At 44.6% G+C, this 72,089-nt stretch overlaps 1 long non-coding RNA gene across 1 annotated transcript; it reads right to left on the minus strand.

The window, feature by feature from the left end:
• Positions 1-16,518: 16,518 nt before the first annotated feature.
• On the minus strand, positions 16,519-17,756 carry LOC143809601 (uncharacterized). Its single transcript, XR_013222352.1, has 3 exons — positions 17,405-17,756; positions 16,765-16,886; positions 16,519-16,669 (listed from the first exon to the last, which is right to left on the minus strand). It is a non-coding gene; the product is annotated as an uncharacterized LOC143809601 (long non-coding RNA).
• Positions 17,757-72,089: the final 54,333 nt, after the last annotated feature.

Consider the following 72,089-nt stretch of genomic DNA (forward strand, 5'->3'; position numbering starts at 1 on the left):
CCCGGTAACCAGGGTAAACATCGGGTAACTAAGCGCAGGGCCGCGCTTAGTAACCCGATGTTTACAGTGGTTACCAGCGTAAAAGTAATAAAAAAACAAACAGTACATACTTACATTCCGGTGTCTGTCCCCGGCGTTCTGCTTCTCTCCACTGTGTAAGCGCCATAGCCGGCAAGCACAGCGGTGACGTCAGACGTCACCGCTGTGCTCGCTTTCCGGCTGGCAGACGCTCACACAGTGGAGAGAAGCTGAGACGCTGGAGGACAGACACCGGAATGTAAGTATGTACTGTTTGTTTTTTTACGTTTACGCTGGTAACCACGGTAAACATCGGGTTACTAAGCGCGGCCCTGCGCTTAGTTACCCGATGTTTACCCTGGTTACAAGCGAACACATCGCTGGATCGCTGTCACACACAACGATCCAGCGATGTCAGCGGGTGATCAAGCGACGAAAGAAAGTTCCACACGATCTGCTACGACGTACGATTCTCAGCGTGGTGTCTGATCGCAGTAGCGTGTCAGACACAGCGATATCGTAACGATATCGCTAGAACGTCACGAATCGTACCGTCGTAGCGATCAAAATGGTACTGTGTGACAGTACCCTAAGTATAAGAAAGATCTTAATCTTGAGCCAGCGGTTCGATGTAACCGATTGGAAACATTTCAGGATTTCCGAATGTGCCGCTTCCACGTTTAAGTGTGTTTCTTCCACGTTTCCATCAATTCTGGGGACATAGGGAAAAATAAAACTACATACGGAATCAGGACGGCGTTACTGAGATCAAGATATAGTTATATATTGGGTTCTCATGAGGATTACCTTTGTATAGTTTCCTCCTGCTCCTTTACCATGTGAGCCAACTGTTGGAAGATGGAGCCCATTTCAACTATGGTGGATTCTATGTTCTGCATTGTGTCTGCTCGGCTCTGAATATATGAATCCTGAAAAAAAAAAAAAATTTGTTTGTTCTTAATTATTATTATTTTTTTAAGTTAACCCCTTTCATTCACTGCCATGCGCATATGTAATGAGTCGCAACTTTAAATTTAGAGTTTAATGAAACTCCATAGAAAAGCCCAGAATCTTTATAAATGATACCCGGATCAATGCTCTAGAGTGCAGAAGCTTTTATTGTCCACTCCTGTCTCTATACCGTAAGTTTGGGATGGAAGCAATAGCAGACAAAGTGAGGGATGGCTACTGCCATCCCTGCACACGTGCAAAGGGTGTACTACAAGAGCTTTTCTTTATGGTATCATCCTCTATGACTGGAGATGGGGACATGTGCTTTCTAAATGTCAAATTGACAGAAAGTGTTTTTAAGTTAAACACCTGCAGCATTTCTGAATCTGCACATCTGCAAATTTGTCCCCCTCTATATCAAATGGCTGAACTTGAAGGGTGTAGGTGTAAATGGACAAACTGGCTGTAATCTGCAGAGTCTGCTTCTCCTTACATTTGTAGGATTTGTGAGTTGTAGTCTTCAGGAAGGAGAATTTGCCGCTATCTATACTGAAGTTGGACTCTCTCGCATCCGCAACAGTTGTGTTTACATCGACATGGCCAAGGTAAAATTTGCCTTCTGTGGCGTTCACTACAAAGTTGAACAAGATGTTGGCTTGAACAGAGGAAAGAATCAGGGTTGCAAAATCATTAGAGCAGTTTCCACTAGGAATGACTTTCTTTGGATCAATTTTGAACTCATAAAAAGTAGTCTTGTTATCCTTTTTCATGTAGGTGATATTTAGGCGCAACTCTATCTTAGCCATCAAACAATACCCAGCCTTTCCAGTAATATTAATATTGTAACTCCCAATCTCCGGTTTTGTGTCAAACTGTCTCGTGGGAGGGAATAGTCTCGTGCCAAGAAAACAACAAAGATGATAAAGAAAACAATAAGTATAAGAAAGATCTTAACCCCTTTACCCCGAAGCCTGTTTTCACCTAAGTGACAGGGCCAATTTTTACAATTCTGACCACTGTCACTTTATGAGGTCATAACTCTGAAACGCTTCAACGGATCCTGGTGATTCTGACATTGTTTTCTCATGACATATTGTACTTCATGATAGTGTTAAAACTTCTTCGATATGACTTGCATTTATTTGTGAAAAAAAACAAAAATTTGTCAAACAAATTTTCAAACTTGTAGTTTTTATGCCCTTAAATTAGAGAGTTATATCACATAATATAGTTAATAAACAACATTTCTCACATGTCTGCTTTACATCAGCACAATTTTGGAAACATAATTTTTTTTTGTTAGGGAGTTATAAGGGTTAAAAGTTGACCAGCGATTTCTCATTTTTGCAACAAAATTTGCAAAACCATTTTTTTTACGGACCACCTCACACTTGAAGTGACTTTGAGGGGTCTATATGACAGAAAATGCCCAAAAGTGACACCATTCTAAAAACTGCACCCCTCCAGGTACTCAAAACCACATTCAAAAAGTTTATTAACCCCTCAGGTGCTTCACAGGAATTTTTGGAATGTTTAAAAAAAATTGAACATTTACTTCAGATCCAATTTGTTTTATTTTACCAAGGGTAACAGGAGAAATTGGACCACAAAAGTTGTTGTACAATTTGTCCTGAGTACGCTGATACCCCACATGTTGGGGTAAACCATTGATTGGGCACATGGCAGAGCTCGGAAGGGAAGGAGCGCCATTTGACTTTTCAATGCAAGATTTGCTGGAATTGAGATCGGAACCCATGGCTCGATTGGAGAGCCCCTGACGTGCCTAAACAGTGGAAACCCCCACAAGTGACACCATTTTGGAAAGTAGACCCTCTAAGGAACTAATCTAGATGTGTGTTGAGCACTTTGAACTTCCAAGTGCTTCACAGAAGTTTATAATGTAGAGCCGTAAAAAAAATGTCATATTAATTTTCACAAAAAATGATCTTTTTGCCCCAAATTTTTTATTTTCCCAAGGGTAACAGGATAAATTGGACCTCAAAAGTTGGTGTGCAATTTGTCCTGAGTACGCTGATACTTCATATATGGGGATAAACCACTGTTTGAGCACATGGCAGAGCTCAGAAGGAAAGGAGCGCCGTTTGACTTTTCAATGCAAAATTGGCTGGAATTGAGATTCGAACCCATGTCGCCTTTGGAGAGCCCCTGACATGCCTAAACAGTGGTAACCCCCCACAATGGACCCCATTTTGGAAAGAAGACCCCCTAAGGAACTTATCTAGATGTGTGGTGAGCACTTTTAACCCCCAATTGTTTCCCTAAAGCTTAGAATGTAGCGCTGTGAAAATTAAAAAAAACATTTTTTCTTTCCACAAAATGATGTTTCAGCCCGCAATTTTTTTTTTCCCAAGGGTAACAGGAGAAATCAGACCACAAAAGTTATTGTCCAATTTGTCCTGAGTACGCTGATACCCCATATATGGGGGGAACCACTGTTTGGGCGCATGGCAGAGCTCGGAAGGGAAAGAGCGCCGTTTGAAATGCAGACTTAGATGGATTGGTCTGCAGGCGTCATGTTGCATTTGCAGAGCCCCTGATGTACCTAAACAGTAGAAACCCCCCACAAGTGAACCCATATTGGAAACTAGACCCCCCAAGGAACTTATCTAGATGTGTTGTGAGAACTTTGAACCAACAAGTGTTTCACTACAGTTTATAACGCAGAGCCGTGAAAAAAAAAAATCTTTTTTTTCCATGAAAATATTTTAGCCCCCACGTTTTTATTTTCCCAAGGGTAACAGGACAAATTGGACCCCAAAAGTTGTTGTCCAACTTGTCCTGAGAAGGCTGATACCCGATATGTTGGGGGGGACCACTGTTTGGGCCCACAGGAGAACTCGGAAGGGAAGGAGCACTGTTTTAGTTTTTCGAAGTAGAATTGGCTGGAATTGAGATCGGACGCCATGTCGCGTTTGGAGAGCCCCTGATGTGCCTAAACAGTGGAAACCCCCAATTCTAACTGAAATCCTAACCCCAACCTTAACCCCAGCCCTAACCTTAGCCCTAACCCCAACCCTAACCCTAGCCTAACCCTAACCCTAATGGGAAAATGGAAATACATACATTTTTTAAAATTTTATTATTTTTCTCTAACTAAGGGGGTGATGAAGGGGGGTTTGATTTACTTTTATAGCGTTTTTTTGGCGGATTTTTATGGTTGGCAGCCATCACACACTAAAAGACGCTTTTTATTACAAAAAATAGTTTTTGCATCACCACATTTTGAGAGCTATAATTTATCCATATTTTGGCCCACAAAGTCATATGAGATCTTGTTTTTTGCGGGACGAGTTGACGTTTTTATTGGTACCATTTTCGGGCACATGACATTTTTTGATCGCTTTTTATTCTGATTTTGGAGAGTCGGAATGAACAAAAACCAGCAATTCCTGAAATTCTTTTAGGGGGGGGCGTTTATACCGTTCCACGTGTGGTAAAATTGATAAAGCAGCTTTATTCTTCATGTCAGTATGATTACAGCGATACCTCATTTATGTAATTTTTTTATGTTTTGGCGCTTTTACACAATAAAAACTATTATATAAAAAAAATAATTGTTTTTGCATCGCTTTATTCTGAGAGCTATAACTTTTTATTTTTCTGTTGATGATGCTGTATGGTGGCTTTTTTTTTGCGGGAAAAGATGATGATTTCAACGGTACCATGGTTATTTATATCCGTGTTTTTGATCGCGTGTTATTCCACTTTTTGTTCGCCTGTATGATAATAAAGTGTTGTTTTTTGCCTTGTTTTTTTTTTTTTTGCGGTGTTTACTGAAGGGGTTAACTAGTGGGATAGTTTTATAGAGCGGGTCGTTACGGACGCGGCGATACCAAATATGTGTACTTTTATTGTTTGTTTTTTTATTTACAAAAATAAATGGAATTACTGGGAAATGTTTTTTTTTTCTTTATTTGGGGATTTTTTTATTTTATTTTTATACATTGTATTTTTTTTTTTTTTACTTTTTACCATTGTCCCAGGGTGGGACATCACTGTTTTAGATCAGATTGTTGATCTGACAGTGTGCATAGCACTCTGTCAGATCAACGATGTGACAGGCACGTTCCAGAGGCTTGCCGGCGCCTGCTATTAGGAACTCTCAGCAGGCGCCGGCAAGCCAGGTCAGTAAATGACCCGGAAGGAGTCCCGCGGCCATCTTGGATCCGGGGACTCCTTCCAGGTCACCGGAGCAGCGCGATCTCATCGCGTTGTTCCGGTGGGAGAGCGCAGGGAGCCCCCGTCCCTGCGCGATCCACCTCTATGCCGCTGTCACTATTGACAGCGGCATCAGAGGGGTTAAATGCCCGCGATTGGCGATAGCGCCGATCGTGGGCATTGCTGCGGGGTGTCAGCTGTCATATACAGCTGACACCCGCACCCGATCACCGCGGCGCTCAGCGCGAGACCGCGGTGATCGGTCCGCCGTACTAGTACTGCGGCTGGCACAAATGCAGTGCCGGCAGCGCCGTACTAGTACGGCGGATGGCGCGAAGGGGTTAATCATGAGCCAGCGGTTCGATGTGACCGATTGGAAATATTTCAGGATTTCAGAATGTGCCGCTTCCACGTTTAAGTGTGTTTCTTCCACGTTTCCATCAATTCTGGGGACATAGGGAAAAATAAAAATACATACGGAATCAGGAGGTTACTGAGATCAACATATAGTTATATATTGGGTTCTCAGGAGGATTACCTTTGTATAGTTTCCTCCTGCTCCTTTACCATGTGAGCCAACTGTTGGAAGATGGAGCCCAGTTCAACTATAGTGGATTCTATGTTCTGCATCGTGTCTGCTCGGCTCTGAATATATGAATCCTGAAAAAAAAAAAAAAATTGTTTGTTCTTAATTATTATTATTATTTTTTTTAAGTTAACCCCTTTCACTCACTGCCATGCGCATATGTATTGAGTCGCAACTTTAAATTTAGAGTTTAATGAAACTCCATAGAAAAGCGCAGAATCTTTATAAATGATACCCGGATCAATGCTCTAGAGTGCAGAAGCTTTTATTGTCCACTCCTGTCTCTATACTGTAAGTTTGGGATGGAAGCAATAGCAGGAAAAGTGAGGGATGGCTACTGCCATCCCTGCACACATGCAAAGGGTGTACTACAAGAGCTTTTCTTTATGGTATCATCCTCTATGACTGGAGATGGGGACATGTGCTTTCTAAATGTCAAATTGACAGAAAGTGTTTTTAAGTGAAACACCTGCAGCATTTCTGAATCTGCACATCTGCAAATTTGTCCTCCTCTATATCAAATGGCTGAACTTGAAGGGTGTAGGTGTAAATGGACAAACTGGCTGTAATCTGCAGGGTCTGCTTCTCCTTACATTTGTAGGATTTGTGAGTTGTAGTCTTCAGGAAGGAGATGTTGCCGCTATCTATACTGAAGTTGAACTCTCTCGCATCCGCAACAGTTGTGTTTACATCGACATGGCCAAGGTAAAATTTGCCTTCTGTGGTGTTCAGTACAAAGTTGAACAAGATGTTGGCTTTAACAGAGGAAAGAATCAGGGTTGCAAAATCATTAGAGCAGTTTCCACTAGGAATGACTTTCTTTGGATCAATTTTGAACTCGTAAGAAGTAGTCTTGTTATCCTTTTTCATGTAGGTGATATTTAGGCGCAACTCTATCTTAGCCATCAAACAATACCCAGCCTTTCCAGTAATATTAATATTGTAACGCCCAATCTCCGGTTTTGTGTCAAACCTTCTCGGGGGAGGGAATAGTCTCGTGCCAAGAAAACAACAAAGATGATAAAGAAAACAATAAGTATCAGAAAGATCTTAACCCCTTTACCCCCAAGGGTGGTTTGCACGTTAATGACCGGGCCAATTTTTACAATTCTGACCACTGTCCCTTTATGAGGTTATAACTCTGGAATGCTTCAACGGATCTTGGCGATTCTGACATGGTTTTCTCATGACATATTGTACTTCATGATAGTGGTAAAATTTCTTCGATATAACTTGCGTTTATTTGTGAAAAAAACGAAAATTTGGCAAAAATTTAGAAAATTTCACAATTTTCCAACTTTGAATTTTTATGCCCTTAAATCACAGAGATATGTCACACAAAATACTTAATAGGTAACATTTCCCAGATGTCTACTTTACATCAGCACAATTTAGGAACCAAAATTTATTTTTGTTAGGGAGTTATAAGGGTTAAAATTTGACCAGCAATTTCTCATTTTTACAACACCATTTTTTTTTAGGGACCACATCTCATTTGAAGTCATTTTGAGGGGTCTATATGATAGAAAATACCCAAGTGTGACACCATTCTAAAAACTGCACCCCTTAAGGTGCTCAAAACCACATTCAGGAAGTTTATTAACCCTTCAGGTGTTTCACAGGAATTTTTGGAATGTTTAAATAAAAATTAACATTTAACTTTTTTTTTACACAAAATTTATTTCAGCTCCAATTTGTTTTATTTTACCAAGGGTAACAGGAGAAAATGGACCCCAAAAGTTGTTGTACAATTTCTGCTGAGTACGCTGATACCCCATATGTGGGGGTAAACCACTGTTTGGGCGCATGGCAGAGCTCAGAAGGGAAGGAGCGCCATTTGACTTTTCAATGCAAAATTGACTGGAATTGAGATGGGACGCCATGTTGCGTTTGGAGAGCCCCTGATGTGCCTAAACATTAAAACCCCCCCACAAGTGACACCATTTTGGAAAGCAGACCCCTTAAGGAACTTATCTATATGTGTGGTGAGCACTTTGACCCAACAAGTGCTTCACAGAAGTTTATAATGCAGAGCCGTAAAAATAAAAAATCATATTTTTTCACAAAAATGATCTTTTCGCCCCCAATTTTTTATTTTCCCAAGGGTAGGAGAAGAAATTGGACCCCAAAAGTTGTTGTGCAATTTGTCCTGAGTACGCTGATACCCCATATGTGGGGGTAAATGACTGTTTGGGCGCATGGCAGAGCTCAGAAGGGAAGGAGCGCTGTTGTGAATTTACCTTTTGGCTCCCTCTAGTGGCTACTAGTGATTTTACTCTGGGTATGTCTATCATCCCTTGTATGCTCACCTGGGTCGTTAGGTCAGGGGTGTTGCTATATAAGCTCCCTGGACCTTCAGTTCAATGCCTGGCAACGTTGATATCAGAGCTAATCTGTAGTGCTCTTGTCTACTGATCCTGGTTCCTGCGTGATTAAGCTTAGTCCGCTTTCTTGCTTTTTGCTATTTGTTTTTGTTTGCATTTTTGTCCAGCTTGTTCATTATCTGTATCCTTTCCTTGCTGGAAGCTCTAGGGAGGCTGGAGTTCTCCCCCCGGCCGTTAGACGGTTCGGGGGTTCTTGAATCTCCAGTGTGGAATTTTGTTAGGGTTTTTGTTGACCATATAAGTTATCTTACTACATTCTGCTATTAGTAAGCGGGCCTCTCTTTGCTAAACCTAGTTCATCTCTGTGTTTGTCATTTCCTCTTACCTCACCGTTATTATTTGTGGGGGGCTTGTATCCTACTTTTGGGGTCTATTCTCTGGAGGCAAGAGAGGTCTTTGTTTTCCTCTTCTAGGGGTAGTTAGTCCTCCGGCTGGCGCGAGACATCTAGCGACCAACGTAGGCATGTTCCCCGGCTACTTCTAGTGTTGGCGTTAGGAGTAGATATATGGTCAACCCAGTTACGACTGCCCTATGAGCTGGATTTTTGTACTTCGCAGACTTGCTGATATCTCTGAGACCCTCGCCATTGGGGTCATAACAGTTTGCCAGGCCCGTATTAAATGTTAAATGCATTGCAGAAGCGGGATTATAAGAAAGAAAGTTCTGAGTTTTTTTTTCTCTCTCTCATTTTTTTTTTCTTTTCCCCTTTAACTCTGAGTGGCTTGTGTTTGCTGCAGACATGAATGTCCAGACCTTGATTACAAGTGTGGACCAGCTTGCTGCTCGTGTGCAGGGCATACAAGATTATGTTATCAGAAATCCTATGTCAGAACCTAAGATACCGATTCCTGAACCATTTTCCGGAGACCGATTTAAATTTAGAAATTTCAGGAATAATTGTAAATTGTTTTTGTCCCTGAGACCCTGTTCATCTGGAGACTCCGCTCAGCAAGTAAAAATTGTTATTTCTTTTTTACGGGGCGACCCTCAGGATTGGGCCTTCTCGCTGGCGCCAGGAGATCCGGCATTGGCTGACATTGATGCGTTTTTTCTGGCGCTCGGTTTGCTTTATGAGGAACCCAATCTTGAGATTCAGGCAGAAAAAGCCTTGCTGGCGATGTCTCAGGGCCAGGACGAGGCCGAAGTGTATTGCCAAAAATTTCGGAAATGGTCCGTGCTGACCCAGTGGAACGAGTGTGCATTGGCTGCAAATTTTAGAAATGGCCTTTCTGAAGCCATTAAGAATGTGATGGTGGGTTTTCCCATTCCCACAGGTCTGAATGATTCTATGGCCCTGGCTATTCAAATCGACCGGCGGTTGCGGGAGCGCAAAACCGCAAATCCTCTCATGGTGTTGTCTGAACAGGCACCTGATTTAATGCAATGTGATAGAATCCTGACTAGAAATGAGCGGAAAATTCATAGACGCCAGAATGGCTTGTGTTACTACTGTGGTGATTCTACACATGTTATCTCAGCATGCTCTAAACGTCTTACTAAGGTTGTTAGTCCGGTCGCCATTGGTAATTTGCAACCTAAATTTATTCTATCTGTAACTTTGATTTGCTCACTGTCATCGTATCCTGTCATGGCGTTTGTGGACTCAGGTGCTGCCCTGAGCCTTATGGATCTGTCATTTGCCAAGCGCTGCGGATTTGTGCTTGAGCCATTGGAAAATCCTATCCCTCTTAGGGGTATTGACTCTACGCCATTGGCAAAAAATAAACCGCAGTTTTGGACACAGGTTACCATGTGCATGACTCCCGAACATCGGGAGGTAATACGTTTTCTTGTTCTACATAAAATGCATGATTTGGTTGTTTTGGGTTTGCCATGGTTACAGACCCATAATCCAGTCTTGGACTGGAAGGCTATGTCAGTGTCAAGCTGGGGCTGCCATGGAATTCACGGAGATTCCCTGCCCTTGTCTATTGCATCTTCTACGCCTTCGGAAGTTCCGGCGTATTTGTCTGATTATCAGGATGTCTTCAGCGAGTCTAAGTCCAGTGCACTGCCTCCTCATAGGGAATGTGACTGTGCAATAGATTTGATTCCTGGCAGTAAGTTTCCTAAGGGGAGACTGTTTAATCTGTCGGTACCTGAACATACCGCGATGCGTTCATATATCAAGGAGTCTCTTGAGAAGGGGCATATCCGTCCTTCTTCTTCCCCTCTTGGTGCGGGATTCTTTTTTGTGGCCAAAAAGGACGGATCTTTGAGGCCTTGTATTGACTATCGGCTTTTAAATAAGATCACTGTCAAATTTCAGTATCCTTTGCCGCTGTTGTCAGATTTGTTTGCCCGGATTAAAGGTGCCAAGTGGTTCACCAAGATAGACCTTCGTGGTGCGTACAACCTTGTGCGCATTAGGCAGGGCGATGAATGGAAAACCGCATTCAATACGCCCGAAGGTCATTTTGAGTATTTGGTGATGCCATTTGGGCTCTCTAATGCACCTTCAGTTTTTCAGTCCTTCATGCATGACATTTTCCGGAAGTATCTGGATAAATTTTTGATTGTTTATCTGGATGATATTCTGGTTTTTTCTGATGATTGGGACTCGCATGTGGAGCAGGTCAGGATGGTTTTTGAGATTCTGCGTGAAAATTCTTTGTTTGTAAAAGGCTCAAAGTGTCTCTTTGGTGTACAGAAGGTTCCCTTTTTGGGGTTCATTTTTTCCCCTTCTGCTGTGGAGATGGATCCAGTCAAGGTCCGAGCTATTCATGATTGGACTCAACCCTCGTCAGTTAAGAGTCTTCAGAAGTTCTTGGGTTTTGCTAACTTCTACCGTCGTTTTATCGCAAATTTCTCTAGCGTTGTTAAACCGCTGACGGATATGACCAAGAAAGGCTCTGATGTAGCTAACTGGGCTCCTGCTGCCGTGGAGGCTTTCCAGGAGTTGAAACGCCGGTTTACTTCGGCGCCTGTTTTGTGCCAGCCTGACGTCTCACTTCCCTTTCAGGTTGAGGTGGATGCTTCGGAGATTGGGGCAGGGGCCGTTTTGTCGCAGAGAGGCCCTGGTTGCTCTACTATGAGACCTTGTGCCTTTTTCTCTAGGAAGTTTTCGCCGGCAGAGCGAAATTATGATGTGGGCAATCGGGAGTTGTTGGCCATGAAGTGGGCATTTGAGGAGTGGCGTCATTGGCTCGAGGGTGCTAAGCATCGTGTGGTGGTCTTGACTGATCACAAAAATTTGATGTATCTCGAGTCTGCTAAACGCCTGAATCCTAGACAGGCCCGCTGGTCATTGTTTTTCTCCCGTTTTGACTTTGTGGTCTCGTATTTACCAGGTTCTAAGAATGTGAAGGCCGATGCTCTGTCTAGGAGCTTTGTGCCTGATGCTCCTGGAGTCGCTGAACCTGAGGGTATTCTTAAGGAAGGAGTTATCTTGTCAGCTATTTCTCCAGATCTGCGACGTGTGTTGCAGAGATTTCAGGCTGGTAGGCCTGACTCTTGTCCACCTGACAGATTGTTTGTGCCTGCTAAATGGACCAGCAGAGTCATTTCCGAGGTTCATTCCTCAGTGTTGGCAGGGCACCCGGGAATTTTTGGCACCAGAGATCTGGTGGCCAGGTCCTTTTGGTGGCCTTCCTTGTCAAGGGATGTGCGGTCATTTGTTCAGTCCTGTGGTACTTGTGCTCGAGCTAAGCCTTGCTGTTCTCGTGCCAGCGGGTTGCTCTTGCCCTTGCCTGTCCCGAAGAGACCTTGGACACACATCTCTATGGATTTCATTTCGGATCTTCCGGTGTCTAAGGGCATGTCTGTCATCTGGGTGATATGTGATCGTTTCTCCAAGATGGTCCATCTGGTTCCTTTGCCTAAGCTGCCTTCCTCTTCTGATCTGGTTCCTGTGTTCTTCCAGAACGTGGTTCGTTTGCACGGCATTCCTGAGAATATTGTGTCGGACAGAGGATCCCAGTTTGTTTCCAGGTTCTGGCGATCCTTTTGTGGTAGGATGGGCATTGATTTGTCGTTTTCCTCCGCTTTTCATCCACAGACTAACGGACAAACGGAACGAACTAATCAGACTCTGGAGGCGTATTTGAGGTGTTTTGTCTCTTCTGATCAGGATGATTGGGTGACCTTCTTGCCGTTGGCTGAATTTGCCCTTAATAATCGGGCTAGTTCTGCCACCTTGGTTTCGCCATTTTTCTGCAACTCCGGTTTCCATCCTCGTTTTTCCTCGGGACATGTGGAGCCTTCTGACTGTCCTGGAGTGGATTCTGTGGTGGATAGGTTGCAGCGGATCTGGAATCATGTGGTGGACAACTTGAAGTTGTCACAGGAGAAGGCTCAGCGTTTTGCCAACCGCCGCCGCGGTGTGGGTCCCCGACTTCGTGTTGGGGATTTGGTATGGCTGTCTTCTCGATTTGTTCCTATGAAGGTCTCCTCTCCCAAATTTAAGCCTCGATTCATTGGTCCTTACAGGATATTGGAGATCCTTAATCCTGTGTCCTTTCGCCTGGATCTTCCGGTGTCGTTTGCCATTCACAACGTATTTCATAGGTCCTTGTTGCGGCGGTACGTTGTGCCTGTGGTTCCTTCTGCTGAGCCTCCTGCTCCGGTGTTGGTTGAGGGCGAGTTGGAGTACGTGGTGGAGAAGATCTTAGATTCTCGTCTCTCCAGGCGGAGGCTTCAGTACCTGGTCAAGTGGAAGGGCTATGGTCAGGAGGATAATTCCTGGGTGGTCGCCTCTGATGTGCATGCGGCCGATTTAGTTCGTGCCTTTCACGCCGCTCACCCTGATCGCCCTGGTGGTCTTGGTGAGGGTTCGGTGACCCCTCAGTAAGGGGGGGGGGGTACTGTTGTGAATTTACCTTTTGGCTCCCTCTAGTGGCTACTAGTGATTTTACTCTGGGTATGTCTATCATCCCTTGTATGCTCACCTGGGTCGTTAGGTCAGGGGTGTTGCTATATAAGCTCCCTGGACCTTCAGTTCAATGCCTGGCAACGTTGATATCAGAGCTAATCTGTAGTGCTCTTGTCTACTGATCCTGGTTCCTGCGTGATTAAGCTTAGTCCGCTTTCTTGCTTTTTGCTATTTGTTTTTGTTTGCATTTTTGTCCAGCTTGTTCATTATCTGTATCCTTTCCTTGCTGGAAGCTCTAGGGAGGCTGGAGTTCTCCCCCCGGCCGTTAGACGGTTCGGGGGTTCTTGAATCTCCAGTGTGGAATTTTGTTAGGGTTTTTGTTGACCATATAAGTTATCTTACTACATTCTGCTATTAGTAAGCGGGCCTCTCTTTGCTAAACCTAGTTCATCTCTGTGTTTGTCATTTCCTCTTACCTCACCGTTATTATTTGTGGGGGGCTTGTATCCTACTTTTGGGGTCTATTCTCTGGAGGCAAGAGAGGTCTTTGTTTTCCTCTTCTAGGGGTAGTTAGTCCTCCGGCTGGCGCGAGACATCTAGCGACCAACGTAGGCATGTTCCCCGGCTACTTCTAGTGTTGGCGTTAGGAGTAGATATATGGTCAACCCAGTTACCACTGCCCTATGAGCTGGATTTTTGTACTTCGCAGACTTGCTGATATCTCTGAGACCCTCGCCATTGGGGTCATAACAGAGCGCCGTTTGACTTTTCAATGCAAAATTGACTGGAATTGAGATGGGACACCATGTCGCGTTTGGAGAGCCCCTGATGTGCCTAAACATTAAAAAGTGACACCATTTTGGAAAGTAGACCCCCTAAGGAACTTATCTAGATGTGTTTTGAGAGCTTTGATCCCCCAAGTGTTTCACTACAGTTTATAACGCAGAGCCGTGAAAATAAAAATTCTTTTTTTTCACAAATATGATTTTTTAGCCCCCCAGATTTGTATTTTCACAAGGGTAACAGGATAAATTGGACCCCAAAAGTTGTTGTCCAATTTGTCCTGAGTACGCTGATACCCCATATGTGGGGGGAACCACTGTTTGGGCACATGGCAGAGCTCGGGAGGGAAGGAGCGCCATTTGGAATGCAGACTTAGATGGATTGGTTTGCAGGCGTCACGTTGCATTTGCAGAGCCCCTGATGTACCCAAACAGTAGAAACCCCCAAAAGTGACCCCATATTGGAAACTAGACCTCCCAAGGAACTTATCTAGATGTGTTGTGAGAACTTTGAACCCCCAAGTGTTTCACTACAGTTTACAACGCAGAGCCGTGAAAATAAAAAATCTTTTTTTTCCCACAAAAATGATTTTTAGCCCCCCCAAATTTATATTTTCCCAAGGGTAACAAGAGAACTTCGACCCCAAAAGTTGTTGTCCAAATTGTCCCGAGTACGCTGATGCCCCATAAGTTGGGGTAAACCCCTCTTTGGGCGCACGGGAAAGCTCGGAAGGGAAGGTGCACTGTTTTACTTTTTCAATGCAGAATTGGCTGGAATTGAGATCGGACGCCATGTCGCGTTTGGAGAGCCCCTGATGTGCCTAAACAGTGGAAACCCCCCAATTCTAACTGAAACCCTAATCCAAACACACCCCTAACCCTAATCCCAACGGTAACCCTAACCACATCCCTAACCCTGACACACCCCTAACTCTAAATAAACAATGAAGGACAGCATCCAATCCAGGTGAAAGGTTAAAAAACGGATTTCTTTATTTGCCAAAGGTGCAACGTTTCAACCCACAAGGGTCTTTTTCAAGCATGCTTGAAAAAGACCCTTGTGGGTTGAAACGTTGCACCTTTGGCAAATAAAGAAATCAGTTTTTTAACCTTTCACCTGGATTGGATGCTGTCCTTCATTGTTTATTTGGTATGTACATTTTCCATGGGGGTCCAGTGGAACTAGGACGTGCATCCACATGTCTATTGTGCTGTCGGCCATTTGCTATTTTGTTACACCCCTAACTCTAATCCCAACCCTAATCCCAACCGTAAATGTAATCCAAACCCTAACTTTAGCCCCAACCCTAACCCTAACTTTAGCTCCAACCCTAGCCCCAACAATAACCCTAGCCCTAACCCTAGCCCTAACCCTAGCCCTAACCCTAACCCTAATGGGAAAATGGAAATAAATACATTTTTTTAATTTTATTATTTTTCCCTAACTAAGGGGGTGATGAAGGGGGGTTTGATTTACTTTTATAGCATTTTTTATAGCGTATTTTTATGATTGGCAGCTGTCACACACTAAAAGACGCTTTTTATAGAAAAAAAGTTTTTGCGTCTCCACATTTTGAGACCTATAATTTTTCCATATTTTGGTCCACAGAGTCATGTGAGGTCTTGTTTTTTGCGGGACGAGTTGACATTTTTATTGGTAACATTTTCGGACACGTGACCATTTTTGATCGCTTTTTAGTCCGATTTTTGTGATGCAGAATGACCAAAAACCAGCTATTCATGAATTTCTTTTGGGGGAGGCGTTTATACCGTTCCACGTTTGGTAAAATTGATAAAGCAGTTTTATTCTTCGGGTCAGTATGATTACAGTGATATCTCATTTATATCTTTTTTTATGGTTTGGCGCTTTTATACGATAAAAACTATTTTATAGAATAAATAATTATTTTGGCATAGCTTTATTCTGAGGACTATAACTTTTTTATTTTTTCTTTGATGACGCTGTATGGTGGATCGTGTTTTGCGGGACAAGATGACGTTTTCAACTGTACCATGGTTATTTATATCCGTCTTTTTGATCGCGTGTTATTCCACTTTATGTTCGGCGGTATGATAGTAAAGCGTTGTGTTTGGCCTCGTTTTTTGTTTTTTTTCCTACGGTGTTCACTGAAGGGGTTAACTAGTGGGACAGTTTTATAGGTTGGGTTGTTACAGACGCGGCGATACTAAATATGTGTACTTTTATTGTTTTTTTTTAATTAAGATAAAGAAATGTATTTATGGGAATAATATATTTATTTTTTTTCTTTATTTAGGAATTTTATTTTTTTTTGTTACACAAGTGGAAATTTTTTTTTTTTACATTTTTACTTTGTCCCAGGGGGGGACATCACAGATCGCCGATCTGACAGTTTGCACAGCACTCTGTCAGATCGACGATCTGACTTACTGCGCTGCAGGCTTACCAAGCGCTTGCTCTGACCAGGCACTCGGTAAGCCACCTCCCTCCCTGCAGGACCCGGATGCCGCGGCTATTTTGGATCCGGGGACTGCAGGAGAGGAGGTAAGAGACCCTCGGAGTGACGCGATCACATCGTGTTGCTCCGGGGGTCTCAGGGAAGCACGCAGGGAGCCCCCTCCCTGCGCGATGCTTCCCTGTACCGCCGGCACACTACGATCATGTTTGATCGCGGTGTGCCGGGGGTTAATGTGCCGGGGGCGGTCCGTGACCGCTCCTGGCACATAGTGCCGGATGTCAGCTGCGATAGGCAGCTGACAACCGGCCGCGCCTCCCCGTGAGCGCGGCCGATCGCGCTGGACGTACTATCCAGTCGGGGGTCATACGGGCCCACCCCACCTCGACGGGATAGTACGTCCAATGTCAGAAAGGGGTTAATCATGAGCCAGCGGTTCGATGTGACCGATTGGAAATATTTCAGGATTTCCGAATGTGCCGCTTCCACGTTTAAGTGTGTTTCTTCCACGTTTCCATCAATTCTGGGGACATAGGGAAAAATAAAAGTACATACGGAATCAGGACGGCGTTACTGAGATCAAGATATAGTTATATATTGGGTTCTCAGGAGGATTACCTTTGTATAGTTTCCTCCTGCTCCTTTACCATGTGAGCCAACTGTTGGAAGATGGAGCCCAGTTCAACTATGGTGGATTCTATGTTCTGCATTGTTTCTGTTCTGCTCTGAATATATGAGTTCTGAAAAAAAATAAAAAAAATTGTTTGTTCTTAATTATTGTTATTATTATTTTTGTAAAGTTAACCCCTTCACTCACTGCCATGCGCATATGTAATGAGTCACAACTTTAAATTTAGAGTTTAATGAAACTCTATAGAAAAGCGCAGAATCTTTATAAATGATACCCGGATCAATGCTCTAGAGTGCAGAAGCTTTTATTGTCCACTCCTGTCTCTATAAGTTTGGGATGGAAGCAACAGCAGGAAAAGTGAGGGATGGCTACTGCCATCCCTGAACATGTGCAAAGGGTGTACTACAAGAGCTTTTCTTCATGGTATCATCCTCTATGACTGGAGATGGGGACATGTGCTTTCTAAATGTCAAATTGACAGAAAGTGTTTTTAAGTGAAACACCTGCAGCATTTCTGAATCTGCACATCTGCAAATTTGTCCCCCTCTACATCAAATGGCTGAACTTGAAGGGTGTAGGTGTAAATGGACAAACTGGCTGTAATCTGCAGAGTCTGCTTCTCCTTACATTTGTAGGATTTGTGAGTTGTAGTCTTCAGGAAGGAGATGTTGCCGCTATCTATACTGAAGTTGAACTCTCTCGCATCCGCAACCGTTGTGTTTACATCGACATGGCCAAGGTAAAATTTGCCTTCTGTGGCGTTCAGTACAAAGTTGAACGAGATGTTGGCTTGAACAGAGGAACGAATCAGGGTTGCAAAATCATTACAGCAGTTTCCACTAGGAATGACTTTCTTGGGATCAATTTTGAACTCATAAAAAGTAGTCTTGTTATCCTTTTTCATGTAGGTGATATTTAGGCGCAACTCCATCTTAGCCATCAAACAATACCCAGCCTTTCCAGTAATATTAATATTGTAACTCCCAATCTCCGGTTTTAGTTTCAACAGGTTTTTATTTTTCCAAGAAAATTTAAGAAAGCTTCACAACAAAATCCCACGCAGGGGAATTTACATGAATATAATCAAATTCCGGATTAATTGTAACGGTTTTTAAACAATACAATTAAACACATAGACAAAGACAGGTAGTTGGAGAAGACAAGAGGGGAGGGGGGGGAGTAAGAGATCTATTGCTGCATCAGGGTATTACTAATCAGTCAATCAATGGTCAGGTACAGGGAGCGAGCCCGATAAAAACTATCGGATGTTAAATTGGTCTCATATAGATAGTGTTAAGACTTGGTCAAGATTACTGCTAGGGTTCCTCTCAATCCACGGTCTCCACAAATGAAAGTAAGGCTCCCAAGAGTCCTCTCTTGTTGCTTGTAATCGTTCACATAGCATGATAGTGTTCATCTTGTCAATTACTGAGGAAAGAGATAGGGTAGTTGTTTTCCATTTCGTTGCTATGTGTAACTTAGCGGCGAGGAACAGTTGATTGACTAAATTATGGAGCCTGCTGGAGAAGCCCGGGTGTCTGGCCCCCAGCAGGAATACCGTTGGATCTAACTGGATCGCCCCACCATATAACTCCTCTACAATAGATTTGATCTTAGACCAAAAGGTGGAAACCACCGGACAGTCCCACCACGTGTGCTTCAGATCGCCCAGGGCACCACACCCTCTGAAACACCGATCCGATAAGTTTGGGTAAATAACATGTAGCTTGCTCGGAACTAAATATGTTCTATGTAGGAGTTTGATGGATGTTTCTACTATAGAGGTTTGGAGACTGCCCTTAGTGAGAGAGCAACAACATTTTTGCCACTCCAATGGGGACATTGTCTTATTGAAGTCACTTTCCCATTGTATCATAAATTTCCAATCTCCGGTTTTGTGTCAAACTGTCTCAGTTGAGGGAATAGTCTCCTGCCAAGAAAACAACAAAGATGATAAAGAAAACAATAAGTATAAGAAAGATCTTAATCATGAGCCAGCGGTTCGATGTGACCAATTGGAAATATTTCAGGATTTCCAAATGTGCCGCTTCCACGTTTAAGTGTGTTTCTTCCACGTTTCCATCAATTCTGGGGACATAGGGAAAAATAAAACTACATACGGAATCAGGACGGCGTTACTGAGATCAAGATATAGTTATATATTGGGTTCTCAGGAGGATTACCTTTGTATAGTTTCCTCCTGCACCTTTACCATGTGAGCCAACTGTTGGAAGATGGAGCCCAGTTCAACTATGGTGGATTCTATGTTCTGCATTGTGTCTGCTCGGCTCTGAATATATGAATCCTGAAAAAATAAAATAAAATTGTTTGTTCTTAATTATTATTTTTTTTTAAGTTAACCCCTTTCATTCTTTGCCATGCGCATATGTAATAAGTCGCAACTTTAAATTTAGAGTTTAATGAAACTCCATAGAAAAGCCCAGAATCTTTATAAATGATACCCGGATCAATGCTCTAGAGTGCAGAAGCTTTTATTGTCCACTCCTGTCTCTATACCGTAAGTTTGGGATGGAAGCAATAGCAGACAAAGTGAGGGATGGCTACTGCCATCCCTGCACACGTGCAAAGGGTGTACTACAAGAGCTTTTCTTTATGGTATCATCCTCTATGACTGGAAATGGGGACATGTGCTTTCTAAATGTCAAATTGACAGAAAGTGTTTTTAAGTGAAACACCTGCAGCATTTCTGAATCTGCACATCTGCAAATTTGTCCCCCTCTATATCAAAAGGCTGAACTTGAAGGGTGTAGGTGTAAATGGACAAACTGGCTGTAATCTGCAGAGTCTGCTTCGCCTTACATTTGTAGGATTTGTGAGTTGTAGTCTTCAGGAAGGAGATGTTGCCGCTATCTGTACTGAAGTTTGGACTCTCTCGCATCCGCAACAGTTGTGTTTACATCGACATGGCCAAGGTAAAATGTGCCTTCTGTGGCGTTCAGTACAAAGTTGAACGAGATGTTGGCTTGAACAGAGGAAAGAATCAGGGTTGCAAAATCATTAGAGCAGTTTCCACTAGGAATGACTTTCTTTGGATCAATTTTGAACTCATAAAAAGTAGTCTTGTTATCCTTTTTCATGTAGGTGATATTTAGGCGCAACTCCATCTTAGCCATCAAACAATACTCAGTCTTTCCAGTAATATTAATATTGTAACTCCCAATCTCCGGTTTTGTGTCAAACTGTCTCGTGGGAGGGAATAGTCTCGTGCCAAGAAAACAACAAAGATGATAAAGAAAACAAAAAGTATAAGAAAGATCTTAATCTTGAGCCAGCGGTTCGATGTAACCGATTGGAAATATTTCAGGATTTCCGAATGTGCCACTTCCACGTTTAAGTGTGTTTCTTCCACGTTTCCATCAATTCTGGGGACATAAGGAAAAATAAAACTACATACGGAATCAGGACGGCGTTACTGAGATCAAGATATAGTTATATATTGGGTTCTCAAGAGCTTTACCTTTGTATAGTTTTTCTCCTGCACCTTTACCATGTGAGCCAACTGTTGGAAGATGGAGCCCAGTTCAATTATGGTGGATTCTATGTTCTGCATTGTGTCTGCTCGGCTCTGAATATATGAATCCTGAAAAAAAAATAAAAATTGTTTGTTCTTAATTATTATTATTATTATTATTTTTTTTTTTAAGTTAACCCCTTTCACTCACTGCCATGCGCATATGTAATGAGTCGCAACTTTAAATTTAGAGTTTAATGAAACTCCATAGAAAAGCGCAGAATCTTTATAAATGATACCCGGATCAATGCTCTAGCGTGCAGAAGCTTTTATTGTCCACTCCTGTCTCTATACCATAAGTTTGGGATGGAAGCAATAGCAGGAAAAGTGAGGGATGGCTACTGCCATCCCTGCACACGTGCAAAGGGTGTACTACAAGAGCTTTTCTTTATGGTATCATCCTCTATGACTGGAGATGGGGACATGTGCTTTCTAAATGTCAAATTGACAGAAAGTGTTTTTAAGTTAAACACCTGCAGCATTTCTGAATCTGCACATCTGCAAATTTGTCCCCCTCTATATCAAATGGCTGAACTTGAAGGGTGTAGGTGTAAATGGACAAACTGGCTGTAATCTGCAGAGTCTGCTTCTCGTTACATTTGTAGAATTTGTGAGTTGTAGTCTTCAGGAAGGAGATGTTGCCGCTATCTATACTGAAGTTGGACTCTCTCGCATCCGCAACCGTTGTGTTTACATGGACATGGCCAAGGTAAAATTTGCCTTCTGTGGCGTTCAGTACAAAGTTGAACGAGATGTTGGCTTGAACAGAGGAAAGAATCAGGGTTGCAAAATCATTAGAGCAGTTTCCACGAACTCACAAAAAGTAGTCTTGTTATCCTTTTTCATGTAGGTGATATTTAGGCGCAACTCCATCTTAGCCATCAAACAATACCCAGCCTTTCCAGTAATATTAATATTGTAACGCCCAATCTCCGGTTTTGTGTCAAACTGTCTCGTGGGAGGGAATAGTCTCGTGCCAAGAAAACAACAAAGATGATAAAGAAAACAATAAGTATAAGAAAGATCTTAATCATGAGCCAGCGGTTCGATGTGACCAATTGGAAATATTTCAGGATTTCCAAATGTGCCGCTTCCACGTTTAAGTGTGTTTCTTCCACGTTTCCATCAATTCTGGGGACATAGGGAAAAATAAAACTACATACGGAATCAGGACGGCGTTACTGAGATCAAGATATAGTTATATATTGGGTTCTCAGGAGGATTACCTTTGTATAGTTTCCTCCTGCACCTTTACCATGTGAGCCAACTGTTGGAAGATGGAGCCCAGTTCAACTATGGTGGATTCTATGTTCTGCATTGTGTCTGCTCGGCTCTGAATATATGAATCCTGAAAAAATAAAATAAAATTGTTTGTTCTTAATTATTATTTTTTTTTAAGTTAACCCCTTTCATTCTTTGCCATGCGCATATGTAATAAGTCGCAACTTTAAATTTAGAGTTTAATGAAACTCCATAGAAAAGCCCAGAATCTTTATAAATGATACCCGGATCAATGCTCTAGAGTGCAGAAGCTTTTATTGTCCACTCCTGTCTCTATACCGTAAGTTTGGGATGGAAGCAATAGCAGACAAAGTGAGGGATGGCTACTGCCATCCCTGCACACGTGCAAAGGGTGTACTACAAGAGCTTTTCTTTATGGTATCATCCTCTATGACTGGAAATGGGGACATGTGCTTTCTAAATGTCAAATTGACAGAAAGTGTTTTTAAGTGAAACACCTGCAGCATTTCTGAATCTGCACATCTGCAAATTTGTCCCCCTCTATATCAAAAGGCTGAACTTGAAGGGTGTAGGTGTAAATGGACAAACTGGCTGTAATCTGCAGAGTCTGCTTCGCCTTACATTTGTAGGATTTGTGAGTTGTAGTCTTCAGGAAGGAGATGTTGCCGCTATCTGTACTGAAGTTTGGACTCTCTCGCATCCGCAACAGTTGTGTTTACATCGACATGGCCAAGGTAAAATGTGCCTTCTGTGGCGTTCAGTACAAAGTTGAACGAGATGTTGGCTTGAACAGAGGAAAGAATCAGGGTTGCAAAATCATTAGAGCAGTTTCCACTAGGAATGACTTTCTTTGGATCAATTTTGAACTCATAAAAAGTAGTCTTGTTATCCTTTTTCATGTAGGTGATATTTAGGCGCAACTCCATCTTAGCCATCAAACAATACTCAGTCTTTCCAGTAATATTAATATTGTAACTCCCAATCTCCGGTTTTGTGTCAAACTGTCTCGTGGGAGGGAATAGTCTCGTGCCAAGAAAACAACAAAGATGATAAAGAAAACAAAAAGTATAAGAAAGATCTTAATCTTGAGCCAGCGGTTCGATGTAACCGATTGGAAATATTTCAGGATTTCCGAATGTGCCACTTCCACGTTTAAGTGTGTTTCTTCCACGTTTCCATCAATTCTGGGGACATAAGGAAAAATAAAACTACATACGGAATCAGGACGGCGTTACTGAGATCAAGATATAGTTATATATTGGGTTCTCAAGAGCTTTACCTTTGTATAGTTTTTCTCCTGCACCTTTACCATGTGAGCCAACTGTTGGAAGATGGAGCCCAGTTCAATTATGGTGGATTCTATGTTCTGCATTGTGTCTGCTCGGCTCTGAATATATGAATCCTGAAAAAAAAATAAAAATTGTTTGTTCTTAATTATTATTATTATTATTATTTTTTTTTTTAAGTTAACCCCTTTCACTCACTGCCATGCGCATATGTAATGAGTCGCAACTTTAAATTTAGAGTTTAATGAAACTCCATAGAAAAGCGCAGAATCTTTATAAATGATACCCGGATCAATGCTCTAGCGTGCAGAAGCTTTTATTGTCCACTCCTGTCTCTATACCATAAGTTTGGGATGGAAGCAATAGCAGGAAAAGTGAGGGATGGCTACTGCCATCCCTGCACACGTGCAAAGGGTGTACTACAAGAGCTTTTCTTTATGGTATCATCCTCTATGACTGGAGATGGGGACATGTGCTTTCTAAATGTCAAATTGACAGAAAGTGTTTTTAAGTTAAACACCTGCAGCATTTCTGAATCTGCACATCTGCAAATTTGTCCCCCTCTATATCAAATGGCTGAACTTGAAGGGTGTAGGTGTAAATGGACAAACTGGCTGTAATCTGCAGAGTCTGCTTCTCGTTACATTTGTAGAATTTGTGAGTTGTAGTCTTCAGGAAGGAGATGTTGCCGCTATCTATACTGAAGTTGGACTCTCTCGCATCCGCAACCGTTGTGTTTACATGGACATGGCCAAGGTAAAATTTGCCTTCTGTGGCGTTCAGTACAAAGTTGAACGAGATGTTGGCTTGAACAGAGGAAAGAATCAGGGTTGCAAAATCATTAGAGCAGTTTCCACGAACTCACAAAAAGTAGTCTTGTTATCCTTTTTCATGTAGGTGATATTTAGGCGCAACTCCATCTTAGCCATCAAACAATACCCAGCCTTTCCAGTAATATTAATATTGTAACGCCCAATCTCCGGTTTTGTGTCAAACTGTCTCGTGGGAGGGAATAGTCTCGTGCCAAGAAAACAACAAAGATGATAAAGAAAACAATAAGTATAAGAAAGATCTTAATCATGAGCCAGCGGTTCGATGTGACCAATTGGAAATATTTCAGGATTTCCAAATGTGCCGCTTCCACGTTTAAGTGTGTTTCTTCCACGTTTCCATCAATTCTGGGGACATAGGGAAAAATAAAACTACATACGGAATCAGGACGGCGTTACTGAGATCAAGATATAGTTATATATTGGGTTCTCAGGAGGATTACCTTTGTATAGTTTCCTCCTGCACCTTTACCATGTGAGCCAACTGTTGGAAGATGGAGCCCAGTTCAACTATGGTGGATTCTATGTTCTGCATTGTGTCTGCTCGGCTCTGAATATATGAATCCTGAAAAAATAAAATAAAATTGTTTGTTCTTAATTATTATTTTTTTTTAAGTTAACCCCTTTCATTCTTTGCCATGCGCATATGTAATAAGTCGCAACTTTAAATTTAGAGTTTAATGAAACTCCATAGAAAAGCCCAGAATCTTTATAAATGATACCCGGATCAATGCTCTAGAGTGCAGAAGCTTTTATTGTCCACTCCTGTCTCTATACCGTAAGTTTGGGATGGAAGCAATAGCAGACAAAGTGAGGGATGGCTACTGCCATCCCTGCACACGTGCAAAGGGTGTACTACAAGAGCTTTTCTTTATGGTATCATCCTCTATGACTGGAAATGGGGACATGTGCTTTCTAAATGTCAAATTGACAGAAAGTGTTTTTAAGTGAAACACCTGCAGCATTTCTGAATCTGCACATCTGCAAATTTGTCCCCCTCTATATCAAAAGGCTGAACTTGAAGGGTGTAGGTGTAAATGGACAAACTGGCTGTAATCTGCAGAGTCTGCTTCGCCTTACATTTGTAGGATTTGTGAGTTGTAGTCTTCAGGAAGGAGATGTTGCCGCTATCTGTACTGAAGTTTGGACTCTCTCGCATCCGCAACAGTTGTGTTTACATCGACATGGCCAAGGTAAAATGTGCCTTCTGTGGCGTTCAGTACAAAGTTGAACGAGATGTTGGCTTGAACAGAGGAAAGAATCAGGGTTGCAAAATCATTAGAGCAGTTTCCACTAGGAATGACTTTCTTTGGATCAATTTTGAACTCATAAAAAGTAGTCTTGTTATCCTTTTTCATGTAGGTGATATTTAGGCGCAACTCCATCTTAGCCATCAAACAATACTCAGTCTTTCCAGTAATATTAATATTGTAACTCCCAATCTCCGGTTTTGTGTCAAACTGTCTCGTGGGAGGGAATAGTCTCGTGCCAAGAAAACAACAAAGATGATAAAGAAAACAAAAAGTATAAGAAAGATCTTAATCTTGAGCCAGCGGTTCGATGTAACCGATTGGAAATATTTCAGGATTTCCGAATGTGCCACTTCCACGTTTAAGTGTGTTTCTTCCACGTTTCCATCAATTCTGGGGACATAAGGAAAAATAAAACTACATACGGAATCAGGACGGCGTTACTGAGATCAAGATATAGTTATATATTGGGTTCTCAAGAGCTTTACCTTTGTATAGTTTTTCTCCTGCACCTTTACCATGTGAGCCAACTGTTGGAAGATGGAGCCCAGTTCAATTATGGTGGATTCTATGTTCTGCATTGTGTCTGCTCGGCTCTGAATATATGAATCCTGAAAAAAAAAATAAAAATTGTTTGTTCTTAATTATTATTATTATTATTATTTTTTTTTTTAAGTTAACCCCTTTCACTCACTGCCATGCGCATATGTAATGAGTCGCAACTTTAAATTTAGAGTTTAATGAAACTCCATAGAAAAGCGCAGAATCTTTATAAATGATACCCGGATCAATGCTCTAGCGTGCAGAAGCTTTTATTGTCCACTCCTGTCTCTATACCATAAGTTTGGGATGGAAGCAATAGCAGGAAAAGTGAGGGATGGCTACTGCCATCCCTGCACACGTGCAAAGGGTGTACTACAAGAGCTTTTCTTTATGGTATCATCCTCTATGACTGGAGATGGGGACATGTGCTTTCTAAATGTCAAATTGACAGAAAGTGTTTTTAAGTTAAACACCTGCAGCATTTCTGAATCTGCACATCTGCAAATTTGTCCCCCTCTATATCAAATGGCTGAACTTGAAGGGTGTAGGTGTAAATGGACAAACTGGCTGTAATCTGCAGAGTCTGCTTCTCGTTACATTTGTAGAATTTGTGAGTTGTAGTCTTCAGGAAGGAGATGTTGCCGCTATCTATACTGAAGTTGGACTCTCTCGCATCCGCAACCGTTGTGTTTACATGGACATGGCCAAGGTAAAATTTGCCTTCTGTGGCGTTCAGTACAAAGTTGAACGAGATGTTGGCTTGAACAGAGGAAAGAATCAGGGTTGCAAAATCATTAGAGCAGTTTCCACGAACTCACAAAAAGTAGTCTTGTTATCCTTTTTCATGTAGGTGATATTTAGGCGCAACTCCATCTTAGCCATCAAACAATACCCAGCCTTTCCAGTAATATTAATATTGTAACGCCCAATCTCCGGTTTTGTGTCAAACTGTCTCGTGGGAGGGAATAGTCTCGTGCCAAGAAAACAACAAAGATGATAAAGAAAACAATAAGTATAAGAAAGATCTTAATCATGAGCCAGCGGTTCGATGTGACCAATTGGAAATATTTCAGGATTTCCAAATGTGCCGCTTCCACGTTTAAGTGTGTTTCTTCCACGTTTCCATCAATTCTGGGGACATAGGGAAAAATAAAACTACATACGGAATCAGGACGGCGTTACTGAGATCAAGATATAGTTATATATTGGGTTCTCAGGAGGATTACCTTTGTATAGTTTCCTCCTGCACCTTTACCATGTGAGCCAACTGTTGGAAGATGGAGCCCAGTTCAACTATGGTGGATTCTATGTTCTGCATTGTGTCTGCTCGGCTCTGAATATATGAATCCTGAAAAAATAAAATAAAATTGTTTGTTCTTAATTATTATTTTTTTTTAAGTTAACCCCTTTCATTCTTTGCCATGCGCATATGTAATAAGTCGCAACTTTAAATTTAGAGTTTAATGAAACTCCATAGAAAAGCCCAGAATCTTTATAAATGATACCCGGATCAATGCTCTAGAGTGCAGAAGCTTTTATTGTCCACTCCTGTCTCTATACCGTAAGTTTGGGATGGAAGCAATAGCAGACAAAGTGAGGGATGGCTACTGCCATCCCTGCACACGTGCAAAGGGTGTACTACAAGAGCTTTTCTTTATGGTATCATTCTCTATGACTGGAAATGGGGACATGTGCTTTCTAAATGTCAAATTGACAGAAAGTGTTTTTAAGTGAAACACCTGCAGCATTTCTGAATCTGCACATCTGCAAATTTGTCCCCCTCTATATCAAAAGGCTGAACTTGAAGGGTGTAGGTGTAAATGGACAAACTGGCTGTAATCTGCAGAGTCTGCTTCGCCTTACATTTGTAGGATTTGTGAGTTGTAGTCTTCAGGAAGGAGATGTTGCCGCTATCTGTACTGAAGTTTGGACTCTCTCGCATCCGCAACAGTTGTGTTTACATCGACATGGCCAAGGTAAAATTTGCCTTCTGTGGCGTTCAGTACAAAGTTGAACAAGATGTTGGCTTGAACAGAGGAAAGAATCAGGGTTGCAAAATCATTAGAGCAGTTTCCACTAGGAATGACTTTCTTTGGATCAATTTTGAACTCATAAAAAGTAGTCTTGTTATCCTTTTTCATGTAGGTGATATTTAGGCGCAACTCCATCTTAGCCATCAAACAATACTCAGTCTTTCCAGTAATATTAATATTGTAACTCCCAATCTCCGGTTTTGTGTCAAACTGTCTCGTGGGAGGGAATAGTCTCGTGCCAAGAAAACAACAAAGATGATAAAGAAAACAAAAAGTATAAGAAAGATCTTAATCTTGAGCCAGCGGTTCGATGTAACCGATTGGAAATATTTCAGGATTTCCGAATGTGCCACTTCCACGTTTAAGTGTGTTTCTTCCACGTTTCCATCAATTCTGGGGACATAAGGAAAAATAAAACTACATACGGAATCAGGACGGCGTTACTGAGATCAAGATATAGTTATATATTGGGTTCTCAAGAGCTTTACCTTTGTATAGTTTTTCTCCTGCACCTTTACCATGTGAGCCAACTGTTGGAAGATGGAGCCCAGTTCAATTATGGTGGATTCTATGTTCTGCATTGTGTCTGCTCGGCTCTGAATATATGAATCCTGAAAAAAAAAAAAAAATTGTTTGTTCTTAATTATTATTATTATTATTATTTTTTTTTTTTTTAAGTTAACCCCTTTCACTCACTGCCATGCGCATATGTAATGAGTCGCAACTTTAAATTTAGAGTTTAATGAAACTCCATAGAAAAGCGCAGAATCTTTATAAATGATACCCGGATCAATGCTCTAGCGTGCAGAAGCTTTTATTGTCCACTCCTGTCTCTATACCATAAGTTTGGGATGGAAGCAATAGCAGGAAAAGTGAGGGATGGCTACTGCCATCCCTGCACACGTGCAAAGGGTGTACTACAAGAGCTTTTCTTTATGGTATCATCCTCTATGACTGGAGATGGGGACATGTGCTTTCTAAATGTCAAATTGACAGAAAGTGTTTTTAAGTTAAACACCTGCAGCATTTCTGAATCTGCACATCTGCAAATTTGTCCCCCTCTATATCAAATGGCTGAACTTGAAGGGTGTAGGTGTAAATGGACAAACTGGCTGTAATCTGCAGAGTCTGCTTCTCGTTACATTTGTAGAATTTGTGAGTTGTAGTCTTCAGGAAGGAGATGTTGCCGCTATCTATACTGAAGTTGGACTCTCTCGCATCCGCAACCGTTGTGTTTACATGGACATGGCCAAGGTAAAATTTGCCTTCTGTGGCGTTCAGTACAAAGTTGAATGAGATGTTGGCTTGAACAGAGGAAAGAATCAGGGTTGCAAAATCATTAGAGCAGTTTCCACGAACTCACAAAAAGTAGTCTTGTTATCCTTTTTCATGTAGGTGATATTTAGGCGCAACTCCATCTTAGCCATCAAACAATACCCAGCCTTTCCAGTAATATTAATATTGTAACGCCCAATCTCCGGTTTTGTGTCAAACTGTCTCGCGGGAGGGAATAGTCTCGTGCCAAGAAAACAACAAAGATGATAAAGAAAACAATAAGTATAAGAAAGATCATGAGCCAGCGGTTGAATGTGACCGATTGGAAATATTTCAGGATTTCCGAATGTGCCGCTTCCACGTTTAAGTGTGTTTCTTCCACGTTTCCATCAATTCTGGGGACATAGGGAAAAATAAAAATAGATACGGAATCAGGACGGCGTTACTGAGATCAAGATATAGTTATATATTGGGTTCTCAGGAGGATTACCTTTGTATAGTTTCCTCCTGCTCCTTTACCATGTGAGCCAACTGTTGGAAGATGGAGCCCAGTTCAACTATGGTGGATTCTATGTTCTGCATCGTGTCTGCTCGGCTCTGAATATATGAATCCTGAAAAAAAATATATAAAAAATTGTTTGTTCTTAATTATTATTATTATTTTTTTTAAGTTAACCCCTTTCACTCACTGCCATGCACATATGTAATGAGTCGCAACTTTAAATTTAGAGTTTAATGAAACTCCATAGAAAAGCGCAGAATCTTTATAAATGATACCCGGATCAATGCTCTAGAGTGCAGAAGCTTTTATTGTCCACTCCTGTCTCTATACCGTAAGTTTGGGATGGAAGCAATAGCAGGAAAAGTGAGGGATGGCTACTGCCATCCCTGCACACGTGCAAAGGGTGTACTACAAGAGCATTTCTTCATGGTATCATCCTCTATGACTGGAGATGGGGACATGTGCTTTCTAAATGTCAAATTGACAGAAAGTGTTTTTAAGTGAAACACCTGCAGCATTTCTGAATCTGCACATCTGCAAATTTGTCCCCCTCTACATCAAATGGCTGAACTTGAAGGGTGTAGGTGTAAATGGACAAACTGGCTGTAATCTGCAGAGTCTGCTTCTCCTTACATTTGTAGGATTTGTGAGTTGTAGTCTTCAGGAAGGAGATGTTGCCGCTATCTATACTGAAGTTGGACTCTCTCGCATCCGCAACCGTTGTGTTTACATGGACATGGCCAAGGTAAACCACAAAAATAGACAGAGGCAGACAGCACTCACTTATCTGGGGAGCCCGTTCCACGTCCAGGGAACCCTCCTGGATATTCCAGAACCATCCAATGCAAAAATGAACAGCGCTCCAACCAGGTGTAGAAATCTCCAAAAAGTGCTTTATTTAAGCCATGGTATAGCAGCAACGTTTCGACCAACACTTGGTCTTTGTCAAGCATACACTACAGCATATAGGGCTGCCTTAAGTAGTGTGGATGCCAAACAGTGCACCAATCACCACCAAGTGCTGCCCACATAACACAATTAACAAATATTACATATAAAATAGACATCAGATATACACATACACATTTACAATTAATATCCACCCATATAAACATAACAACATCAAGTAATTCACTGTAAATCAAAAGATCTTCCGATGTTTACTCATGATCGGCAGTCACCACTTCCTGCATCTTCATTTCCATAGGAACGGTCAACCAATCGGCGATTCCGTAGTAACAACGTCATTGATACTGCAGTGTCCAATACCGGATCATGGCGCCAGAAGGAAAAACATCCTATCATCGCACCCAATGCATAATGCCCCATAGGTTTCACCCAATCTATAGGGTTCTTTAATAGGATTCCACTTACGTTGCCTCTGTATTGTTACTGGGTAATCAGCGTTTAGCCAGGGCACAACAGGGGAGCGCAGGCGCACGGAGCACAGGATAGGCCTCCACCCCCCGCCTGTAGCAGCGGTCCGCCTCCGACGCATCCCACGCAAGCGCCACCCCCCGGTCGCCTAGCAAAAGGACACCACAGGGGAGCGCAGGCGCACGGAGCACAGGACGAACCCCTGCCACATGACCGCAGAAGAGGTCCGCCTACACTGCGCAGTATGCACGCACCACCCCTCGGTTGCCTAGCACAGAGACGCCACAGGGGAGCGCAAGTGCACGATGCATGGAACGAGCCCCCACCACATAACCGTGGCAGCGGCGGCCCGCCCATAATGCACAGCGCGCACGCGCCACCACCAAAATGCTCCACACTATACTCAATAGCCCCTATCACAGGTCTAAAGGGAGCTACCACATAGAAGCGCAGGCACGCCTCATCCAGGACAAAAGCCGGCTAAGCCAGGATTCGCCATAGATGTAGATCGCGCGTGCGTAATCCACATGGGCTCAACTCACCTACGAATAAGGCACATATATTGCTAAAACATCCATTTCAGTAAATTATACCCAAATATTGGAATCCATAAACCATTTTTTAAAAAACCAAAACAATATCCCAAAATGACACATAAATCATAAAGAAAACCATAAATAAACACCTCAACACAAAAATACAAAAGGTGAAACTAACCATAATAACAGTACAATGAGACAGTCGGGAGGCAAAGGAGGAAAAAAGATAATGTATAAAAATCCATAATATATAAAAATCCATTTATTAATCAATATATAGACCATGCAATGTAAACCCATTACCAACTTAATCCATCCAGCCACCGACTGCCCCAGAGTATCCTGTAAAAATAAAAATAAAATCAAAATATTAACAAAAATATACTAAATCCAATGTCACATAAAAACAACAATATACTGACGACGCATTTAGTCTGAGGGGTGTGGAACCCATCACGTACAAAATTGTAGGTTAAAATCTAAATTTAAACCCTTGGGATGTAAAGACCCCAACGTGTAGATCCACCTCATCTCCTTTGTAACTGTACTCTATCACCCCCTCTCCTCAACACGGGAACACTATCAATTACCCTGAATCGTAGTTGATTTACTGAATGCCTTTGCTCCAAGAAATGTTTGGGAATTGGTAAATCCGTAAGGCCTGTCCTGATTGTACTTTTATGTTTGCTAATACGGTTTTTTACTTTCATAGTAGTCTCTCCCACATATGTCAAGCCACATGGGCATACGATCATATACACCACGTAGCTTGACAAGCAGGTACAGTTAGGTCCATATATATTTGGACAGAGACAACATTATTCTAATTTTGGTTCTAGACATTACCACAATAAATTTTAAACAAAACGATTCAGATGCAGTTGAAGTTCAGACTTTCAGCTTTCATTTGAGGGTATCCACATTAAAATTGGATGAAGGGTTTAGGAGTTTCAGCTCCTTAATATGTGCCACCCTGTTTTTAAAGGGACCAAAAGTAATTGGACAGATTAAATAATTGTAAATAAAATGTTCATTTCTAGTACTTGGTTGAAAATCCTTTGTTGGCAATGACTGCCTGAAGTCTTGAACTCATGGACACCACCAGACGCTGTGTTTCCTCCTTTTTGATGCTCTGCCAGGCCTTCACTGCGGTGGTTTTCAGTTGCTGTTTGTTTGTGGGCCTTTCTGTCTGAAGTTTAGTCTATAACAAGTGAAATGCTGCTCAATTGGGTTGAGATCAGGTGACTGATTTGGCCATTCAAGAATATTCCACTTCTTTGCTTTAATAGACTCCTGGGTTGCTTTGGCTTTATGTTTTGGGTCATTGTCCATCTGTAGGATGAAACGACAACCAACCAGTTTTGCTGCATTTGGCTGGATCTGAGCACGCAGTATGGCTCTGAATACCTCAGAATTCATTCGGCTGCTTCTGTCCTGTGTCACATCATCAATAAACACTAGTGACCCAGTGCCACTGGCAGCCATGCATGCCCAAGCCATCACACTGCCTCTGCCGTGTTTTACAGATGATGTGGTATGCTTTGGATCATGAGCTGTACCACGCCTTCACCATACTTTTCTCTTTCCATCATTCTGGTAGTCCCTTTTGTGTCAATTTATAACTCCTCCAGTAATCAGATTGGCAGGGTCCTGAAGAAACATTGGGCCTTTTTGCAACGGGGGCTTCCGTCTGTCTTGGGTTTCAGGTCCTATCCAATGATGTCGTTTAGGAGGGGACGGAATCTGAGAGATAAACTAGTGAAATCTGATAGTGGTACAGAAAAGACCTCAATTCAACAAGTTTTGAGCGCAACCAAGCATGGTAATTTTCCATGTTTGGGTTGTGCGTGTTGTAATAATTTATTGAAGGGGGAATTTTTTTATCACCCCCACACTGGCAAGAAAATGTTCTTGAAAGAAAGATATACCTGCTTGTCAAGCTACGTGGTGTATATGATCGTATGCCCATGTGGCTTGACATATGTGGGAGAGACTACTATGGAAGTAAAAAACCGTATTAGCAAACATAAAGGTACAATCAGGACAGGCCTTACGGATTTACAAATTCCCAAACATTTCTTGGAGCAAAGGCATTCAGTAAATCAACTACGATTCAGGGTAATTGATAGTGTTCCCGTGTTGAGGAGACGGGGTGACAGAGTACAGTTACTTAAAACAAAAGAGATGAGGTGGATCTACACGTTGGGGTCTTTACATCCCAAGGGTTTAAATTTAGATTTTAACCTACAATTTTGTACGTGATGGGTTCCACACCCCTCAGACTAAATGCGTCGTCAGTATATTGTTGTTTTTATGTGACATTGGATTTAGTATATTTTTGTTAATATTTTGATTTTATTTTTATTTTTACAGGATACTCTGGGGCAGTCGGTGGCTGGATGGATTAAGTTGGTAATGGGTTTACATTGCATGGTCTATATATTGATTAATAAATGGATTTTTATATATTATGGATTTTTATACATTATCTTTTTTCCTCCTTTGCCTCCCGACTGTCTCATTGTACTGTTATTATGGTTAGTTTCACCTTTTGTATTTTTGTTTTGAGGTGTTCATTTATGGTTTTCTTTATGATTTATGTGTCATTTTGGGATATTGTTTTGGTTTTTTAAAAAATGGTTTATGGATTCCAATATTTGGGTATAATTTACTGAAATGGATGTTTTAGCAATATATGTGCCTTATTCGTAGGTGAGTTGAGCCCATGTGGATTACGCACGCGCGATCTACATCTATGGCGAATACTGGCTTAGCTGGCTTTTGTCCTGGATGAGGCGTGCCTGCGCTTCTATGTGGTAGCTCCCTTTAGACCTGTGATAGGGGCTATTTAGTATAGTGTGGAGCATTTTGGTGGTGGCGCGTGCGCACTGTGCATTATGTTGGCTATGAAGTGGGCGTTCGAGGAGTGGCGACATTGGCTTGAGGGAGCCAAGCATCGCGTAGTGGTCTTAACGGATCACAAAAATCTGACTTATCTCGAGTCTGCTAAGCGGTTGAATCCTAGACAGGCTCGATGGTCGCTGTTTTTCTCCCGTTTCAATTTTGTGGTTTCATACCTTCCGGGTTCTAAGAATGTGAAGGCCGATGCCCTTTCAAGGAGTTTTGTGCCTGATTCCCCGGGAGTTCCTGAGCCGGCTGGTATTCTCCAAGAGGGGGTAATTCTGTCTGCCATCTCACCTGATTTGCGCCGGGCGCTGCAGGAGTTTCAGGCTGATAGACCTGACCGTTGTCCAGCAGAAAAACTGTTTGTCCCTGATAGATGGACTAGTAGAGTTATCTCTGAGGTTCATTGTTCGGTGTTGGCTGGTCATCCTGGGATTTTTGGTACCAGAGATTTGGTGGCTAGGTCCTTTTGGTGGCCTTCCTTGTCACGGGATGTGCGTTCTTTTGTGCAGTCTTGTGGGACTTGTGCTCGGGCCAAGCCCTGCTGTTCTTGTGCTAGTGGGTTACTTTTGCCCTTGCCAGTCCCGAAAAGGCCTTGAACGCATGTTTCCATGGATTTTATTTCAGATCTCCCTGTCTCTCAAAGGATGTCGGTCATCTGGGTGGTTTGTGATCGCTTCTCTAAGATGGTCCATTTGGTACCCTTGCCTAAATTACCTTCCTCCTCTGATTTGGTTCCACTATTTTTCCAGCATGTGGTTCGTTTGCATGGCATTCCGGAGAACATCGTGTCGGACAGAGGTTCCCAGTTTGTTTCAAGGTTTTGGCGGTCCTTTTGTGCTAAGATGGGCATTGATTTGTCTTTCTCTTCGGCTTTCCATCCTCAGACAAATGGCCAAACCGAACTAACTAATCAGACTTTGGAGACCTATCTGGGATGCTTTGTTTCTGCTGATCAGGATGATTGGGTGACCTTCTTGCCATTGGCTGAGTTCGCCCTTAATAATCGGGCCAGTTCGGCTACCTTGGTTTCGCCTTTTTTTTGTAATTCTGTTTTTTATCCTCGTTTTTCTTCAGGGCAGGTTGAGCCTTCGGACTGTCCTGGTGTGGATTCTGTGGTGGACAGGTTGCAGCAAATTTGGACTCAAAGTATCATACATGACCACAGGAGGGAGTTCAAGAACGGAATTCACAACAGTACCCCCCCCTTGAGGAGGGGTCACCGAACCCTCACCAGAGCCCCCAGGCCGATCAGGACGAGCCAAATGAAAGGCACGAACCAACTCGGCCGCATGGACATCGGAGGCAAAAACCCAGGAATTATCCTCCTGACCATAGCCCTTCCATTTGACCAGGTACTGAAGTTTCCGTCTCGAAATACGAGAATCAAAAATCTTCTCCACCACATACTCCAACTCCCCCTCGACCAACACCGGAGCAGGAGGGTCAACGGAGGGAACCATAGGCGCCACATATCTCCGCAACAATGACCTATGGAACAAATTAACAATGTCAAATTGTCCCAGGAGAAGGCTCAACGTTTCACCAACCGCCGTCGCTGTGTTGGTCCCCGACTTCGTGTTGGGGATTTGGTTTGGTTGTCGTCTCGTCATGTCCCTATGAAGGTTTTTTCTCCTAAGTTTAAGCCTCGTTTCATTGGTCCTTATAAGATTTCTGAAATTCTCAATCCTGTGTCGTTTCGTTTGGCCCTTCCAGCTTCTTTTGCCATCCATAATGTGTTCCATAGGTCGTTGTTGCGGAGATATGTGGCGCCTATGGTTCCCTCCGTTGACCCTCCTGCTCCGGTGTTGGTCGAGGGGGAGTTGGAGTATGTGGTGGAGAAGATTTTTGATTCTCGTATTTCGAGACGGAAACTTCAGTACCTGGTCAAATGGAAGGGCTATGGTCAGGAGGATAATTCCTGGGTTTTTGCCTCCGATGTCCATGCGGCCGAGTTGGTTCGTGCCTTTCATTTGGCTCGTCCTGATCGGCCTGGGGGCTCTGGTGAGGGTTCAGTGACCCCTCCTCAGGGGGGGGGGGGGTACTGTTGTGAATTCCGGTCTTGAACTCCCTCCTGTGGTCATGAATGATACTTCGGCGAGTTCTGTCCGTGGACTCCCTCTGGTGGCTGTGAGTGGAACTGCTGGTTCTGAGGTTGCTTCCTCAGCTGCCCTCGTTTGCGGCTGGGTTGGCTTCTCTATTTAACTCCACTCAGATCGTTACTCCATGCCAGCTGTCAATGTATTAGCACTGGTTCAGATCTCTCTCGGATCTTTCTGATGACCTATCTACTCCAGCATAAGCTAAGTCCCTGCTAGTTCATTTGTTGTTCATTGTGTACTGAATATATTTCTTAGTACTTGCTAAGTTCTAGTCCAGCTTGCTAACATGATATTGCCTTGCTAGCTGGAAGCTCTGGGTTGCAGAGTGGCACCTCCGCACCGTGAGTCGGTGTGGGGGTCTTTTTGCACACTCTGCGTGGCTTTTTGTAGTTTTTTGTGCTGACCGCATAGATCCCTTTCCTATCCTCAGTCTATCTAGTAAGTCTGGCCTCCTTTGCTGAAACCTGTTTCATCCCTGTGTTTGTGACTTTCCTCTTAACTCACAGTTAATATATGTGGGGGGCTGCCTTTACCTTTGGGGAATTTTCTCTGAGGCAAGGTAAGGCTTATTTTCCTGTTGTGAATCTGCTTTTGGGCTCCTTCTGGTGGTGGCTAGTGGTACTGGTGACTCGGGTGTGTTTTCGTTCTCAGTTCACCTGTTTTCATCAGTAGTGGGGAGTTCCTATTTATTCCTGCTCTTCAGTCATTGCCTTGCCGGCCATCAATGTAACCAGAGCCTTTCTGTTGCATGTTCCTGCTCCTAGACTACTGATCAGCTAAGTTGGACTCTTAGTCCTAAGTTTGTTTGCATTTTTTGTTCCAGTTTACAGTTATATCATTCTCTGTAGCTGGAAGCTCTTGTGGGCTGAAATTACCACTCCGGTGTCATGAGTTGACACATGAGTCTTAAAGTAATTTCAGGATGGTATTTTAAAAGGGTTTTCAGCTGACCGTGCAGTTCCCTTTTGTATCTTTCTACTATCTAGTAAGCGGACCTCGCTTTGCTGAACCTACCTTCATACTGCGTATGTCTTTTCCTCTGAACTCACCGTCAATATATGTGGGGGGCTTCTGTCTCCTTTTTGGGGGAATTTCCCTAGAGGTAAGCCAGGTCTGTTTTTTCCTCTACTAGGGTAAGTTAGTTCTCCGGCTGGCGAGAGACGTCTAGGGATAAAACGTAGGCACGCCCCCCAGCCACTATTAGTTGTGTGGTAGGTTTAGCTCACGGTCAGCTCGAGATTCCATCACCCAAGAGCTCGTTCGTTATTTATGTGTCCTGACGTTCCCCTGCCATTGGGAACCATGACAGTATGGCCGGCCAAGTGTTAAAACTGTTGGCAGAAGAAAGGAGAGAAAAAGAAGTCTGCAAATTTTTTTTTTTTTTTTTTCCCCCTTGGTGCTTGCTCTATAGTTGAATCAGTTGCATTTCAGCTCTAATTGCAGTCTTTGTCTCCCTCTCCTTCTAACCCTTGAATGGCTCTGATCTCACCTGCTTAAAATGGATCCTCAGAGTTTGGCTACAGGTTTGAATAATCTTGCCACAAAAGTTCAAGATTTACAGGATTTTGTTGTACATGCTCCTATATCTGAACCTAGAATTCCTATACCAGAATTTTTCTCCAGAGATAGATCTCGTTTTTTGAATTTCAAATATAATTGTAAATTATTTCTTTCTCTGAGACCTCGCTCCGCTGGAGATCCCGCACAGCAGGTTAAGATTGTAATTTCCTTGCTGCGAGGTGACCCTCAAGATTGGGCATTTGCATTGGCACCAGGGGATCCTGCGTTGCTCAATGTGGATGCATTTTTTCTGGCTTTGGGGTTGCTTTATGAGGAACCTAATTTAGAGATTCAGGCTGAAAAAGCCTTGATGGCCCTGTCTCAAGGGCAAGATGAAGCTGAGATATACTGCCAAGAATTTCGTAAATGGTCTGTGCTTACTCAGTGGAATGAGTGCGCTTTGGCGGCGAATTTCAGAGATGGTCTCTCTGATGCCATTAAGGATGTTATGGTGGGGTTCCCTGCGCCTACAGGTCTGAATGAGTCCATGACAATGGCTATTCAGATTGATCGGCGTTTGCGGGAGCGTAAACCTGTGCACCATTTGGCGGTGTCTTCTGAGAAGGCGCCAGAGAATATGCAATGTGATAGAATTCTGTCCAGAAGCGAACGGCAGAATTTTAGGCGAAAAAATGGGTTGTGCTTCTATTGTGGTGATTTAACTCATGTTATATCAGCATGCTCTAGACGCACAAAGAAGGTTGATAAGTCTGTTTCAATTGGCACTTTACAGTCTAAGTTTATTCTATCTGTGACCTTGATTTGTTCATTATCATCAATTACCGCGGACGCCTATGTCGACTCTGGCGCCGCTTTGAGTATTATGGATTGGTCCTTTGCCAGGCGCTGTGGGTTTAATCTAGAGCCTCTGGAAGTCCCTATACCTCTGAAGGGTATTGATTCTACGCCATTGGCTAGTAATAAACCACAATACTGGACACAAGTGACTATGCGTATGACTCCAGACCATCAGGAGGTGATTCGCTTCCTTGTGTTGTACAATCTACATGATGTTTTGGTGCTCGGATTGCCATGGTTACAATCTCATAATCCAGTCCTTGACTGGAAAGCAATGTCTGTGTTAAGCTGGGGATGTCAGGGGGCTCATGGGGACGTACCTTTGGTTTCCATTTCATCATCTATTCCCTCTGAGATTCCGGCATTTTTGTCTGATTATCGTGATGTTTTTGAGGAGCCTAAGCTTGGTTCACTCCCTCCTCACAGAGATTGCGATTGTACCATAGATCTGATTCCAGGCAGTAAATTTCCAAAGGGTCGTTTGTTTAATTTATCCGTACCTGAACATGTTGCTATGCGAGAGTATATTAAGGAGTCCCTGGAAAAGGGACATATTCGTCCTTCTTCATCTCCCTTAGGAGCCGGTTTTTTCTTTGTGTCTAAAAAAGATGGCTCTTTGAGGCCGTGTATTGATTATCGACAATTGAATAAAATTACAGTCAAATATCAGTATCCTTTGCCACTGCTGACTGATTTGTTTGCTCGAATAAAGGGGGCTAAGTGGTTCTCTAAGATTGATCTTCGTGGGGCGTATAATTTGGTGCGAATTAAGCAGGGGGATGAGTGGAAAACCGCATTTAATACGCCCGAGGGCCATTTTGAGTATTTAGTAATGCCTTTTGGTCTTTCAAATGCCCCTTCAGTCTTTCAGTCCTTTATGCATAACATTTTCCGTGAATATTTGGATAAATTTATGATTGTGTATCTGGATGATATTTTGATTTTTTCGGATGACTGGGACTCTCATGTCCAACAAGTCAGGAGGGTTTTTCAGGTTTTGCGGGCTAATTCCTTGTGTGTGAAGGGTTCTAAGTGTATTTTTGGGGTTCAAAAGATTTCTTTTTTGGGGTACATTTTTTCCCCTTCTTCCATTGAGATGGATCCTGTCAAGGTTCGAGCTATTTGTGATTGGACGCAACCTGCTTCTCTTAGGAGCCTTCAGAAATTCTTGGGCCTTGCTAATTTTTATCGTCGATTTATAACTGGTTTTTCGGATGTTGCTAAACCTTTGACTGATTTGACTAAAAAGGGTGCTGATGTTGCTGATTGGTCCCCTGCTGCTGTGGAGGCCTTTCGGGAGCTTAAGCGCCGCTTTTCTTCTGCCCCTGTGTTGCGTCAGCCTGATGTTGCTCTTCCTTTTCAGGTTGAGGTCGACGCTTCCGAGATCGGAGCTGGGGCGGTTTTGTCGCAGAAAAGTTCCGACTGCTCCGTGATGAGACCTTGTGCGTTCTTTTCTCGAAAATTTTCGCCCGCCGAGCGAAACTATGATATTGGTAATCGGGAGCTTTTGGCTATGAAGTGGGCTTTTGAGGAGTGGCGTCATTGGCTTGAGGGGGCTAGACATCAGGTGGTGGTATTGACCGATCACAAGAATCTGATTTATCTTGAGTCTGCCAAGTGCCTGAATCCTAGACAGGCGCGCTGGTCGTTGTTTTTCTCTCAGTTTAATTTTGTGGTCTCATACCTACCGGGTTCTAAAAATGTGAAGGCAGATGCCCTTTCTAGGAGTTTTGAGCCTGATTCCCCTGGTGATTCTGAACCTACAGGTATCCTTAAGGATGGGGTGATATTATCTGCTGTTTCCCCAGACCTGCGACGGGCTTTGCAGGAGTTTCAGGCGGATAGACCTGATCGTTGCCCGCCTGGTAGACTGTTTGTTCCTGATGATTGGACCAGTAGAGTCATCTCGGAGGTTCATTCTTCTGCGTTGGCAGGTCATCCTGGAATCTTTGGTACTAGGGATTTGGTGGCTAGGTCCTTCTGGTGGCCTTCCCTGTCTCGAGACGTACGAGTTTTTGTGCAGTCTTGTGATGTTTGTGCTCGGGCCAAGCCTTGTTGTTCTCGGGCTAGCGGATTGTTGTTATCTTTGCCTATTCCGAAGAGGCCTTGGACTCACATCTCTATGGATTTTATTTCTGATCTCCCTGCTTCTCAGAAAATGTCTGTCATCTGGGTGGTGTGTGACCGTTTTTCAAAGATGGTTCATTTGGTACCTTTGCCTAAGTTGCCTTCCTCATCCGAATTGGTTCCTCTGTTTTTTCAAAATGTGGTTCGCTTGCATGGTATTCCGGAAAATATCGTTTCTGACAGGGGGACCCAGTTCGTGTCTAGATTTTGGCGGGCATTCTGTACTAGGATGGGCATTGATTTGTCTTTTTCGTCTGCGTTCCATCCTCAGACTAATGGCCAGACGGAGCGAACTAATCAGACCTTGGAGACTTATTTGAGGTGTTTTGTGTCTGCGGATCAGGATGACTGGGTTGCCTTTTTGCCGTTGGCAGAGTTTGCCCTCAATAATCGGGCTAGTTCTGCCACTTTGGTTTCTCCTTTCTTTTGCAATTCGGGGTTTCACCCTCGTTTTTCTTCCGGTCAGGTGGAGTCTTCGGATTGTCCTGGAGTGGATACTATGGTGGATAGGTTGCATCGGATTTGGGGACAGGTGGTGGACAATTTGAAGTTGTCCCAGGAGAAGACTCAGCATTTTGCCAACCGCCGTCGTCGTGTTGGTCCTCGTCTTCGTGTTGGGGACTTGGTGTGGTTGTCTTCCCGTTTTGTCCCTATGAGGGTTTCTTCTCCTAAGTTTAAGCCTCGGTTCATCGGTCCTTATAGGATTTTGGAGATTCTTAACCCTGTATCCTTTCGTTTAGACCTTCCGGCATCTTTCGCTATCCATAATGTCTTCCATCGGTCGTTGTTGCGGAGGTATGAGGTGCCGGTTGTTCCTTCTACCGAGCCTCTTGCTCCTGTGCTGGTTGAGGGTGAATTGGAGTATGTTGTGGAGAAAATCTTGGACTCCCGTATTTCCAGACGGAGACTACAATATCTGGTTAAGTGGAAGGGTTATGGTCAAGAAGATAATTCTTGGGTAACTGCTTCTGATGTTCACGCCTCTGATTTGGTTCGTGCCTTTCATAGGGCTCATCCGGATCGCCCTGGTGGTTCTTGTGAGGGTTCGGTGCCCCCTCCTTGAGGGGGGGGTACTGTTGTGAATCTGCTTTTGGGCTCCTTCTGGTGGTGGCTAGTGGTACTGGTGACTCGGGTGTGTTTTCTTTCTCAGTTCACCTGTTTTCATCAGTAGTGGGGAGTTCCTATTTGTTCCTGCTCTTCAGTCATTGCCTTGCCGGCCATCAATGTAACCAGAGCCTTTCTGTTGCATGTTCCTGCTCCTAGACTACTGATCAGCTAAGTTGGACTCTTAGTCCTAAGTTTGTTTGCATTTTTTGTTCCAGTTTACAGTTATATCATTCTCTGTAGCTGGAAGCTCTTGTGGGCTGAAATTACCACTCCGGTGTCATGAGTTGACACATGAGTCTTAAAGTAATTTCAGGATGGTATTTTAAAAGGGTTTTCAGCTGACCGTGCAGTTCCCTTTTGTATCTTTCTACTATCTAGTAAGCAGACCTCGCTTTGCTGAACCTACCTTCATACTGCGTATGTCTTTTCCTCTGAACTCACCGTCAATATATGTGGGGGGCTTCTGTCTCCTTTTTGGGGGAATTTCCCTAGAGGTAAGCCAGGTCTGTTTTTTCCTCTACTAGGGTAAGTTAGTTCTCCGGCTGGCGAGAGACGTCTAGGGATAAAACGTAGGCACGCCCCCCGGCCACTATTAGTTGTGTGGTAGGTTTAGCTCACGGTCAGCTCGAGATTCCATCACCCAAGAGCTCGTTCGTTATTTATGTGTCCTGACGTTCCCCTGCCATTGGGAACCATGACATTTTCCTATCTTTAGGGGTAGTTAGCTCTTAGGCTGTGAAGAGGCGTCTAGGGAGAGTTAGGTACGCTCCACAGCTATTTCTAGTGTGTGTGTTGTAGGATTAGGATTTGCGGTCAGCAGAGTTCCCACTTCCCAGAACTCGTCCTGTCTTCTAGTTTAACCATCAGGTCATTCCAGGTGCACCTAACCACCAGGTCCATAACAGGGCGGGCCGCCGCTGCCACGGTTATGTGGTGGGGGCTCGTTCCATGCATTGTGCACTTGCGCTCCCCTGTGGCGTCTCTGTGCTAGGCGACCGAGGGGTGGCGCGTGCGTACTGTGCAGTGTAGGCGGACCTCTTCTGCGGTCATGTGGCAGGGGTTCGTCCTGTGCTCTGTGCGCCTGCGCTCCCCTGTGGCGTCATTTTGCTAGGCGACCGGGGGGTGGCGCTTGTGTGGGATGCGTCGGAGGCGGACCGCTGCTACAGGCGGGGGGTGGAGGCCCGTCCTGTGCTCCGTGCGCCTGCGCTCCCCTGTTGTGCCCTGGCTAAACACTGATGACCCGGTAACAATACAGAGGCAACGTAAGTGGAATCCTATTAAAGAACCCTTTAGATTGGGTGAAACCTATGGGGCGTTATGCATTGGGTGCGATGATAGAATGTTTTTCCTTCTGGCGCCATGATCCGGTATTGGACACTGCAGTATCAATGACGTTGTTACTACGGAATCGCCGATTGGTTGACCGTTCCTATGGAAATGAAGATGCAGGAAGTGGTGACTGCCGATCATAGAGTAAATATCGGAAGATCTTTTGATTTACAGTGAATTACTTGATGTTGTTATGTTTATATGGGTGGATATTAATTGTAAATGTGTATGTGTATATCTGATGTCTATTTTATATGTAATATTTGTTAATTGTGTTATGTGGGCAGCACTTGGTGGTGATTGGTGCACTGTTTGGCATCCACACTACTTAAGGCAGCCCTATATGCTGTAGTGTATGCTTGACAAAGACCAAGTGTTGGTCGAAACGTTGCTGCTATACCATGGCTTAAATAAAGCACTTTTTGGAGATTTCTACACCTTCGTTGGAGCGCTGTTCATTTTTGCATTGGATGGCCAAGGTAAAATCTGCCTTCAGGGTTGCAAAATCATTAGAGCAGTTTCCACTAGGAATGACTTTCTTTGGATTAATTTTGAAGTCATAAAAAGTAGTCTTGTTATCCTTTTTCATGTAGGTGATATTTAGGCGCAACTCCATCTTAGCCATCAAACAATACCCAGTCTTTCCAGTAATATTAATATTGTAATGCCCAATCTCTGGTTTTGTGTCAAACTGGAAAATGCAAAGCATGAGCGCCATCCTCATCATGGCGTCTGCACACAGCTCCTCCACAGCTTCGGGCCTCACGGGATCAGCGAGCGCCGCACAATCCGGTACGAGGAACCGCTCATATGAAGTGACGTCACTCGTATTGGATTGTGCAGCGCTCGCTGATCCCGTGAGGCCGGGAGCAAATGCCGAATCCACGATAAGCTGTGTGCAGACGCCATGACGAGCAGCAGGATGAGGAGGCTCAGTGAGGTCGCGCTGGGGATGGCGCTCATGTTCGGCATTTTCCAGTTTAGCAGCTGTGTACACTTTGACGTGAAGGATGGGGGAGGTGTGATCGTCCCTCTCTGATCACCAGGTCAGAGCTGCAGGTACACTCGGGCTCTGCGCTGTCAGTGTGCAGTATATACATGTGCTGCTGGCCGGGGATGGACCCTCCTCATCCCCTATATAGTGAGCAGCACGCTCCTCTCTGTTGGTGCCGGCTGCCATGTGCTCGGCCATCTTCTAACAGGTGTTTGGCTCAGTTCTCCATGATGTCAGGAGATCTCTAGCTGCAGAGATAATGGAAATATATTTATCTCCTGCTCCATTCTTCCCAATAAAAAGAACGGACCCCTGCCTGATCCCCCCCCTGCCTGATTCCCCTCATAAGTCATTGGGACCTGTCGCTGAGAAGAACCCATGATATCAGTGTGTTGTAATCCACAGCACATGTCTATGACGGGTGATCACAGGTGGTGCGTCCAGTGATGGCTGTATGCCTCTTCTACACTGCGGGGTGATGCAGGTGATTGTGGCCGCCTCTGCGATGTGACCCCATGTATTGGGCATTATTCTGAACTGTAGCACTGACGTACTGCCATCTTTGCTTCTGCGCGGTGGTTGAAGTCGCCGTGCGGCTCCAGCTGATGACATTACGTTGGCACATAGTTGCCCGGATACGTGTGTGATTGGCAGGTGTTGTGCACCCATCCTACCCTAATACTGCCTGATGGTGCACGCCTCGCGGCAGCCATGTGCCGATGCAAGGGGAATAGCGGCGCATCATGCCCTGCTTCCTCCAACAGACCCACAGATTCCAAAAATCTGCAGCCTCCACGAAATTGCAGATAAAAGGACACCGTGATGCAGATCTTGCACCACACTCCTGTCCTCTAACTTCCGCCGTACTCGAGTGCTGGCATCTCTGACTTCTCTCCTTCTTTCCCTGCGCAGAAGAGATCGCCACCAGAGTCTTCCGGGCATGCACAGAGCTGGGCATCAGGACCGTGGCGGTGTATTCGGAGCAGGACACCGGGCAGATGCACAGACAGAAGGCTGATGAGGACTACATCATAGGGAAGGGATTGCCCCCGGTCCAGGCTTACCTCCACATTCCTGACATAATAAAGGTGGCCAAGGTAAGTGCCGCATTCCGTGTAGGTGGGGACATGCTCTACAGAAATAATGAGATGTCATAATTCATATTTTATTTTTTTTTACACTTTTCTATTTTGAGCGCCAAGGAGTTCAGAAGGTTCTGTGGCACTTACCAATAATCTATTGTCTGACTTCATGTGATCCTGGCACTTATCCGTGTCTGTAGTCTCCTACGTGGACAGCTGGTGATGGTTTTAATAGTGCAGGCTGGTAGTATATGCTAGAGCTGGACACTGGCATGTGCTTAAAGGGTGTCAGGACTCTGAACATTTTTTATAACCTTTTTTGCATTACTGCCCTTTTCCAAGATGGCGTCTTTGGTCTCATGTGCACTGTGTCTTCCTGCTATAAAACTCCACCCCAGCCTTCAGTCTGTGCTAAAGTATTCCTTGCATCCAGCTCCTGACCCTGGTGACTCCCTGGCTATATACCTGCTCCTGTGAACCTGTGTGGTGATCCTGCTACTCTGTTCTGAGTTCCTGCTGCATACACCAGTTTCCAGTAATCCTCCTTCATCTGCTGCTTGTGTTTACTTCCATCTGCATTTGCTGGACATGTAAGCTGTTGCTGCTCTGCCAGAACCTGAGACTATTACCCAGGCCTCCCTGGTTGTGCTAAGATATTATTTGAACTGCCTTATATGCATAGCTATCTGTGTTTGGACTAAAACAAGGACTTATTCGTGTCAAGAATCCTCAAGAATAATTGTGCTTCATAGATTTTCTGCGTGATTGCATTTTCCTCTGAAGTTTCCTATAGACTGTTAAGCTGCGTTTAATATTTACACCAACTGTTGTGGACGAGTTTCTCTCTGCACCTGTTTGAATCACCGTGTCATAATATAGACTTTATCACTTATAAAACTGTGTCCTGTAGTTGTCTTGTTCCATGCAAAGAGTCTCCTGAGTTATCCCCTATAATTATTACAAAGGGGTTATTCCCGTCCTCCTAAATGGGTACGGTTGGTTAAAGCTTGAGAATCCAAGCAATTTTGCAATTTACTGCTTTTTAAAATTTTCAGCCGTTCTTGAGATCAAGACTTTTATTTTGTTTGCAGCTCGTTGCCTTGGACACCGACCACTACTGCTTAGACAGCAGAACATGCTCAGAGCTTACAAGCTATTTTCTGATGAGCTTGTAAGCACTGTTTTTGAAGCTAGAGGGCGGAGTTTGCATTACCTCACATAATTGGACTTTTGCTATCTGAGATTAAATCGATGAGCACACTTACAGCACGCTGACCAATGTTGGTAAATAGGGCTGTTCAGATTTCATTTTTTTCACATGAACTGATTGTCAGTGGTCTCAGTAAAACTCATTTTCACTAAAAGCCACATCCACATTGTGGTTGCCTTCAAAGAGTAGCTTTCAATTGTAAGGGCTCATTCAGAAGTCAGTGCAACACAGTGTCAGGATTTGAACCTATCAGCTCCTGTGCCCCAGTCGGCAGCTCTTCCTTCTGAGCTATTCAGCTGGCTGGACAGTCCTGTGCTTATCCAAATACTTGAACCTATGTTGTTGCTGATGTCTCCTCCCTGAGTTTCCTGCTGGTTACTACCCTGAGTTCTGGATTGGTTCATTCTGATTGCACATCCTATGTAAAGCTGGCCTTACTCTTGGTTCCTTGCGTGATTATTAAGCTACCTGCCTTTAGTCAAGCTTCCTTCCACCTGGTATTCCTTAAAACGACACTGTTGCTCCTGGTAAACGACCTCTGGCTTCCTTGACTACGATTCTTGCTTATTCCTTCAAACTACATTGCTGTTCCTGTGTGTCGACTCCTTAGCTGTTCTAGACTATGCTACCTGCCCGGTGCTGCCCCTAGTGGTTGCAACATCACTACTCTAACCAGGTCAGTCCGTAACACACATTATGAGCGTGGATTGCAATGCATGGACTGACCATGAGCTATAAGAGAGCTGTCCCTGGGTAGTAGAGCTAAGAGAGCTGTAACTGGGTAGTAGGGCTAAGAAAGCTGTAACTGGGTAGTAGGGCTAAGAGCACTGTTCCTCGGTAGTAGTACTGAAAGAGCTGTCCATGAATAGTAGGGCTAACAGAGCAGTCCCTGAGTAGTAGGGCTAAGAGAGCTGTAACTAGATATTAGGGCTATGAGAGCTGTCCCTGGGAAGTATGGTTAAGAACTTTGTTTCTAGGTAGTAGGACCAAGAGAGCTGTTCCTAGGTAGTAGGGCTAAGTGCTGTCCCTAGGTAGTAGGACTGAAAGAGATGTCTCTGAGTAGTAGGGCTAAGAGCACTGTAACTGCGTAGTAGGGCTAAGAGAGCTGCCCCTGGGAAATAGGGCTAAGAACTTGGTTTCTAAATAGTAGGACTAAGAAAGCTGTCCGTGGGTAGTAGAGATAAGAGCACTCTTCATAAGAAATAGGTCTAAGAGAGCTGTCCTCGGGAAGTAAGGGTAAGAATGTTGTTCCTAGGTAGTAGAACTAAGAGCTGTCCCTGGGTAGTAGAGCAAAGAGCATTGTACCTGGGCAGTAGGCCTAAGAGAGCTGTCCCTGGGGAGTAGGGCTAAGAGAGCTGTGCCAGACTTCAGAGTCCATGATGGACTGCTCCCTATGCTAAGCACTGGCTGCTTCTGTTCTGATTCAAAGATGGAACCACACAAAAGTGCAGGCTGACTGCATTCACTGCATTCACATTTTGTGCTGCCTGACTGTGTTCACTTTCTTTTTGTGCTGAAGGATTGCATTCACTGTGTTCACCGTTTGTGCTGGCTGACTTCATTTACTTTTTTGTACTGGCTTATTGCATTCATTGCATTCACTTTTTGTGCTGGTGCGTTGACAATCGGTAATCGGCTCAAGCTGCGCTCAGCGTTACTGCTATTTAGTCACCAGGCTGGGATTGGTGAACATTGTGGGAAACGCTAGAGTACCTCAGACTTTCGTAGGATTTTTTTTTCTAATAAATTTGTGAATGAGGGACAGTGTTTTCATTTCTCTGTCTTTATGTTTTTCAGGTTTCCATTTGTGGATTACTTCAAATTCCCTGGACTACGTTGGATCTGCATGGTTTTAAAAAAAAAAAAAAATTGATGAGCTAGGGAAAGTGTCGGGGTGTATTTATTCAAATAAAGTATTTTTTTGTGTGGTTTTTTTTTGGATTACCTGGTTAGTAATGGGGGTGTTTGATAGACAGCTATCCATTACTTACACTATGGCTTAATGCCAGCTGTGGTTTTTGACAAATGACAACTGACATCAACTTCCATCTACATTACCTCGATTGCCAACAAACCAGGACAATCAGGAACAGGTGGGCAAAACTCCAGAATTGGAGCATGTAACGTGATGCACCACTTCTGGGGCAGATGCAGGCTAGTATTTTTAGATTGGAAAGGGCCCAATAACCATGGACCTACCCAGGCTGATAATATCAGCTCACAACTGTCTGCTTTACCTTTGCTGGATATCAAAAATGGGAGGGACCCCACTTCGTTTTTTTTAAATTAATTTATTAGCTTATAAATTTACAGTAAGAAACACACAAGGCACAAATTATATATCTATCTGTAATTTTTATTCCGCATTCTATTCTGGTACATCTCACACGGATGTCACACTTTATGTCATCATGGACAAACAGTTTGTGTGAAAACAAGGACATGTGCCCAACCCCATAGATTATAATAGGTACGTGTGAAAACGAATACCACATGTGCCATAAACACGGACATGTGAAGGGAACCTAAAAGGATGTATCCTGTGAGGAACCTATGAGTCACGCTTTGGCTAAAAAGTGTCCTTTCACAACGAGAGTCAATGGCAGATATTTGTATCTGCATTGGCTCATAATTTGAATATGTTTTTGAAATTTTGGGTCAAGAGAAAGTCAGATGGATACAGAAGTATTTCTAGAAATAAAGTTAAAAAACTTTCCTAACAAAAAAAACAACTTCGCTCCATAGGGATTCTTTCTATCTCCTAGTAATCTTTACACAGCTCTGCTTATAAATCCGCAGCTTTTCTTATGAAAATGATAGTATGGCTTTATTTACTGGAGGGATAAACCACTCGAGAATTTGACAGGACAGGACTACAAATGAACCGCAGTGGAAACTACTTACAGCTCCGTCAGTAATCAGATCTTTATTGCAGGCTCGTGATATCATCATAACCATGCCACGGCTGATAGAAAAACAGTAGTTTCTCAGAGATATTTCTATATTTTTTTCTATGGATGTCTGTCATTTTATATTACACAAGCATGTGCTTACCTCCTGGGCCAGCAGAGCTTGAGGACTTTAATTGCGAATACATCTTTTCTTAGTATGTGCATCGGTAGCATCAACACGTTCCAGAGCGGTGCCAGACACACTGAAAATAGATGCCAGTCTCAAATAAACTGGATTGTAAATTGAAACAACCTTTAATGGCAAACCATAAAAAGTGCAAATAGAGTAGAGGGCAAAAATTGGGAGGCACACAGGGTCAGTCCAGGGCTGGCTAGTGAGAGGGCTAGCTGTGGACTGCCCTTGTAAGGGCAGGAGTCTTTTGGGGTATCAGGGTCAGCCAAAAACAGGGCTAACAGGGACTATGACTGCGACCCAGACTCCATATGCTGTGGTGAAAGGAGGAAAAAGAAAGGAGACAACAAATGGTGAGATTGTTCCAAATGTATTTTCTATATGGCACATGAGATGATATGTGACAGATAAATCCTAATAATAGAAAGGTATATGTGAATAATAGGTTTAAACTCAAACTGACTGCCTCAAGTGGAAACATTTTTTTTTGTATCTCTGAGTGAGATGGGTTTTGAATTACGGTATATTCCCCAAACAGGGGTTTGAGATATGGTGTGTGATGGTTCAATATTCACATTGATTTTATGGAGGCTATGGACCTCCTTTTAACAACCTAACTAGTAAAAGTTATGTTTTAAAACCACTTTTTTTTTTTTGCTAATATTTCAAATAGGGTAGAGGGCAAAAATTGCAATTGTGACCCATTGTGGCAAAATTAGACTGCATGTGCACTGTTGGGCATATCAATGCACTTGTAGTCAATGGTTCCTCTTTACTTCTTGATTGGCAATGGAAACAGAGTCTCTGCTGCGCTATGTCACCTCTTTACCGGTTGAAAGCTCTTGGACGCACCACTACTTTTTTGGTCAGTGCATGTGCAGTGCACTGTTATGAGTTGATTAAATCCTTAGTCTCGTACTGCACATGCGCCAGTTGAAAAAGGATTGAAGAGATGTAGATGTGAGGAATAGAGCTCACTATAGGGGGATACCCTATGAAGTTAGTGTGGGAAGATGTTTGGTTAACGCTCAACTGGTGGCGTTGTGACAGGCACAACGGCTATGTAGGCATGAATAAAAACAGTTGCTGGTCCTTGGCTGGTGGATAACTCCTCCAGAAGATATTGAATCCTGTTGGATAAAACAAGTTAGGTGGGCTTTTGTCCTGGAGAAATCGATTCTTCACAAGTGATGATAATAAGGCTTTTTTATTCACAACCTGTTTCAACGCCATAGTGGCGTCTTTATCAAGTGAGGAAACCAAATGTGAGTCGAAAGTGGAGTGGCGCATGTGCAAGATTTTGGCCAAGAGCAGAGGAGAGGAAATACAGAAAAAACTGTCTTTGCTGTCAATCAATAAACAGACAAACAAATTTACCATAAGTGCATCGATGTGTCAACCAGGGTACGTTCTAACTTGGAAATGGAAAAAAGGAAGAATTTCACTGCACCCGATTGTCCTGTAATAGATATTGTAGCACACGGTCCTACCTCGCATTACCTCTGTTTGCCTAGAGAAACATTTTGCTGAAAAGTTGCAATTAAATAATGACTTATCAAAAGGGAGTATTCAAACATGGGCAGTCAAATTACAGTACAATGTCGACCTGCATAAAGAGAGTGTCACTTGCACAAAAATATTAAGTAAACACCTTGTAAAAATCCCTGTGCTCCCCTTCTCTGTTTTGCTCTGTCATTTCATTGTAGAGATATTCATATTGGTTTCTTCTTGTTGCCACTAAGTTAAATCTCCTCTTTGTAGTCCAAATGGACGTTTCTTCACAGTCTTCTTTGGGGGGACGTGCCCTTTCACCTCCCTCTCCCTCCAGGTAGCTGCCTCTAGGAGGGAGGGGTGAAAGAACACACCGCCAAAGACAACTGTGAAGAAACGTTCAGTTGGACTACAAAGCACAGATTTCACAAGCTGCGCTCTTGAAGCATCAAATATTACTATCTCTGCAATAGTACAACGCAGCACAAAATGGAAAAAAGCGGTAGAATCAGAAGAACTCAGGGAATTTTATGTGGCATTTCATTCAATTTTTACAGTATGAGCAAGTGACAGGTTGTCTTTAAGAAAATGGCACTCAGGATTACTGTTTGCAGATTTTATCCACCATAATCCTTGTTTTATTAGTGACACCTGCTTTTCTCCAACCTTGGGAGTAGTAGAAAAGTTGTCTTAAGTAGAACTGGTAGAATTATGGGATTCCAAACGTTTTGTGAAAGGATAAGTCTGTTGCCGTCGCTTTCTTTAGATTGGTTGCGGGTAATGGTTACCTTCTGTATGTTGTCTTATCCTAACATATTACATCTTCTGTGGTTAGAAGACCTCTTCTGGTCCTACTTCTTCATGGTATTAGATCTATGGGATTTTCCCTCAAAGTTTACTCTTCTTTAGGTAGAGTAATTACAACTTTTACCGGTTCCCACAATCGACAAAGACTGGTGCGCGCCCCCAGTCGGACTTGACAAGCACTCAGAACCGTCGTGACTCTGTACCGTTACCGCAGCAGCCTAGCCGGGGTGGCACACTACCAGTCTCTCTCACCTTCTCTTTCATATGACGGAAACTTTCACAGGAGTGGAGCAGATATGTAACTTCAGATCATCAGGAGACCAAACAAGTAGGGAAGCTGTTACAGAACCCCCCAGCACCCAGAATATGTTGTGCAGTCATATGTATGTATAATAGGTTCCATGTAAGATTCATGTCCCTAATGCATCAGCCCACAGGCTGCGCCCCTGGGCAGAGGGGACAAGATATCCCCCTTCTGAACTCCCCCACCTTTGCAATTCCCACAGTAAATATCGGCAGGCTCCGGCCACCTGCGGCTATTGTAATGTATGTCTGGCCTGCCACTTTTGAATTGGCCTGTCCTCTGTATCTGTTGTGATATATATTCTGTGTCCTGTGAGTAAAGAGTTGTCACACTGGAAATATGTGGAGAAGCAGTGATATTTTATATGTGCCCATGTAATGAAGCCATTCCAGTCAGCGTCCTTCAGTCAGAATCCAGCCAAAGCAGAGTGGACCTCCTAAAACAAGGGGTGGTACTAAAGAGGTACTCCAGCATGGTAGACCCCGTTACACTGGTGGCAGACAGCGGGATGTGATACCCCATCTACAGGAGGAAAGGAATGAATGGAAAACAACTACCAGAAGTTAAAGAGGACTACATTAAAAGACCTGGTGGAAGCTCGAGGGTTAATCGCCAGCAACAAAACAAAAGCGGATTTGATAGCAGCCATCATGGAACACGACAGTGCAGCGCCCCCCAATGTGAATGTGGAGGAGACTGAATTCCAGAGGGAGGTAAAGAACAGACTGGCGCTCTATGGCCCAAACCCTGCAGTAGAGCTCATACGAGAGGTGATGGCTGATGTGCGTACGGATCTGAAGGAAAAGATGGCAGAGCAGACCAAGATAGAGCTAGCCAAGATGGAGATGGCAGAGCGGACCAAAATAGAGCTGGCCAAGGTGGAGATGGCAGAGCGGAGAGAGGAGAGTCAGCGAGCAGGGGGAGCTCTGGCCTCCTCCCAGGTACCTTCAACAGTAAGCCACAAAAAGATCCAGTATAATGCCTTCCGACAGTTGGGGGAGGCAGAGGAAGACATTGATGGCTTTCTGCAGGACTTTGAGCGGCAGTGTGCCCTGCATCAAGTGAAGCCGGATGAACAGGTTCAGATTCTGGCCAGCAAGCTGACCGGCCGGGCAGCGGACGCCTATCGCACGGTACCTGATGAGGACTGTATGGACTATGAGCGGATAAAAGAAGTGATCTTGGCCCGGTATGCACTGACACCAGAGGCATACCGCCAAAAGTTCTGCGGACTTATAAAATGGGTAACCGATACCCACGCTGAATGGGCCTGTAAATTACGGCGGTCACTGCTACAGTGGGTACAAGGGAGCCAAGCAACCACTAAGGAGGACGTCCTCCAGCTCTTCTTGTTAGAGCAATTCCTTAATGGACTAACCCCCGTGACACAGGAATGGCTTCGGGACAGACGACCAACGACTCTTGAGGAGGCCGCTCGTCTGGCCGACGAACACCATGATGCCAGGAGGTCTCAGTCAGCCAGATCAAAGATGGTCACTAGGGGTCCTCCCATGGGTCTGGAAGCCCCCAAACCACAGAAGATTGTTGGGGGACCAGCTCGAAACCCGACCTACCACAGTCCCCCTGGGGTGTGATGCCACACCTGCCATCAGCTGGGCCACCTGCAAAGACAATGTCCCAACCGGACTCAGCGTACCCAGTGGTCAAAGGTGGGAACAGCTACCTTCAGCCGGGCCGCTGTACACTGCTACCAAGGCGAAGCTGATCCGGCATTGGGGGCTACGACTAACCAGGGGGTGGAAGAGATGGAGGAAGTGCTGCATGAAGTAGACCCCGTGCAGGCGGCCCGGGCAGATAATCGACAACAGCATCGACAGGTCGTGTGGGTTAATGGGAAACGTATGCAGGGACTAAGAGATTCCGGAGCAACTGTGACCCTTGTGAAGCCTCATCCATCCGGGACCAAGAGAAGACTGACCGGACAGTGGCAGTCCGTGCAGCAGGGGGAGCCATACATCGACTGCCCACTGCCAGGATTCACCTGAACTGGGGAGTCGGGGATGGCCTGTTGAGGTCAGCTTGATGGAGGAATTGCCTGCAGATGTCTTGCTGGGAAATGACTTGGGGCCTATGTTGTCTGCCTTCTCGGTTAGCCCTCTGGCTGAGACATATCCTGTGACCACCCGGAGACAAGCTCGAGCTGCAGAGGCGGAATCACACTCAGAGGAGGCCCAGGTAAGACACCCCAGCCCTACACGTATTCCCATAGCCAGACACATTTCTTGGGCCACCCCAGCTGAATTTAAGAGGGAGTTACTTAAGGATCCTTCATTAGAGGGATATCGTGGGAAGGCACAGGAGGGGAGAGGAGTACTGGAAGGGGAGCAGTTTGTATGGCAGCAGGGACTCCTCTACCGGGTTACCGAGCAGCACCACACAGGGATGAGCCACACTATAAAACGACAGCTGGTAGTTCCCAAGAAGTACAGGCAGGAGTTACTGCGAATCTCTCATGACATACCCTTGGCCGGGCACTTCGGCGTCAGTCGCACCAGGCATCGTCTGACACAAAACTTCTTTTGGCCAGGGGTAACCTATGATGTTCGTCAGTACTGCCAGACCTGTGACAGTTGCCATCGCATTGGCAAGAGAGGAGATCGCTGCCAGGCCAAATTACGCCCCCTCCCCATTGTGGAGGAGCCATTTAGCCGAGTAGCGGTCGATCTGAGAGGGCCGTTAGCCAAACCCAGTCCGTCAGGGAAAAGGTATACATTGACAGTGGTAGATTATGCCACATGGTATCCAGAGGCGGTTGCATTACCTAACATATTGGTAGAGACGGTGGTGGCTGCCCTGCTCCAGGATTTCTCACGGGTTGGATTTCCCCGGGAGATTATCTCGGACCAGGGTACCCAGCTTACAGCTGAAGTGACCAACCAACTGTGGAAGCTGTGCGGCGTAAAGTCCATTAGGAGCACCCCGTACCACCCGCAAACCAATGGGTTGTGTGAACTCTTTAACGGAAAGTTGAAACAACTCATTGGGACTTTTACCAGGACCTATAGGGACTGGGAGAAATTCTTGCCACACCTCCTGTTTGCCTATCGGGAGGTACCCCAAGAATCCATGGGGTTCTCCCCGTTTGAACTGGTATACAGGAGGCGGGTAAGGGGACCCCTAGACTTAGTGCTAGAACACTGGGAAGGGGAGGGCACTATAGAAGGGGTACCTATTGTACCCTATGTGCTGGAATTCTGGGACCGCCTACAGGAGCTGACCCAGGCTGTACGTGGGAACCTGCAGGTGGCCCAACGGCGCCAGCGTGTATGGTACGATCGGAGGGCCAGAGAACGCACCTTTGAGATAGGACAGAAGGTCCTGGTGTTAGAACCCACTAGGCAGAACAAGTTCCAAGCTGCATGGCAGGGGCCCTACCAGGTAGTGGGGAAAATAGTCGACACCACCTATAATGTCGCCGATTGTGACGACCCCAGGGTTATCCGCACGTTCCACGTGAATATGCTGAAGCCCTACCGGGAGCGCCCTGAAGAGGTAGTGGCCATCTGTGCACCTGAAGCAGAGGATTTAGCCAGACTCCCCTTGCCTGTTGTCTTAGGGGAGAGGACTCAGTCTAAAACATGGGACCAGGTACACTGGGGTGAAGACGTAGGTCCCCGGGAGAGACAGCAGGCAGAGGCGTTGTTGAGGCAGTGACAGAGGATGTTTTTAGGGAGACCTGGGTACACCCACCTGGCACAACACAAGGTTGAGACCCAGGATCAGACCCCCCTGAGACAACCCCCCTTCCGCGTCCCTGAGTCTGTACGAGAAGGGATGCGACAAGAGATACTGATAGTCCCTGAAGATCAGATAGTCCCTGGGCATCCCCCGTAGTGTTAGTGCCCAAGAAGGATGGGACTACACGGTTTTGTGTAGACTATCGCAGGCTCAATGAGAAAACGGTGACGGATGCGTATCCCATGCCGCGCGTGGATGAGCTGTTAGACCGGCTGGCGGGGGCAAAGTATTTCACCACCATCGATCTATGCAAAGGCTACTGGCAGATTCCCCTTAGTCCTGACGCTATTCCCAAGTCTGCATTTGTCACCCCGTTCGGCTTATTCCAGTTTCGACTTATGCCATTCGGGCTGAAGAATGCCCCGGCGACCTTCCAGAGACTGGCTGACCGGCTTCTGGATGGTCTCCAGGACTATGCTTGTGCCTACCTGGATGACATCGCCATCTACAGCGCGACATGGGAAGAGCATCTAAATCACCTAGAGACAGTATTAGACAGGATCCACAAGGCCGGAATCACCCTGAACCCAAACAAGTGTCACGTGGGCAAAGCAGAGGTTCAGTATTTAGGACATTGGGTGGGAAGTGGGAAACAGCGACCAGAACCAGCCAAGATTGAGACCATAGCCAAATGGCCCACCCCATGCACGAAAACCCAGGTCATGGCGTTTCTAGGGACAGCGGGGTATTACAGGAAATTCGTTCCCAATTACAGCAGCATAGCCAAGCCCCTCACTGATCTGACCCGTAAGAACCAACCCCGCCGGGTAACCTGGACCCCAGAGTGTGAGGAAGCCTTCCGCCAGCTAAAGGACGCCCTTACCAATACCCCTGTATTGGCCGCACCCGATCCAACTAAACATTTCCTGGTTCATACAGACGCTTCTATGTTTGGATTGGGGGCAGTACTGAGCCAAGTCGGGCCGGACGGCCAAGAACACCCGGTAGCTTACCTGAGTCGGAAACTACTGCCCCGTGAAGTAAGCTATGCGGCCATCGAGAAGGAGTGCCTGGCAGTAGTATGGGCAAAAAGTTACAACCATATTTGTATGGACGACAGTTTTCCCTCCTAACGGACCATGATCCCCTAGTGTGGATTAATCGGGTCTCCGGAGACAACGCCAGATTACTGCGGTGGAGTTTAGCCCTACAACCTCTGGACTTCACCATCCACTACAGACCCGGCAAACAAAACGGTAACGCTGATGGACTAAGTCGACAAACGGAACTTGTACCAAATCCATAAACTTCGGTCATCCCCAAACCGATCCGTTAAGGATCAGACTGTGTATGCCGATCGCATCGCTGAAAGGGGGAGCCGTGTTACAGAACCCCCCAGCACCTAGAATATGTTGTGCAGTCATATGTATGTATTATAGGTTCCATGTAAGATTCATGTCCCTAATGCATCAGCCCACAGGCTGCGCCCCTGGGCAGAGGGGACAAGATATCCCCCTTCTGAACTCCCCCACCTTTGTAATTCCCACAGTAAATATGGGGAGGCTCTGGCCACCTGCGGCTATTGTAATGTATGTCTGGCCTGCCACTTTTGAATTGGCACCAGCTTCAAGTCCACACTCACTGCGGCAAAACAAACTTCTCATCTCTCATATCCTCCGTCTCACAACCCTAAACAGCTTTTCAACACTTTCAATTCTCTACTCCGTCCCCCAGCACCTCCCCTCTCTCCTCTCATCTCTGCTGAAGACTTTGCCTCTTTCTTTAAGCAGAAGATCGATACAATCAGAGAAAGCTTTGGCTCGCAGCCCCCAATGCCCCTCCTCTTAACTGCTCAGCCCTGTTCTTCCAAAACTAGCTTCTCCACAATGACAGAAGCTCAGCCCTCCACCCTGCTGTCAAGATCACATCTCACCACTTGCACGCCTGACCTGCTCCCGTTCCACCTCATGCCTAACCTTGTCAGTCTTCATCCCAACACTAACACATATCTTCAACCTTTCATTTGCAAATGGTGTCTTCCCCTCATCCTTCAAACATGCCTCAATCACACCCATCCTCAAAAAGCCCTCTCTTGACCCATCCTCTGTTTCTAGCTATCGCCCGATATCACTTCTCCCTAATGCCTCAAAACTACTGGAACAGCATGTACATCTTGAACTGTCCTCCCACCTCTTCTCCTGCTCCCTCTTTGACCGGTTACAATCTGGCTTCCGACCGCATCACTCAACTGAAACTGCCCTAACTAAAGTCACCAATGACCTACTAACCACCAAGAGCAAGCGACACTACTCTGTCCTCCTCCTCCTGGATCTGTCTTCTGCATTCAACACTGTGGACCACTCCCTCTTGATACAGATTCTGTCATCTCTTGGCATCACAGATTTGGCTCTATCCTGGATCTCGTCATATCTAACAGACCGGACATTCAGTGTCTCCCTCTCCCATACCACCTCCTCACATCACCCTCTGTCGGTGTTCCCCAAAGCTCAGTTCTAGGACCCCTGTTCTTCTCCATCCACACCTTTGGCCTGGGACAGCTCATAGAATCCCACGGTCTGCAGTATCATCTCTACGCCGATGACACACAGATCTACCTCTCTGGACCTGACATCACCTCCTTACTGACCAAAATCCTACAATGTCTGTCCACTATTTCATCTTTCTTTTCTACTCGCTTTCTAAAACTGAACATGGACAAAACAGTATTTATCATCTTTCCCCCATCTCACTCTACCCCTCCACCAGACCTATCCATCAATGTCAATGGCTGCTCACTTGTCACGGGAATACTAGATAGACTAAGGCTGAGTACCCGTGCCCCTGCGATATCCCTCAGGCTAGGGAAACTGTTATGGTTCTCAATGGCAAGAGAACATAGCCCAGCAAACATAAGAACTAGCTCTTGGAAGGATGGAAACTAAACTGACCATGAACTAAACCTGCCGCACAACTAACAGTAGCCGGGTAGCGTAGCCTGCGTTTTATCCCTAGACGCCCAGCGCCGGCCGGAGGACTAACTAATCCTGGCAGAGGAAAATATAGTCCTGGCTCACCTCTAGAGAAATTTCCCCGAAAGGCAGACAGAGGCCCCCACAAATATTGGCGGTGATTTTAGATGAAATGACAAACGTAGTATGAAAACAGGTTTAGCAAAATTGAGGTCCGCTTACTAGATAGCAGGAAGACAGAAAGAGCACTTTCATGGTCAGCTGAAAACCCTATCAAAAACCATCCTGAAATTACTTTAAGAGTCTAGTATTAACTCATAACATCAGAGTGGCAATTTCAGATCACAAGAGCTTTCCAGACACAGAAACAAAACTACAGCTGTGAACTGGAACAAAATGCAAAAACAAACAAGGACAAAAGTCCAACTTAGCTGGGAGTTGTCTAGCAGCAGGAACATGCACAGAAAGGCTTCTGATTACAATGTTGACCGGCATGGAAGTGACAGAGGAGCAAGGCTAAATAGCGACTCCCACATCCTGATGGAAACAGGTGAACAGAGAGGATGATGCACACCAGTTCAATTCCACCAGTGGCCACCGGGGGAGCCCAAAATCCAATTTCACAACAGTACCCCCCCCTCAAGGAGGGGGCACCGAACCCTCACCAGAACCACCAGGGCGATCAGGATGAGCCCTATGAAAGGCACGGACCAAATCGGAGGCATGAACATCAGAGGCAGTCACCCAAGAATTATCCTCCTGACCGTATCCCTTCCATTTGACCAGATACTGGAGTTTCCGTCTGGAAACACGGGAGTCCAAGATTTTTTCCACAACGTACTCCAACTCGCCCTCAACCAACACCGGAGCAGGAGGCTCAACGGAAGGCACAACCGGTACCTCATACCTGCGCAATAATGACCGATGAAAAACATTATGAATAGAAAAAGATGCAGGGAGGTCCAAACGGAAGGACACAGGGTTAAGAATCTCCAATATCTTGTACGGGCCGATGAACCGAGGCTTAAACTTGGGAGAAGAAACCCTCATAGGGACAAAACGAGAAGACAACCACACCAAGTCCCCAACACAAAGCCGAGGACCAACCCGACGCCGGCGGTTGGCAAAAAGCTGAGTCTTCTCCTGGGACAACTTCAAATTGTCCACTACCTGCCCCCAAATCTGATGCAACCTCTCCACCACAGCATCCACTCCAGGACAATCCGAAGATTCCACCTGACCAGAAGAAAATCGAGGATGAAACCCCGAATTACAGAAAAAGGGAGACACCAAGGTGGCAGAGCTGGCCCGATTATTGAGGGCAAACTCCGCTAAAGGCAAAAAAGCAACCCAATCATCCTGATCTGCAGACACAAAACACCTCAAATATGTCTCCAAGGTCTGATTCGTCCGCTCGGTCTGGCCATTAGTCTGAGGATGGAAAGCAGACGAGAAAGACAAATCTATGCCCATCCTAGCACAGAATGCTCGCCAAAATCTAGACACGAATTGGGTACCTCTGTCAGAAACGATATTCTCCGGAATACCATGCAAACGGACCACATTTTGAAAAAACAGAGGAACCAACTCGGAAGAAGAAGGCAACTTAGGCAGGGGAACCAAATGGACCATCTTAGAGAAACGATCACACACCACCCAGATGACAGACATCTTCTGAGAAACAGGAAGATCCGAAATAAAATCCATCGAGATGTGCGTCCAGGGCCTCTAGCCCGAGAACAACAAGGCTTGGCCCGAGCACAAACGTCACAAGACTGCACGAAGCCTCACACATCTCGAGACAGGGAAGGCCACCAGAAGGACCTTGCCACCAAATCCCTGGTACCAAAGATTCCAGGATGACCTGCCAACGCAGAAGAATGAACCTCAGAAATGACTTTACTGGTCCAATCATCAGGAACAAACAGTCTACCAGGTGGGCAACGATCAGGTCTATCCACCTGAAACTCCTGCAAGGCCCGCCGCAGGTCTGGAGAAACGGCAGACAATATCACTCCATCCTTAAGGATACCTGTAGGTTCAGAATTACCAGGGGAGTCAGGCTCAAAACTCCTAGAAAGGGCATCCGCCTTAACATTCTTAGAACCCGGCAGGTAGGACACCACAAAATTAAACCGAGAGAAAAACAACGACCAGCGCGCCTGTCTAGGATTCAGGCGTCTCGCGGACTCAAGATAAATTAGATTTTTGTGGTCAGTCAATACCACCACCTGATGTCTAGCCCCCTCAAGCCAATGACGCCACTCCTCAAAAGCCCACTTCATGGCCAAAAGCTCCCGATTCCCAACATCATAATTCCGCTCGGCGGGCGAAAATTTACGCGAGAAAAAGGCACAAGGTCTCATCACGGAGCAATCGGAACTTCTCTGCGACAAAACCGCCCCAGCTCCGATTTCAGAAGCGTCGACCTCAACCTGCAAAGGAAGAGCAACATCAGGCTGACGCAACACAGGGGCGGAAGAAAAGCGGCGCTTAAGCTCCCGAAAGGCCTCCACAGCAGCAGGGGACCAATCAGCAACATCAGCACCCTTCTTAGTCAAATCAGTCAATGGTTTAACAACATCAGAAAAACCAGCAATAAATCGACGATAAAAGTTAGCAAAGCCCAAAAATTTCTGAAGACTCTTAAGAGAAGAGGGTTGCGTCCAATCACAAATAGCCTGAACCTTGACAGGATCCATCTCGATGGAAGAGGGGGAAAAAATATATCCCAAAAAGGAAATCTTTTGAACCCCAAAAACGCACTTAGAACCCTTCACACACAAGGAATTAGACCGCAAAACCTGAAAAACCCTCCTGACCTGCTGGACATGAGAGTCCCAGTCATCCGAAAAAATCAAAATATCATCCAGATACACAATCATAAATTTATCCAAATAATCACGGAAAATGTCATGCATAAAGGACTGAAAGACTGAAGGGGCATTTGAAAGACCAAAAGGCATCACCAAATACTCAAAGTGGCCCTCGGGCGTATTAAATGCGGTTTTCCACTCATCCCCCTGCTTAATTCGCACCAAATTATACGCCCCACGGAGATCTATCTTAGAGAACCACTTGGCCCCCTTTATGCGAGCAAACAAATCAGTCAGCAGTGGCAACGGATATTGATATTTAACCGTGATTTTATTCAAAAGCCGATAATCAATGCACGGCCTCAAAGAGCCATCTTTCTTAGCCACAAAGAAAAAAACGGCTCCTAAGGGAGATGACGAAGGACGAATAAGTCCCTTTTCCAAGGACTCCTTTATATATTCTCGCATAGCAGCATGTTCAGGCACAGACAGATTAAATAAACGACCCTTAGGGTATTTACTACCCGGAATCAAATCTATGGCACAATCGCACTCCCGGTGCGGAGGTAATGAACCAAGCTTAGGTTCTTCAAAAACGTCACGATATTCAGTCAAGAATTCAGGAATCTCAGAGGGAATAGATGATGAAATGGAAACCACAGGTACGTCCCCATGCGTCCCCTTACATCCCCAGCTTAACACAGACATAGCTTTCCAGTCAAGGACTGGGTTATGAGATTGCAGCCATGGCAATCCAAGCACCAACACATCATGTAGGTTATACAGCACAAGAAAGCGAATAATCTCCTGGTGATCCGGATTAATCCGCATAGTTACTTGTGTCCAGTATTGTGGTTTATTGCTAGCCAATGGGGTGGAGTCAATCCCCTTCAGGGGTATAGGAGTTTCAAGAGGCTCCAAATCATACCCACAGCGTTTGGCAAAGGACCAATCCATAAGACTCAAAGCGGCGCCAGAGTCGACATAGGCATCCGCGGTAATAGATGATAAAGAACAAATCAGGGTCACAGATAGAATAAACTTAGACTGCAAAGTGCCAATTGAAACAGACTTATCAAGCTTCTTAGTACGCTTAGAGCATGCTGATATAACATGAGTTGAATCACCGCAATAGAAGCACAACCCATTTTTTCGTCTAAAATTCTGCCGTTCACTTCTGGACAGAATTCTATCACATTGCATATTCTCTGGCGTCTTCTCAGTAGACACCGCCAAATGGTGCACAGGTTTGCGCTCCCGCAGACGCCTATCGATCTGGATAGCCATTGTCATGGACTCATTCAGACCCGCAGGCACAGGGAACCCCACCATAACATCCTTAATGGCATCAGAGAGACCCTCTCTGAAATTCGCCGCCAGGGCGCACTCATTCCACTGAGTAAGCACAGCCCATTTACGGAATTTCTGGCAGTATATTTCAGCTTCGTCTTGCCCCTGAGATAGGGACATCAAGGCCTTTTCCGCCTGAAGTTCTAACTGAGGTTCCTCATAAAGCAACCCCAAGGCCAGAAAAAACGCATCCACATTGAGCAACGCAGGATCCCCTGGAGCCAATGCAAAAGCCCAATCCTGAGGGTCGCCCCGGAGCAAGGAAATCACAATCCTGACCTGCTGAGCAGGATCTCCAGCAGAGCGAGATTTCAGGGACAAAAACAACTTGCAATTATTTTTGAAATTTTGAAAGCAAGATCTATTCCCCGAAAAAAATTCAGGCAAAGGAATTCTAGGTTCAGATGTAGGAGCATGAACAACAAAATCTTGTAAATTTTGAACTTTCGTGGTGAGATTATTCAAACCTGCAGCTAAACTCTGAATATCCATTTTAAACAGGTGAACACAGAGCCATTCCAGGATTAGAAGGAGAGAGAGAGAGAAAGGCTGCAATATAGGCAGACTTGCAAGAGATTCAATTACAAGCACACTCAGAACTGAAGGAAAAAAAAAAAAAAAAAATCTTCAGCAGACTTCTCTTTTCTCTCCTTTCTCTGTCAATTAATTTAACCCTTTGGGGCCGGTCAAACTGTTATGGTTCTCAATGGCAAGAGAACATAGCCCAGCAAACATAAGAACTAGCTCTTGGAAGGATGGAAACTAAACTGACCATGAACTAAACCTGCCGCACAACTAACAGTAGCCGGGTAGCGTAGCCTGCGTTTTATCCCTAGACGCCCAGCGCCGGCCGGAGGACTAACTAATCCTGGCAGAGGAAAATATAGTCCTGGCTCACCTCTAGAGAAATTTCCCCGAAAGGCAGACAGAGGCCCCCACAAATATTGGCGGTGATTTTAGATGAAATGACAAACGTAGTATGAAAACAGGTTTAGCAAAATTGAGGTCCGCTTACTAGATAGCAGGAAGACAGAAAGAGCACTTTCATGGTCAGCTGAAAACCCTATCAAAAACCATCCTGAAATTACTTTAAGACTCTAGTATTAACTCATAACATCAGAGTGGCAATTTCAGATCACAAGAGCTTTCCAGACACAGAAACAAAACTACAGCTGTGAACTGGAACAAAATGCAAAAACAAACAAGGACAAAAGTCCAACTTAGCTGGGAGTTGTCTAGCAGCAGGAACATGCACAGAAAGGCTTCTGATTACAATGTTGACCGGCATGGAAGTGACAGAGGAGCAAGGCTAAATAGCGACTCCCACATCCTGATGGAAACAGGTGAACAGAGAGGATGATGCACACCAGTTCAATTCCACCAGTGGCCACCGGGGGAGCCCAAAATCCAATTTCACAACAGGAAACCCTGTCTGTCCCTTTCCCAGAAGTTACACTAAAGGTGTGCATGTCTGGGCCGCCAGGCCTGACCCTGTCTCCTGTTATGATCTTAGTGGTTGAGGATCACAAATTACTCCAGCTAAGTAACAAACATAGGACAAGCTCTAGGGAGGTGGCAAACTGGACTGACCGCAAATCTGAACCTATCCAAACACACTAGAAGTAGCCGGTGAACGTGCCTAAAATCCTAGACGTCTCGAGCCAGCCTAAGGAACTAACTACCCCTAGAGAGAGAGAAAGACCTCACTTGCCTCCAGAGAAATAATCCCCAAAGATATAGAAGCCCCCAACAAATAATAACGGTGAGGTAAGAGGAAGGCACATACACAGGGGTGAAAGCAGATTCAGCAAATGAGGCCCACTAATACTAGATAGCAGAAAATAGTAAAGGGGTCTGTGCGGTCAGTAAAAAACCCTTACAAAATATCCACACTGAGATTTCCAGAACCCCCGCACCAACTAACGGTGTGGGGGGAGAAACTCAGTCCCCTAGAGCAACCAGCAAGCGAGGAAATCACATTTTAGCAAGCTGGACAAGAAACATGATGAATGCTGATAATCAAAAAATGAACAAACAAAAACTTAGCTTGTCTTGGAGAGACTGGGAGCAAGGTAGTCACAAGGAATCTGAAGAGCACTGAATATATTGATAGCAGGCAAGGAACTGAGTATCCAGGTGAGCTAAATAGGAAACCAGCCAAGGATAACGAACCAGCTGATGCTGCCAATCTGCAGAAAGACAACACTACACAGTACCGCTTGTGACCACTAGAGGGAGCCCAAAAATAGAGTTCACAACAGTACCCCCCCCTTGAGGAGGGGTCACCGAACCCTCATCAAGACCCCCAGGGCGATCAGGATGAGCCGCGTGGAAGGCACGAACCAAATCGGCCGCATGAACATCAGAGGCGACAACCCAGGAATTATCTTCCTGACCATAGCCCTTCCACTTAACCAAATACTGAAGCCTCCGTCTAGAAATACGAGAATCCAAAATCTTCGCCACCACGTACTCCAATTCGCCCTCGACCAGCACCGGAGCAGGAGGCTCAACAGAAGGAACCACAGGTACCACATACCTCCGCAACAAAGACCTATGGAACACATTATGAATGGCAAACGATGCTGGGAGATCCAAACGAAAAGACACCGGGTTAAGGATTTCCAAGATCTTATAAGGACCGATGAAGCGAGGCTTGAATTTAGGAGAGGAGACCTTCATAGGAACATACCGAGAAGACAGCCACACCAAATCCCCAACACGAAGTCAGGGACCCACACCGCGGCGGCGGTTGGCAAAGCGCTGAGCCTTCTCCTGTGACAACCTCAAATTGTCCACCACATGGTTCCAAATCTGCTGCAACCTATCCACCACAGAATCCACCCCAGGACAGTCAGAAGGCTCAACCTGACCCGAGGAAAAACGAGGATGGAAACCAGAATTGCAGAAAAAAGGCGAAACCAAAGTAGCAGAACTAGCCCGATTATTAAGGGCAAACTCGGCCAATGGCAAAAAAGTCACCCAATCATCCTGATCAGCAGAAACAAAACATCTCAAATAAGTCTCCAACGTCTGATTAGTTCGCTCGGTTCGGCCATTAGTCTGAGGATGGAAGGCCGACGAAAAAGACAAATCGATGCCCATCTTAGCACAAAAAGTCCGCCAAAACCTGGACACAAACTGGGATCCTCTATCAGACACAACATTTTCAGGAATGCCGTGCAAGCGAACCACATTCTGAAAAAATAGAGGAACCAAATCGGAGGAAGAAGGCAACTTAGGCAAGGGCACCAAATGGACCATCTTGGAAAAACGATCACACACCACCCAGATGACAGACATTTTCTGAGAAACTGGAAGATCCGAAATAAAATCCATGGATATGTGCGTCCAAGGCCTCTTCGGAACAGGCAAAGGCAAAAGCAAACCGCTGGCACGAGAACAGCAAGGCTTGGCCCGAGCACAAATCCCACAAGACTGCACAAAGGAACGCACATCCCGCGACAAGGAAGGCCACCAGAAGGACCTAGCCACCAAATCTCTGGTACCAAAAATCCCAGGATGACCCGCCAACACCGAAGAATGGACCTCGGAAATAACTCTGCTGGTCCATCTATCCGGGACAAACAGCCTCTCTGGTGGACAACGGTCAGGTCTATCCGCCTGAAATTTCTGCAGCACTCGTCGCAAATCTGGGGAAATGGCAGACAAAATCACTCCCTCTCTGAGAATACCAGCCGGCTCAGAAACTCCCGGAGAGTCAGGCACAAAACTCCTAGAAAGTGCATCAGCTTTCACGTTCTTCGAACCAGGCAGGTATGAGACCACGAAGTTGAAACGGGAGAAAAACAACGACCAACGAGCCTGTCTAGGATTCAGGCGCTTGGCAGATTCAAGATAAATCAGATTTTTGTGATCAGTCAAGACCACCACATGATGTTTAGCTCCTTCGAGCCAATGTCGCCACTCCTCAAATGCCCACTTCATAGCCAACAACTCCCGATTACCAACATCATAATTCCGCTCGGCAGGCGAAAACTTTCTTGAAAAGAAAGCACATGGCTTCATCACAGAGCCATCAGAACTTCTCTGCGACAAAACAGCCCCTGCTCCAATCTCAGAAGCATCAACCTCGACCTGGAAGGGGAGAGAGACATCTGGCTGACATAAGACTGGAGCTGAAGAAAACCGGTGCTTCAGCTCCCGAAAGGCCTCCACGGCCGCAGGAGACCAATTAGTCACATCAGAACCCTTCTTGGTCAAATCCGTCAAAGGTTTAACCACGCTAGAAAAATTAGCGATGAAACGACGGTAAAAATTAGCAAAACCCAAGAACTTCTGAAGACTCTTAACAGACGTGGGCTGAGTCCAGTCATGAATAGCCTGGACCTTGACTGGGTCCATCTCCACAGTAGAAGGAGAAAAAATAAAACCCAAAAAGGAGACCCTCTATACTCCGAAGAGACATTTTGAGCCCTTCACAAATAAAGCATTAGCACGCAAGACCTGAAACACCATTCTGACCTGCTTCACATGGGACTCGCAATCATCAGAAAAGATCAAAATGTCATCAAGATAAACAATCATAAATTTATCCAGATATTCTCGGAAGATGTCATGCATGAAGGACTGAAACACAGAAGGAGCATTAGAAAGTCCAAAAGGCATCACCAAGTACTCAAAATGGCCTTCGGGCGTATTAAATGCTGTTTTCCATTCATCTCCCTGCTTAATGCGCACAAGGTTATACGCACCACGGAGATCTATTTTGGTGAACCAACTGGCACCCTTAATCCGAGCAAACAAATCAGACAATAGTGGCAAAGGATACTGAAATTTGACTGTGATTTTATTCAGAAGACGATAATCTATACAAGGTCTCAAAGAACCGTCCTTCTTGGCCACAAAAAAAAATCCTGCACCAAGAGGGGAAGAGGATGGGCGAATATGTCCTTTCTCCAAAGACTCCTTTATATAACTCCGCATCGCGGCATGCTCTGGTATAGACAAATTAAAAAGTCGTCCCTTAGGAAATTTACTACCAGGAATTAAATTTATAGCACAGTCACAATCCCTATGAGGGGGCAGGGCACTGGACCTGGGCTCATCAAATACATCCTGGTAGTCAGACACAAACTCAGGGACCTCAGAAGGAGTGGAAGAAGCAATAGACACCAACGGAGTATCGCCATGAATTCCCTGACAACCCCAACTTGACACAGACATAGCTTTCCAATCTAAAACTGGATTATGAGCCTGCAGCCATGGCAGACCCAAAACGACAACATCATGCAAATTATACAAAACAAGAAAGCGAATCACCTCCTGATGTACGGGAGTCATGCACATGGTCATTTGTGTCCAATACTGAGGCTTATTCTCAGCCAATGGCGTAGCATCAATTCCCCTCAGAGGAATAGGAAATTCCAAAGGCTCCAGGACAAAACCACAGCGCCTGGCAAACGACAAATCCATCAGATTCAGGGCAGCACCCGAATCCACAAAAGCCATAACCGGGTAGGACGACAAAGAACAAATCAAAGTAACAGACAAAATAAATTTAGGCTGTATAGTACCAATGGTGACAGGTTTAGCGAATTTTTTTAAGCGTTTAGAGCATGCTGAGATAACATGAGTAGAATCACTACAGTAAAAGCACAACCCATTTTGACGTCTATGACTTTGTCGCTCAATTCTGGTCAGAGTTCGATCACATTGCATAGACTCAGGTCTCTGTTCAGAAAATACCGCCAAAGGATGAGCAGATTTGCGCTCCCGCAAACGCCGATCAACCTGAATGGCTAAAGCCATAGAATCACTCAGACTTGTAGGGGTGGGAAACCCCACCATAACATTCTTAACGGCCTCAGAAAGACCTTCTCTGAAATTTGCAGCCAGGGCACACTCATTCCATTGAGTAAGCACCGACCATTTCCGAAATTTTTGACAATACACCTCTGCTTCATCCTGACCTTGAGAGATAGCCTGATTCTCAAAATTAGGCTCCTCATAAAGCAGTCCAAAAGCCAGAAAAAATGCATCTACATTAAGCAATGCAGGATCTCCTGGCGCCAGAGAGAAAGCCCAATTTTGAGGGTCGCCACGCAACAAGGAGATAACAATTAACTTGCTGAGCGGAATCACCAGAGGAACGAGGTCTCAGAGATAGAAATAACTTACAATTATACTTAAAATTTAGAAACCTAGATCTATCTCCAGAAAACAACTCAGAAATGGGTATCTTTGGTTCTGACATAGGGCTACGAATAACGAAATCCTGAATACTTTGCACCCGTGCAGTAAGATGATCCACACTAGAAGTCAGAGTCTGAACATTCATGTCTGCAGCTGAGCTCAAAACCACCCAGAGTTCAAGGGGATGAAAGAAGCTAAACAGACTGCAGCAAAGGAAAAGCGGGAGGAGAAAAAAAAAAATGTACTCAGGTCTTCTTTTTATCCCACTTCTGCGATGCATTAAACACTTTTTGGCCTGCTATACTGTTATGATGCTTAGTGGTTGAGGATCACAAATTACTCCAGCTAAGTAACAAACATAGGACAAGCTCTAGGGAGGTGGCAAACTGGACTGACCGCAAATCTGAACCTATCCAAACACACTAGAAGTAGCCGGTGAACGTGCCTAAAATCCTAGACGTCTCGAGCCAGCCTAAGGAACTAACTACCCCTAGAGAGAGAGAAAGACCTCACTTGCCTCCAGAGAAATAATCCCCAAAGATATAGAAGCCCCCAACAAATAATAACGGTGAGGTAAGAGGAAGGCACATACACAGGGGTGAAAGCAGATTCAGCAAATGAGGCCCACTAATACTAGATAGCAGAAAATAGTAAAGGGGTCTGTGCGGTCAGTAAAAAACCCTTACAAAATATCCACACTGATATTTCCAGAACCCCCGCACCAACTAATGGTGTGGGGGGAGAAACTCAGTCCCCTAGAGCAACCAGCAAGCGAGGAAATCACATTTTAGCAAGCTGGACAAGAAACATGATGAATGCTGATAATCAAAAAATGAACAAACAAAAACTTAGCTTGTCTTGGAGAGACTGGGAGCAAGGTAGTCACAAGGAATCTGAAGAGCACTGAATACATTGATAGCAGGCAAGGAACTGAGTATCCAGGTGAGCTAAATAGGAAACCAGCCAAGGATAACGAACCAGCTGATGCTGCCAACCTGCAGAAAGACAACACTACACAGTACCGCTTGTGACCACTAGAGGGAACCCAAAAATAGAGTTCACAACAGTCTCCTGTTTCAGCCCTAAGCTGAAACCACCACCCGCCACCCAGTGAAGAGACCACACACCAATACCCACAGAAAGCACAGACAGGGAAAACTGAAAAACGCACCACGCCGCAGACACACAGGAATACACTATAATGTGCACAGGGCAAAAGTAATACAAATATAGGAAGGAGGAATATGACAAAAGGATAATACTCCACCAGATACGATATTCCTACAAAGACCACCACTCCAGACCAGTGTTGTGAATTAGACTTTTTGGCTCCCTCTTGTGGTCACTAGTGATATGACTCTGGGATTTTCTTTCTTCAGTTTGGCACTCACCTGGGCCATTAGTCCAGGGGTGTCGCTATATAAACTTCCTGGATCCTTTGTCCAGTGCCTGGCATCGTTGTATTCAGATCCTTCTGTTGCTCCTGTCTACTGGTCCTGGCTCTTGCAAAATTAAGCTAAGTCCTGCTTCTTTGTTTTTTGAGTTATTTGCTTTGCTCCTATTTTTGTCCAGCTTGTACTAAATGTGATTTCTGACCTTGCTGGAAGCTCTAGGGGGCTGGTGTTCTCCCCCCGGCCGTTAGTCGGTTCGGGGGTTCTAGAATATCCAGCGTGGATATTTTAATAGGGTTTTTGCTGACCATATAAGTCATCTTACTATATTCTGCTATTAGCTAGTGGGCCTCTCTTTGCTAAATACCTAGCTCATTCTTATGTTTGTCTTTTCCTCTTACCTCACCGTTATTATTTGTTGGGGGCTTGTATCCAACTTTTGGGGTCTTTTCTCTGGAGGCAAGAAAGGTCTTTCTTTTCCCTTCTAGGGTTAGTTAGTTCTCCGGCTGGCGCGAACCAAGGCTGGCACGTTCCCCGGCTACTGCTATTTGTGGTGCTAGGATTAGATATATGGTCAGCCCAGTTACCACTGTCCTATGAGCTGGTTTTTTGTGTTTGCAGACTTGGTATTTATTCCTGAGACCCTCTGCCAGTGGGGTCATAACAGTATGCCAGGTCAACATTGAATGTTTAATGCATTGCCGAAGTGGGATTATAAGAAAGGAAATTCTGAGGTTTTTTTTTTTTTTTTCCTCTCTTCCTCCCCTTTACCTCTGAGTGGCTTGAGCTTGCTGCAGACATGGATGTCCAGACCTTGATTACAAGTGTGGACCAGCTTGCTGCTCGTGTACAAGGCATACAAAATTTTGTTACCAGTAGTCCTATGTCTGAACCCAAAATACCTATTCCTGAACTGTTTTCTGGAGACCGATTTAAGTTTAGAAATTTCAGGAATAATTGTAAATTGTTTCTATCTCTGAGACCCCGTTCATCTGGAGACTCAGCTCAGCAAGTTAAAATTGTTATCTCTTTTTTACGGGGCGACCCTCAGGATTGGGCTTTCTCGTTAGCGCCAGGAGATCCGGCATTGGCAAATATTGATGCATTTTTTCTGGCGCTCGGATTGCTTTACAAGGAACCCAATCTTGAGGTTCAGGCAGAAAAAGCCTTGCTAGCTATTTCTCAGGGCCAGGATGAAGCTGAAGTGTATTGCCAAAAATTTCGGAAATGGTCCGTGCTGACTCAGTGGAATGAGTGTGCTCTGGCCGCAAATTTCAGAAATGGCCTTTCTGAAGCCATTAAGAATGTGATGGTGGGTTTCTCCATTCCTACAAGTCTGAATGATTCCATGGCGCTGGCTATTCAAATTGACCGGCGTTTGCGGGAGCGCAAAACCGCTAATCCTCTGGTGGTGTTGTCTAAACAAGCACCTGATTTGATGCAATGTGAAAGAATTCAGACCAGAAATGAGCGGAAAAATCATAGACGTCAGAATGGGTTGTGTTTTTACTGTGGTGATTCTACACATGTTATATCAGCATGCTCTAAACGCCTAACAAGGGTTGTTAGTCCTGTCGCCATTGGTAATTTGCAACCTAAATTTATTTTGTCTGTGACTTTAAT

The sequence above is a fragment of the Ranitomeya variabilis genome, chromosome 2 (assembly GCF_051348905.1).
Source record: "Ranitomeya variabilis isolate aRanVar5 chromosome 2, aRanVar5.hap1, whole genome shotgun sequence".
Lineage (NCBI taxonomy): Eukaryota > Metazoa > Chordata > Amphibia > Anura > Dendrobatidae > Ranitomeya > Ranitomeya variabilis.